We start from the raw sequence: 72089 nt of genomic DNA on the forward strand, positions 1-72089 counted from the left end.
TTTAACAAATTGTCTTAGTCAAAGCTAGTTTGCTCTTTCAAAGACTCCGCCTTGTTTACAAACCCCAGGGAGTCATGACACAAAGAAAGAAACTAAGAAGGAGAAAAAAAAAGTGAACTCAGGATTTTTCTCAAGAACTTTGACCTTTTCTGTTGACCAATTATGAAACTATTTAAAAACTGCTATGCATGTTTTTGGAAACATTTTTCAAGATAAGAAAAAAGTACAAAACCTCTGCAATGTGAAATACTTTGAATGAATGAATGAAGTGGGTTTCCAGCACACAGTAACTGAAGTACTTGACCTAGCTGTCATTCCCTTTCCTTATCCATGTCAGTTAAATCAGTTATCCTGCTGTTCCCAGATCTGGCTTCAGAATCTTAGCACAACTGCTTGGGATACCACTACCAAAATAGAGAAATTGCTGTAGTTGCTGGAAGTGAAATGGGAGGGATGGTAGAGAGGGTGATGAAAAAGGATGAGGTTGTCCTTAACGGCACAGTGAAAAACAGGCCTTAATAAGGGGGAAGTGGACATGCATGCCTGGCAGTGAGGTCCATCTTACCTTCTGGGGCATAGCTGGGCCTCTCTGAACTTACAGTCTCAGCTAGGCCTGAGGAAAGGCAGTGGATTGGTTTTAATGAACATATAAACTGCAGGAAATGTGAGAAAAAGTTGGGAAAAGCTGAGGAAAGGAAGAATCATGTCAAATTACTGTTTACCTCTTGCCCTCAGCCCACTTTAATACAGCAGATCATAAACTCTTCCTCACTTTCCCCCCTTTTTTTTGGTTGAGAAATAAACTGGCTGGGTTGTAGAAGGGCCTACTTCTCTTACTGTTTTGTTTTACAGTTATCTGTGAGTTTGTCTTACTTTAAGTTGTAAACTCCTTGCAGGCAAGTACATCTTACCATTTCTTGTGTCCTTTATAATAGTGAGTAACACAAATATTACTGCAAAGGGTGAGCAGTAAATATTTTTGCAGTTGAGCTAAGAATTGGTATTCATCTGCATACAGTGGTCTCTAATCCTACAAAACAGATCCTCATCCTTTCAGGGAGGGTCTTCCAAATAGCACTATGCCTAGGGAGTTCATCTCAGTGGCAGTGTCTCCTTTAGTCAGGCCAGGTCTACAAAAAGAGCAAGAGAGAGCTTTACAAGGAGGTGGGGGCTCCCCTCACTCACGCATTTCTCAATGCCTTAGAGAAATGAGCGTCTTCTGGGCCTTCTAATGGAACGCTGAAGGGGGCAGGTGGGTGTGCAGGTAACACATGATACAGGTTAACATTCCTATCTTCCTAGGCCCTTGGATTCCTTTATTTACATGATGTAGGTGGCTCTGGTATCTCAGCTGCATTAAATGTAGGTTGAGTTTGAGTCCAGGTTTCAGTCAACCAATCAGTAAATTGTGAGAGCTCCCTTCAGCTTCATGAACTAACACATTAAACCTGGAATCTCTACAAAGTGCACTTATATCCAAAATCTGGCTTAATCTAGTGTTATATTTCAACCTCTGAGGTCTAACACCCTTAGGATATACTTCCTGTTTCTGCTGATCTAGATTAGTTAAGTCTTGCAATTACTTTGGTGCGTAAGCTATTTCTTCCTGGGTCAATGTGTGTTCCTGTCCCCATGGAGCAGGCTGAGATCTAACCTGTTATAGGTCTAGGGGCAATAGGGGGTGGTTATGGTGTGTCTTGTGGAGAATGCTGCTGCTGCTGCTGCTGCTAAGTCGCTTCAGTCGTGTCCGACTCTGTGCGACCCCATAGATGGCAGCCCACCAGGCTCCGCCATCCCTGGGATTCTCCAGGCAAGAACACTGGAGTGGGGTGCCATTGCCTTCTCCGCTTGTGGAGAATAAGAGGCCCTATGAAGACCTCTTCCCCAGGTAAAGTTATCACAGGGTTTTTAAGCAAAGGAAGGCTAGTCTCCAGAGGGCAAATGTCTTTCTTGAATACAGGGAGCTTAGAGTGACTTGTAGTTTCAAGATGTCAGCAAAGCGCACTGCTCTATCTGTGTGCTTTAAGGCACAGCAAAGCTTTATCTCTAATAAAGCAGCTGCCCCATGCCAATTTTCAGAATCCTGTTGTTTCCCATTGAATGCTTTAACTTTTATGTAAACATTTAAAAATTAGCCACTTTATTTTAGTAATAAGAATAATGATGATAATAATAACATTAAAAAAATGCAGGTTGTATCCACTTTGGTTTTTCTCTTTCTTGGTACCCTTTTTCTTTTTGGCCAGTATATTTTGTTTTGCTCTGTATTCCTGGTCTTTCTTCTTTGTTCATTTTTTTCTGTTTTTACCTTTTTAAATTTTTTATACAATTTTTAAAGTTTACACTCCATTTACAGTTATTACAAAATATTGGCTATATTCCCCATACTGTACTACACATCCCTGTAGCTGATCTTACAGCCAAGTTTGTACCTCCCACTCCCCCATCCCCCACTGGTAACCACTGATTTGTCATGTGAAAAATTTGATGGGACCACGAGTACAAATATCACTACAATTCAGCAATCCTTAAAATAAAATTTTGTGCTTGATTTTTTACAATATCACCCCATGTCTGAAAGAACCAAATGATTCTTTTATAGTTATCATAGAGGCTTTCTGGTCTTAGACTGTGACTTGCCCTGAGAGTTGAAAGACATGAGCTTGTCATTTTCTTTCTGTAAGTGCTAAAGGACACTCAGAAGACTATCCCATATCATTGTCCTTACAGACATATTAACTGCCATTAACAGTCAAGTGTAGCAACTATTTGGGCAATCATTTGCTTCAAGATTAACCACAATTGAAAGTCTGATTATTTGTAATGCCCTCATCTTACTTCTCAACAGGGAGGAGCCCAGCCAAAGGATCTGACCAAAGCAACCCTCAAATTCTTTGTGTGTTTATCTCCTGGGATCACTACTGATATCAATTCTGTATCAGTTAGGGTCCATTCAAGGGACAGAAATCAAACAATATTTTGAACACAGAAGGTTAAATATAAAGAATCACCACTTATAACAGGGAATTGAACTGATAAGGAGATGGCCAGTAAGGAATTAAGAGAATTCTAAAGATTACAGGAAAATCAGTTATAGTGATCATCTACTGCCCTTAGGGCTGAGATAGACTCTCCTGAAGAAGAGCAGTAACTGTGGCTCATTTCACAGAGAAGTCTGCTGAGGATGCAAAGCTGTCTAAGGGGTCTGACAGGAAGCTGTTCAAGGACAGCTTTGTACTGGTGGTGCTCCATGTGAAGCCATTTGATGGGGTTCCAGGGATAGCTGCTCATGGCTGTTGCCTGAAAAGGCTCCTGGAGAAGCTATTCACGGGATATGCTACACACTGCTGGCCACAGGACATTGCTGGGATTGAGGGCTGCAGAAGCCACACACGCTGTAAGAGCCTGTCTAAAGGAGCATACTACACTACACAGGTAGAGAAATCTCTTCTTCCTCCAGTGTCCCTCCAGTGCGCTTTGCTGACAAAGCTTAATATGATGAGAGCTGGAAAAGGAAAAACAAGGCGTGCGGAGCATGCACACTTCTATTATCTTAAAACAGTCAATGAAGAGTGTTTGGGGCCCTTGAGGCAATAACTGTGTAATTGGTTCAATAAGCCATTTCCTTTAATTGAAAAAACCTTACAATGAAGACTAAATTTTGTGGTGTTTCTGAAAGACGTTACAAAGGGCCCCTTCAAGAAGCTAATAAAAACTGTGGACTCTCCCTCTGAATAAATGCACGTGTACACAGTACTACAGATAATTCAGGGTACATCTCTAGACTCAGATTAAGAACCCCCAAGTTAGGCCAATGACTACTCTCCATGTTCACTTTAGTAATTATTCTTAAAGTTATTTGAATGTAGTATAGCAAAGTTAATAATCCCAAACTCAGTTAAACTATATTTGTGTTTAGCAAAAAACATTTATAAACATTTGATAAATAAGCCAACACAGTTGTGTGTATGTGTGTGTGCTCAGTCATGTCTGACTCTTTGTGACCCCAAGGACTGTAGCCCGCCAAGCTCCTCGGTCCATGGAATTTCCCAGGCGAGAATACTGGAGTGGGTTGCCACGTCCTCCAGGGGATTTTCCCGACCCAGGGATTGAGCGCACATGTCTTACTTCTCCTGTATTGGCAGAGAGATTCTTTACCACTAGTGTGACCTGGGAAGCCTGGCCAATAGAATTAGATAGTTGTGATTTTGAGGAGAGGAAATTGGTGAAAGAGCTCTGAGAAGTGAGAGCCTAAATGCCAGAGGTAAGGTACGCAGTTGTGAAACAACTGCCAGGTTATTGGGACTTGGACTTGGATGGCTGCATATAGGGAGAAGGCAATGGCAGCCCACTCCAGTATTCTTGCCTGGAAAATCCCATGGACGGAGGAGCCTGGTGGGCTGCAGTCCATGGGGTCGCTAGGAGTCGGACACGACTGAGCGACTTCACTTTCACTTTTCACTTTCATGCACTGGAGAAGGAAATGGCAACCCACTCCAGTGTTCTTGCCTGGAGAATCCCAGGGACAGGGGAGCCTGGTGGGCTGCCATCTCTGGGGTTGCAGAGTCGGACACGACTGAAGCAACTTAGCAGCAGCAGCAGCAGCAGCTGTGTGACTTTGGGCAAGACACTTAGGCTTTCTGAGCTCTACTGCCCTCCCTACCTCTCAGGGCTGTTCTGAAAATTCATTAAATCACCCATCACTCAAATCACCCATTTGGCATTTAATGCATGTATGGTTTTCTTCCTTCCTTTGTCTACAATATGGCTTATAATCAAACATCTGGAACCAATTAAGATTTTGAAAGTGCAATGTTGAAATGAGCTAATTTTCCTAGGCTTCAAGTGTAGGATTTCACTTGTTTTTAAACAATAAATTTGATTGAGATTTGATTAGATGCTTTATGGCATAGCATCTTGAGGAAAAAGACAAGTCTGGTATAAGTAGAAATAGAAGGAATCAGAAGCCAGATGGCCAATACTATTTTTGAAATCTGTAACTGCAAGATCATCACTTAACTTTCCCCCCAAGAGGGTTATCAAAAATAAAAAACCAAAACACTGAAAACTACATTATTCAACATCATAAAGTATTTTAACTTCCAGAAAGGTATTCCAAGTAAGAAAAACTTGGTTAATAAGCACTTTTCTTTAAAATTTTAAAAGAAAGTAGAATCTCACAGGAGTCCATATAAGCTTCTCAAGCTGACCTCCTTCTCAATGAAAAGAATTGGAAGTAAATATCTCACAAATACTGGAAATTAATTTTATTACTTGCAAATAATTTTAAGTGTTTTGCTTGTCAACAAAGAAAATTACTCCATGGGCAGAAATCACCCTGAATTACTGAACTAATTACTAAGGTTATGTCTGTTGAACAAACAGTTAATACTGTTAAGGTGGATTTGGTTTTAACAAATCACAAATCCAGTATTACCTATTAGTATCCCACCCTTAAGCACCTGAAAGTGGAAAAACTGACTGGCTCAAATTTGGGAAAGAAGTATGACAAGGCTGTATACTGTCACCTGGCTTATTTAACTTCTATGCAGAGTACATCATTCAAAATGCCAGGCAGGATGAATCACACGCTGGAATCAAGACTGCCAGGAGAAATATCAACAACCTCAGATATGCAGATGATATCACTCTAAAGTCTCAGCAGGTAAAGAATCCGAGTGCAAAGCAGGAGACCTGGGTTCAGAAGATCCCCTGGAGGAGGGCATGGCAACCCACTGCAGTATTCTTGCCTGGAGAATCCACAGGGACAGAGGAGACTGGCGGGCTACAGCCCAGGGGTTGCAAAGAGTTGGAAACGACTGAGCAACTAAGCACAAGAACCACTCTAATGGCAGAAAGCAAAGAGGAACTGAAGAGCCTCTTGATGAGGGTCAATGAGAGTGAAAAAGCTGGCTTAAAACTCAACACGGAAAAAAAATTAAGATGATGGAATCCAGTCCCATCACTTCATGGCAAATAGAAGGGGAAAAAGTGGAAACAATGACAGGTTTTACTTTCTTGGGCTCCAAAAATCACTGAAGACAGTGACTGCAGTCCTGAAATTAGAAGACACTTGTTCCTTGGAAGAAAAGCTATGACAAACCTAGACAGACTATTAAAAAGCAGGCACATCACTTTGCTGACAAAGGCCTGTCCAGTCAAAGTTATGGTTTTTCCAGTAGTCATGTATGGATGTGACAGTTGGACCATAAAGAAGGTGGCGTGCTGAAAAACTGATGCTTTTGAATGTGCTAGAGAAGACTCTTGAGAGTCCCCTGGATTGCAAGGAGATCAAATCAGTTAATCCTAAAGGAAATAAACCCTGACCATTCATTGCAAAGACTGTTGCTGAAACTGAAGCTCTAATACTTGGGCCACTTGATTTGAAGAGCTGACACACTGGGAAAGACAGTGACACTGGGAAAGATCAAAGAAGGCAAAAGGAGAAGGGGGCAGCAGAGGATGGGACGGTTAGATGGGATCACTGACTCAATAGACGTGAATTTGAGCAAACTCTGGGAGATAGTGGAGGACAGAGGAGCCTGGTGTACTGCAGTCCATGGCGTTGCAAAGAGGCTGACATGACCTAGCAACTGAACAACAAGTAGTACATAAACACTCTCACTGCACACTGTCTTTAGCAAATGGTAACTGAAATGTGTAGTTCTTTCACATTTTCCTTTCATATCTGCAACATGGACAAGGAACAAACAGCTCATAGCGGCCTCTAAGTAACTGCTGATTTGTATACATTCCATGCTAACTATTTTTCCTATTCCAAATACCAAGTTAAACACCACCAACCAATATTCTGGGGACTAAACTTTACTGATCAATGAAAAGAAATAAAGGAAAACAATAGAATGGGAAGGACTAGATATCTCTTCAAGAAAATTAGAGACACCAAGGGAATATTTCATGCAAAGATGGGCACAATAAAGGAAGAAACAGTATGGACCTAACAGAAGCAGAAGATTTTAAGAAGAGATGGCAAGAATACACAGAACAACTGTACAAAAGAGATCTTAATGACCCAGATAACCACGACGGTGATCACTCACTTAGAGCCAGGCATCCTGGAGTCTGAAGTCAAGTGGGCCTTAGAAAGCATCACTACAAACAAAGCTAGTGGAGGTGATGAAATTCCAGCTGAGCTATTTCAAGACCTAAAAGATGATGCTGTGAAAGTGCTGTACTTAATATGACAGCAAATTTGGAAACCTCAGCAGTGGCCAAAGGACTGCAAGAGGTCAGTTTTCATTCCAATCCCAAAGAAAGGCAATGCCAAGGAATGTTCAAACTACTGCACAATTTCACTTATCTCACATGCTAGCAAAGTAATGCTCAAAATTCTCCAAGTGAGGCTTCAACAGTATGTGAACCAAGAACTTCCAGATGTTCAAGCTGGATTTAAAAAAAAGGCAGAGGAAGCAGAGATCAAATTGCCAACATCCATTTGATCATCGAAAAAGCAAGAACCTTCCAGAAAAACATCTACTTCTGCTTTAATGACTATGCCAAAGCCTTTGACTATGTTGATCACAATGATCTGTGGAAAATTCTTAAAGAGATGGGAATGCCAGACTACCTTAACTGCCTCCTGAGAAATCTGTATGCAGGTCAAGAAGCAACAGTTAGAACCGGACATGGAACAACAGACATTCCAAACTGGGAAAGGAGTACAACAAGGCTATATAATGTCACCCTGCTTATTTAACTTATATGCAGAGTACATCATGCAAAATGCCGGGCTGGATGAAGCACAAGGTGGAATCAAGATTGCCAGGAGAAATATCAATAACCTCAGATATACAGATGACACCACCCTTACAGCAGAAAGTGAAGAGGAAATGAAGAGCCTCTGGATGAAAGTGAAAGAGGAGAGGGAAAAAGCTGTCTTGATACTCAACATTCAGAAAACTAAGATCATGGCATCTGGTCCCATCACTTCATGGCAAACATATGGGGGAAACAATGGAAACAGTGACAGACTTTATTTTCTTGGGCTCCAAAATCACTGCAGATGGTGACTGCAGCCATGAAACTAAAAGATGCTTGCTCCTTGGAAGAAAAGCTATGAGAAACATAGCATATTAAAAAGCAGAGGTATTACTTTGCCAGCAACAGTCCATATAGTCAAAGCTATGGTTTTTCCAGTAGTCATGTATGGATGTGAGAATTGGACCATAAAGACAGCTGAATGTCAAAGAATTGATGCTTTTGAACTGTGGTGTTGGAGAAGACTCTTGAGAGTCCCTTGGACTGCAAGGAGATCCAACCAGTCAATCCTAAGGGAAATCTGTCCTGAATATTCATTGGAAGGACTGATGCTGAAGCTGAAGCTCCAATACTTTGGCCACCTGATGTGAAGAACTAACTCATGGTAAAGACCCCGATGCTGGGCAAGACTGAAGGCAGGAGAAGGGGATGACAGAGGACGAGATGGTTGGATGGCATCACCAAAGCTGTGGACGTGAGTTTGAGCAAGCTCTGGGAGTTGGTGATGGACAGGGAAGCCTGGCGTGCTGCAGTCCAGTCCATGGGGTCGCAAAGAGCTGGACACGACTGAGTGACTGAACTGAACCTTTCATACATTGTTCTATACACATATACACATAATTAACAAAAATGGGATCATATTTACATACTGCTTTTATTGTGGCCAAGTTCAACAGCACCAAAAGCATTTTCAGGTATTTAATTTAGGTGGCTGTACATTTCATGCAAAGATGGGCTCGATAAAGGACAGAAATGGTATGGACCTAACAGAAGCAGAAGATATTAAGAAGAGATGGCAAGAATACACAGAACTGTACACAAAAGATCTTCACGACCCAGATAATCACGATGGTGTGATCACTCACCTAGAGCCAGACATCCTGGAATGTGAAGTCAAGTGGGCCTTAGAAAGCATCACTACAAACAAAGCTAGTGGAGGTGATGGAATTCCAGTTGAGCTATTCCAAATCCTGAAAGATGATGCTGTGAAAGTGCTGCACTCAATATGCCAGCAAATTTGGAAAACTCAGCAGTGGCCACAGGACTGGAAAAGGTCAGTTTTCATTCCAATCCCAAAGAAAGGCAGTGCCAAAGAATGCTCAAAATACCACACAATTGCACTCATCTCACACGCTAGTAAAGTAATGCTCAAAATTCTCCAAGCCAGGCTTCAGCAATACGTGAACCGTGAACTTCCTGATGTTCAAGCTGGTTTTAGAAAAGGCAGAGGAACCAGAGATCAAATTGCCAACATCCGCTGGATCATGGAAAAAGCAAGAGAGTTCCAGAAAAACATCTACTTCTGCTTTATTGACTATGCCAAAGCCTTTGACTGTGTGCATCACAATAAACTGTGGAAAATTCTGAAAGAGATGGGAATACCTGCCTCTTGAGAAATCTGTATGCAGGTCAGGAAGCAACAGTTAGAACTGGACATGGAACAACAGACTGGTTCCAAATAGGAAAAGGAGTTTGTCAAGGCTGTATATTGTCACCCTGCTTATTTAAGTTCTATGCAGAGTATGTCATGAGAAACGCTGGACTGGAAGAAACACAAGCTGGAATCAAGATTGCCAAGAGAAATATCAATAACCTCAGATATGCAGATGACACCACCCTTATGGCAGAAAGTGAAGAGGAACTAAAAAGCCTCCTGATGAAAGTGAAAGTGGAGAGTGAAAAAGTTGGCTTAAAGCTCAACATTCAGAAAACGAAGATCATGGCATCCGGTCCCATCACTTCATGGGAAATAGATGGGGAAACAGTGGAAACAGTGTCAGACTTTATTTTTCGGGGCTCCAAAATCACTGCAGATGGTGACTGCAGCCATGAAATTAAAAGACGCTTACTCCTTGGAAGGAAAGTTATGTCCAACCTAGATAGCATATTGAAAAGCAGAGACATCACTTTGCCAACAAAGGTTCGTCTAGTCAAGGCTATGGTTTTTCCAGTGGTCATGTATGGATGTGAGAGTTGGACTGTGAAGAAGGCTGAGCACCGAAGAATTGATGCTTTTGAACTGTGGTGTTGGAGAAGACTCTTGAGAGTCCCTTGGACTGCAAGGAGATCCAACCAGTCCATTCTGAAGGACTGAATGGGATTTCTTTGGAAGGAATGATACTAAAGGTGAAACTCCAGTACTTTGGCCACCTCATGCGAAGAGTTGACTCATTGGAAAAGACTCTGATGCTGGGAGGGATTGGGGGCAGGAGGAGAAGGGGTTGACAGAGGATGAGATGGCTGGATGGCAGCACTGACTCGATGGATGTGAGTCTGGGTGAACTCCGGGAGTTGGTGGTGGACAGGGAGGCCTGGCGTGCTGTGATTCATGGGGTCGCAAAGAGTTGGACACAACTGAGCTACTGAACTGAACTGAAAGCAAAATAATAAAAAAATCATTTCTGTCAGATACTGTTATCATCTTTACAGTCATATTTCAATCTCTTGAATGTTCATTACATTTTTAAATGGTTTTGTCCATGTTAGTGAATCTTTGATGAATCCTACTTTAGTGTCTATCACAGTAAAATGTACAATCTGTCTTAATAATTAAGGTATATTTCACTAATAATGTACACCTCAGTGTGCCAAGTGAGATGATCACATTACTTTAAAAGATTCCTGGAAGTCTGAGACATGAGCATTAGTGATATGAGCTGCAGGGTTGGATAGCAGTGTCGAAGCAGTTGCAGGTTGGGAAGACTTCCTGGCTTAAAAAGGAATTGGACATCAAAGAAGTCTTACAGCAGTCACTTGGGACTTAAATGGTGGCTAATTATGCCATAAAGGATCCAGTCTCTTTCAACTGTTCTGGTCCGCCATCTTTGTATTTATAGGCCTTTGTTCTATCTGTTGCTTCATGACTGAGCTGTGGCTGCCCCACCACTGGCATCATATTCCTCCAGGAAGAAAGACAGGGGTAGGGCAAGGATGAGCTCTAGTCTACAGAACACGTTCACCTAAACACTCTCCTAGAAGCCCCAGTAGCAACTTCACCTTTCTTCTTATGGGCTATAATTGTGTCAAAAGGCTGCTGCTAGATGAAAGGGAGTCTGAAAAAGTATTTGAAGCTAGAATTAAGTTAAGGTTCTATTAAAATGACTAGATACCAGGCAGAAAAAGCCCTGCTACAGAAAATACAAGTCCTAGCAAGTTGTTCTCATTCCACGACAAGAAATAAAAGAAACTTCACTCTTATTTCAGAAGCACATTGCAAGTTTATAGCTAAGATATGGCAGGTGTCCTGTCACAAAGAAGGAGGTGGAGGAGAGGATGTAAGGGATCCTGCTGCATCAGCCGTTGAGAGGAAGAATCTCCTCTTGGTCTAACTTTCCTGAAAGTCTTACGAAGCTGAGAGGATTAGAACCAGGTCTCCAAAGCTTCCTGCATTATCTGCTTGTATTCACCTCTAAGTGGACGCCTGGAGCTGAGCAAATAAGCATCTAACAAACTTAACTTACTGCACTGACTCCTAAACCTGTGCAGAGAATAGAGAGTAAGTCAGCTCGGGGCAGTAGCCTGAACCTTCGCGGTCCCAACGTCTCAGCCATAAAACAGAAAACTAACACTGCCATCTGTCTTCATCTCTCACTGAACACACAATACCTGCTCAGTAAACATATACTTGTCAACTTCTGAGAAGATGAAGAGGAAGGACATGGAAATTAATATTTAGTTGACAGACTGCCATACGCCAAAACTCTACCAAATGGTTTACATAGCTCATTTACTCAACAGCACGCAGTCAGGTAGGCATCATCCTCCCCATTTGGAGAAACAAACTGAGGCTCAGAAAAGTTAACCTGGATCACAAGGAAATTACAGGTAGCCTTCAGGTTTAACTGAAAGCCTTCCCCATAAGCAACGTACCCATAGTCTCTCCTCCACTAAAGATCCAGGTACCGTGCCTTGCACACAGTCGACACAAGAAATTTTGGGCAGAAGTTTGATTCAGCATTCGACAACTCTAAGGATGGAGCAACACTTCCCAAGTCTTCGGGGTGTGGTCAAAACAGAATGTGCTAGTGCTAAGGCCCAAGTGCTGCTGGGGAAGCGGGGCGGAGGGAATGGTCTGCCCTGGCGGGCTCACCGCACCCAAGCGGCCTCCGGGCTAGCCAAAATTTGGCCCAAGGTTTCGGGAGCCAGCCACGGTGGGCGGCGGGCTGCGCCGACAGGACCTGGAAGGCCGCGTGCTGGGGCGAGCCGCCCGTGACGCATTTCCGCCCTGCGTTTTCCGGCTTAAAGGGACCCGGACCCTCTTCACAACAACAACAAAACCAGCGCGCTCGCGGCCGGCGCCCCGACTCTAGTCCCCGCCCTCCTGCCACCTGCCGCCTCCTCGGCCGCACCCGGCAGTGAGCCGCGGCTCCCCTGCCCTAGGGGTCGGGCGGAGAGCCGACCGCGCCCTTCGGCCAACTTCTCCAGCTGCCACCGCGCCGCCTCGCGAGACCCGGGGCCGGACCCTGGGCGCCGCCGATCAGCAGGAAGGGTGCGGCCGCCGCGGAGGACGCCCGGCCAGACTGTGCGATCGGTGGCCGTGCTTGGGCGCGGAGGGCAGCGGTGGCGGGACCCGCGGCCATCTCTCAGGTAGCCTTGCCTGTCACGGCTGGCCGCCCTGAGCGGCCCGTCCCCTTCTCTAACCCGCGTGGAGGGACCATCGCGTAGGGGCCTTGTTGCGTTTCAGGCTGGGGGTCGCGGCGGGGGCGGGGCGGTGGCTCGGCTCTCTCGCCCTCACCCCTCCCTTCTCACCGCTTTCTCTCTCACCCGGGCCTCCTCCTGCAGTCCGGAGCCCGGCGGAGCCCGGCAGAGCCCGGACCTGGAGGGGAAAACTGCACCCACGGCCGGGCCCCCAGACCTCGCCGCCGCCGCTGCCCATCATCTTCGGTACCTGCAATGGCCTTTGTATCGCCCGATGACTGACTTGGACAAGGAATATTAAGAACACACTCGCTTCCGTCTCCATCCCAGCTGCGCCGGCAGTAACCATCTCGGCTCATTTGGGCTTAACTGCTGCTCCTCTTGACTCTGTAAGACTTTGGGGACACCATGGACCAAAATGGGATGGAGATTCCTGTGACCCTCATCATTAAAGCACCGAATCAGAAATACAGTGACCAGACTATTAGCTGCTTTTTGAACTGGACCGTGGGGAAACTAAAAACGCATCTGTCTAACGTGTACCCTAGCAAACCAGTAAGTGTCTAAAAGCTGGGCACAACTGCTCTGGCCAGCAGCTTTTCGTGTCCTGTACTCCCTTACTCCCTGCTTATCCCTTCCCCTTTTGAGTCAAATAGGTCTCTTTTTGACTGTGAGGTATTTTGCATCCCGAGGTTATGTCTCTCTTGAGTGTCTGAACCATCATTAATGTCTTCCTGATGAGGTTCAGTTAATTAGTAAAGAGTATACAGAAATATCAAGGGACGTGAGAATTGGCAGGCATACAATAGGACTGTTTTCCTTGTACTCAAAGTCATCAACCTAATGTGAGAAGGACAGATGCATCCTTTAAAAAAAAAAGAGAGATAAGCACTACAACCATATTAAAGCTTTTATTACTTATTAGAATAAAATTCCTTTTTACTTTAAACACCTGGCCCAGAAATTTGCTTTCTGCTGAAGAGCGAGTTTTTTCTTGGAAATAAGCATGTGATCTCTATAAAAGTTATAGTTTCCACACTAGTATATATGTTTTAAGATGCAAAGAGTTTTTAGTTTGACTTTCTCCTGCCCCTCCCTCTCTCATTTTTCTCTTGTAGAGGACACAGAAATTTTCTTAATTTAGAAGAGAACAGTCCTTCCACCCCCCGCCCCCCATTTGGTACATCATTTTATTCCATTCATATAGCCATTTGTAAATCAGTGTGGCAGTGTTTTCCATTCTGAATCATATCTGGATATTGCAAACATAATAAATAAAACAGTGCACCTCCATCTGTTCCCAAAGTTAGATTTGAAAGTTACCAACATAGTTGATAATTAAGTCTTGGAATAATTTAGAGAAGTATGTCATGTACAGTGTGTGAAAGTGAGGCTTTCTTGTTCTCCACTGTGTAAAAATTTCATTCCTGAATAAGTAGTTTTCAGCAATTACTAAACGTTTTTTTTTTTAATTAATGAAGAGGCTTGGATTTTTAGGGTGGCAAATATTTTTGGCATCTGGCAAATTTAAGTCAGCAGTAAGGATGTGTTGGAAGGCAACTGTGCTTTCCAGGTTTTACTTAACACTTGTTTTATGCACACAAGTAAGGAAGACACTTGATCTGTATTAAGATATTAATGAATTAGTACTGTTTCAGTGTTACAGTATTAAGTTTAGTTAGGCGTTTAGGTTTCTAGAACAACTATAGAAATAGGGCAGTTATTGCAAAAACAGGAGATGTAGAAAAACAACTGTTAGTTGGCATTAGCTATGTTTGTCAATATTTTCTCATACAAATATTCTTAGAAGGAAAAGTAAAAACCCTGATGTATTTAAGTACTTGAAACAAAATTGTTGGAACTCTAATTCATTCACATCTTGTCTTGAAAGCAAAGATTTACACAGGGGTAACAATTTCTTTTTAAAAATTTCTGTTTTGCGACAGATTTCCTATTGCATATGATGAAGTAGAAACTAGCTTTTTAGGGTAGTTGGAATTGAGTCACGGATGTCCATAGTACTGTTCATAAAAGAGCCATTATTGAGCATATATCTTAAGTACTTACCTAAGATATATGCTCAAATATATACTTATGTGAGGATCTTTATGTGAGTAAACCAAAAGGGACTTGGTTTGTACAGATAGAACAAGAGTTATCACTTTTCTGAAACTTTTTCTTTTTAAGGAAGTATATAAGAGAGGAGTGTAAAACACATTTGTCTTAACCTGCACCTGAGATAAGCCTGTTTTTGCCAGGAGTTCTGCCCTCTTAGCACTAATCTCCAGTGGAGGGCTGTCAGTGCCCATCTGGATCAGTCAGCTGCTAGAGGATAGATAAGCTGCAAATTTCTCTACACCCCTCCCTCCTAACCCGCTTGCTTCTAGGACATGCTGGAGGCAGTTTTGGAAGCTGTACCAAATAATATGCAGCCTATTAATTACCTAGCCTTGTGGCAAACCTTTTTTTTTCCTCCAGCAGGTTTTCTCCAAGTGAAAATATCTGAAGTTTATTTCTAGGTTAATGAGAGTGGGGATGGTATACATGTGTTTATTTTCATAGAACTTCACTGAAACCTTTGTAAGGTTATTAGATTTGACATACTTAACATTCTAACTTTTTTATCACCTAGAACTGATTTGAAGTATCACAGTTGTTGAACAGACCAACTGTTTAATGATACTCCAAAGCCATAGTTAGTCCTCAACATAGGAATTGGAGTTCTTAAAGTTTACTTGTAAAGTTGTTATTTAGAACAGAGAAATTTAACAATATAAACAATATTATATTAATGATATAATATAAAGGAAGGTTAGGTTCTTATGACCACCCACAATGACTACTTAACATTGATTCTGTTTTAAAGTGTCTCAGGTGCTAGTTGGTGTTTAACAGATCATTTCTCATGCCTGATTCTTTGCATCTCTGCCTGGTGGAGGTGGGTGGACTTTGAAGCAGAGAAGAGTTTAGTGCCTGGTAGAAGCAACTGTTTCATAGCAAGAAGTAGAAAAGTTTGTAGTTCTCGTCATTACTGCTCTTATTGGGTCTGGTGGGTCAGGTAAGGTAGAGAGCCTTGGTCCCTGTGAGCAGTGGCTTCTAGGAAAATAAATGAGAGCTGTTGGAAGAAGAATGGAGATTTGAAGTTGTTCTTTTAGGATCTCTACATGCTATTAATGGAATTCTGGCTAAACTTTGCAACAGTGTGTAAAATCTTAAGATTTTAGTTTTGTGGTCAGATACTGACTTCATTTAATTCAACCTCTCCTTCCCTCAATAAACCCAACCCACAACAAATATACTCCTCCTTCCAAAGCACATGTTCTTGGGCTTCATTTATTTATTTAATCAGGATTTATTGATCTGGCATATGAAGGTCTATGTATATACTAAGCAAAAAGGCGATACGAGTCCTTTGCTCTTAAGTAGCTCAGGTCTAGTGGGGGATACAGACATAGAATATCATGCGGCTAGTGTTGAAGGCACTGGCACCCCGCTCCAGTACTCTTGCCTGGAAAATCCCATGGACGGAGGAGCCTGGTAGGCTGCAGTCCATGGGGTCGCTAAGAGTCGGACACGACTGAGCGACTTCACTTTCCCTTTTCACTTTCATGCATTGGAGGAGGAAATGGCAACCCACTCCAGTCTTCTTGCCTGGAGAATCCCAGGGACGGCAGGGCCTGGTGGGCTGCCGTCTATGGGGTCGCACAGAGTCGGACACGAGTGAAGCGACTTAGCAGCAGCAGCAGCAGCAGTGTCATACAAGAGGGAGGTACTGAGTGCTGTAGGAACACAGGAAGGGAACGGTCCACTCGAGCTGAGATAAGGGAATGTGAAGCTGTTTTAGAAAAGATTCACAGAAACATTTTTCTTAAAGAATTGAGAACAGTTTTACGGAGGTAAGATGATCGTTTCTTTTTTTAACTGTTCTTTCAGAGCTGTTGTTGCCCTGATGATTTTGAATGCTTTATATCATCTAGTACCTGGTAGTATAGTACTGTGTTAAAAGATTATGCAGAAATTTAAACAGTCATTACAAAAAAACCTCAGATCTGAAATTGAGCTCTGGTGGAGATTTATCTAACTTTGGTATTGATACTTGGTTTAGAACATGGTTTAAGACCTGGTTAGTGCAGCAGTTCATGTTGATAGTGTGTATAATTGTGAATCATATTCTAATATGACATTTGTCATCACTTAATGATTTTAGGTTTTCAGTTCTTAAACTTGGCCTGTAGTGTGAGATAATTATTCTGAAATTTAGGTAATTGCTACTAGTGGGTGAAGATAACCTATCAAGAGGACTACTTTTACTTGAACAGTTTCAGACTTTGATCTAGTTTAGACCAGGTATGTAAATATCAAAATGGTTGAACTTAAAGTTATTCAGTAGAATGGACTGTCCTAGACAAAACTTTAAAAATGGGAAATAAAAAGTAAGAATCTCTAAATCCAGTTAGGCACCTTTTTCATTATCTTGTTTCTTACTGTTTGCTCTTATACACAAACTAAGATGAACATGACTTACCCTGAATCAATTTTGAAGGGACGTGTATCCTTTTGTTTCCCATTTTTCAGTCTTGAACTCAGAGTGCCTGTTGAACATGTCCCTCAGTTCTGGATAGATTTCCCCTCTCTTGCTGCCTTTTTAAATTGTGCCTTTGCTCTGATTCTTTTAGAATTAAAGAAATAGGAATAGAACTAGTTGTATAGATTCTATTCTGAGAATGTAACATTGCATAATTGCCTACAGTTCAGATAGAAGTCTTACTTTCATTGTCAGTGGAAGTAGCTTTTATAATGTAAATTTGAGGTTTATATCTCTCTTATTTTTGTAATTCCCTATTACCTTACTTAGGAAGGTCACTTTTTATTAAAAAAAAAAAAACTTGTAAAATATTGGCTATATTTCCTGTGTTGTACAATATATCCTTATAACTTAAATTTTATACATTATAGTTTGTATCTCTTAGTCCCCTACCCTTTTATTACCTTCCCCCTTCCCTCTCTTCACTAGTAACCACTAGTTTGTTCTGTGAATATGTTTCTTTTTTGTTATATTCACTAGTTTGCTATATTTTTTAGATTACACATATAAGTGATATCATATAGTATTTATCTTTCTCTTTCTGACTTATTTCACTTATCATAACTAGACAGGTCATTTTTAAAATCTGCTTGCTTAATCACCTCAAAACTATTGATTTAAAGGGGCTATAATCCACCATAATTTTTGTTTTATAAGATTTTTATCAAAGGTTGATGGAAAGTTAAAAGTTTTGAATGAATGGTGACTAAAGTTTGTTTTATTAAAGCCTTTTTCTAATGTCCTTCTTGGAAAATAACAGTACTGTGAAGGTGATGTTTTGTTTAATCATGCATCAGTGCTTTTAAAAATAGAATTTTTCTAGAACTTCATTCCTTTCCTTTACATAATAATTTTTTGGTGTGTGTGTGTTTGGAGGTGGGGTGGGTTGCAGTGGTGTGTTGGTTGTGGGATTTTAGGTCTTTGATCAGGAATTGAAACTGGCCCTCAGCAGTGACAGCATGGAGTCCTAACCACTGGACTGCCATGGAATTCCCATACATAATAAATACAGATTTGCAGGTCTTGAATGCTTTTACTTAACTGTCATATTTGGTGCTCTGATTTTAAATTGACATTTACTAAGTGGTTGTTGTGTATACCAGTCATTCTACTAAGCATTTTATATATTTATCACATTTATTCCTCATAGGTTATGCTGTAAGTTTTATTATCAGCTCTCTGTTATAGATGAGGAAGCTGAGACTTGGTTATTTTTTTTTGCCCAAGGTCATAGAACTTTAAGTAGAATCAGAATTTGTATTTAGGTTGGTCTGGTCTGACTTGCAAGCCTCAGATCTTAAACATATGTGGTTATATATAATAACATGAAGAAAGGCATTTAGGGCTTGGCTCTATCAGTTATATACTTGCAAATTAAAAAGAAGTAAGTAAACTGTAAAAAGACGTGTGTGTTCAGATGGTTTATCATCTAAAGACTACAGGTGAATGGGTAACATAGTTTTAATACTGTTCTAATGTATCAGTTTAGACTGGGGTTATTTTTGTTATTTTGATAAATTATAAAGAAGGCATGGGAACATAATATCTTAAGGCGTCACAGTACATGGCTTTGCCTGTCTTCACATTCCTGCATGTTTGTGTGAACCACGACAGTCGTACATTCTGGCATCTCTGTTGTATGTATACCTAATTTGGCCTGTGAGTAGAAACAGCTAAACACAGAATGTCCCTTTGGAGTTCTAGAGGAAATTATTGTTTAAGCTCTGTGAGCTTTTTTTGTTTACTGTTGTTGTAAGAGGATAAGAGGTAGAGGCAGTTTGGTTAAGCTGTGCTTCCATTTACAGTCTCTCTAAATTTCCTGAAGCGTTAGATTGGGTGGATCTAGTGGAAATAAGAGGGAGATACATTTCAGTACAAATTCACAGAATTCATTTCCCATAGAAAATGATATTTTGTGCACTTCCTGGGAACTAGCTCTTTAAGGCTGTTTGACATTTGCAGCTGAATTATATGTAAGTACGGAAATGTTAATAGTTAACTGTTTTCAAAGAAATTGGACTGTAGTTCTTTGAACCAACACATAAGTTGACTGTTGCATTTACTGAGCTGTTTGATTATGTTGAAGTTGGATATACTAAGGACATGATTTTTTTAAGCCATATATAATCATGAAAGACTCATTGAGTCCTTCACATAAAAAATCTAATCTTTTGATACCAACTACATGACTTTCTGGGCTTCCCAAGTGGCTCAGTGGTAAAGAATCTGCCTGCGAATGCAGGAGACACAGGTTTGATCCCTGGGTTGGGAAGATCCCCTGGAGAAGGAAATGGCAACGCACTCCATTATTCTTGTCTGGAAAATCTGATGGACAGAGAAGCCTGGCGGGCTACAGGCCATAGGGTTGCAAAGAGTCAGACATGACCTAATGGCCGATGAGCAAGCAAGCAACATGACTTGCCAGAAATAAAAAAGTGTTGTTCTCTTAGTAAACGCATGTTAGACTCTTATGAATATTTTAAATGCATTAGGGATACGTAGAATTTCATTTTGCTATCTAGTTAAACTCTAAAAAGTCAGACACTTCAGATAAAATATATGTAAACCTTTTAGAAAGAAAACATCTTTTCCCAGTTTAGGATTTATTTTTGTATATTATACTAGCAGATGAACTTTCCTCACCTTGGTTTTTAGCAATCTCTGTTAAGTAGGTAGCTAAGTTTTGGGGCCAGCTGATTAAGCAGCTGTTTATTTGGAGTGGTATAGTTCTGTCTCTGGGCTACTCAGAGTGCCAACAGGATGTTTCCAGCTTGGTAATTTAGCTGCCTCTGCTCTGCCATATATCACCAGGCTTCATCTAGGGTGGAGCAGTGGAGATGGTGAGAGTATTAATAGTATGTTGTACTAAGTCACTTCAGTCGTGTCCAACTCTGTGTAGACCCTAAGGACTTCAGCCTGCCAGGCTCCTCTCTCCATGGAATTCTCCAGGCAAGAATACTGGAGTGGGTTGCTGTGCCCTCCTCCAGGGGATCTACCCGACCCAAGGATAGAACCTGTGTCTCTTATGTCTAACCTGCATTGGCAGGTGGGTTCTTTAGCACTAGAGCCGCCTGGGAAGCACTATTAATACTATACCTGATAGGATTTGCTGACTATTGGATGTAGGGTGTGAACAGAAGGAAGAATGGTGGTGCTGTTAACAGAAATAGTCAAGTGTATTTATATGTTACTCTGTGTAGACAATATCTTAACAGAAGAAATTTTTAATTGACAATTTCATTAGTACTTTGTTTTAAATTTACCAATCCTGAGTCTTCTGAATTCTTATATTTAAAGGACACCATGTAATGTTGTTTTAATTGAGAGAAAAATGAAACTTCTATTGTGCTAAACTACTGAGATCTTGAGGTTTGTTACAGCAGTTAGTGTTACTTACCCTAACTAATACAGAAATGAATTTTTAATCAAAGTAAAAAATACTGTTATTAGTAGGTCTGGATAAATAAAATTGTGTCACTTTTACAAGTTAAACTGAGTTTGAATTGAGATCTCAAAATCCATTCTTTTCCTAATACTGTAGCTTATAATCCAAACCAATTGAAAATTCACTTGATGGTTGTGTGGTTTGTTACCGTGTCTAAGCATTGATTTTCCAGATATTTAAATTAAATTACTGATATTTAAACTGAATTTTTTCAGTATTTTTTTTAGTGGAGAAAATGTCAAGTCTTATTTAATTTATGCATCTGAAAACTTTTAATCTATTTTCAACCACAGTAAAATTAAAGAATTCTTTTTCCTTTTCCTTCTGATTATCTGAAGGCATTTGAATATTCCATTTAAACCAACAGTTTTAAAAATTGAGATATAATTCATATACTATAAAATTTACCCTTTAACACGTACAAGTCAGTGGTTTTAATACTTCTCAAAGTTGTACAGTCATCACCACTGTCTGATGTTCTGATGTCCAGAACATTTTCATCACCCCATACTCCTAGCCATCACTCCTTGTTGTCTGCTTCCTCAGTCCTCGGTAACCACTAATCTACTTTTTGTCTCTATGTATTCACCTATTCTGAAAATTTCACATAAATGGAACTGTAATACATATGATCTTTTATGTCTTAGTCTTACATTTAGCATGTTTACATGATTCATTCATGTTATAACATGTATGAGCTCTTCCTTACTTTTTATGACCAAATAATATTTCATTGTATGTATTAATCAGAGAAGGCAATGGCACCCTACTCCAGTACTCTTGCCTGGAAAATCCCATGGATGGAGAAGTCTGGTGGGCTGCAGTCCATGGGGTCGCTAAGAGTCGGACACGACTGAGTGACTTCCCTTTCACTTTTCACTTTCATGCATTGGAGAAGGAAATGGCAACCCACTCCAGTATTCTTGCCTGGAGAATCCCAGGGACGGCGGAGCCTGGTGGGCTGCCGTCTCTGGGGCCGCACAGAGTTGGACATGACTGAGCGACTTAGCAGCAGCAGCAGCAGCAGCAGTGTGTATTAATAGATGTCACATTTTGTTTGTCCATTCATCAGTTGGTAGGCATTTGAGTTGTTTCTGCTTTTTTCTGCTGTGCATATTCTCTTACAGGCTTTTGTGTGGATATGTGTTTTCTCTTCTCTTTGGTATATACCTAGGGATGGATTGGATGTGTATTGAGTCATATGGTAGCTTTCTGAGGAACTGCCAAGCTTTTTAAGAGGCTATGCCATTTTATATTCCCACTAGTAATGTAAAAGGGTTCTACTTTCTTCACATTTTCATCCATACTTGTTTTTGCTTCATGTATTTTTTGGGCGGGGTACAATGTAATTTTGTTATGTTCTGCTTTTTTGAAAATTGATGGTCCCTTGCTGTGGAAAGATAAAAGTTTATTTGAAATAGACTATTTATTTAGAGAAAAGTTAATACTAAGATACCAACACACGATTGTTCCTTGATAATAATATACTAATATCAGTACCATTTGCAGAAATGAACCAGATGAATTTAGCACCAGCAAGTATTTTAAGCTAGTATTGTGATTCATAGACTGAATACTAACTAAACACTTCATTTTCATTCTTAATGATTTCATGTAAAATAACTGATACAATGAATTTCAAATAAGTTATGTCTTCCAAATCTATGTAAACGCTTTTGGACTCATAACACTTCATTTAATAGAGTGGCATTTAGCATCTCCTCTGCTGGACACATGGCTAGGCTATGGGAGCAGAAGGATGAGCTAGACAGACATGGACCCTCTTTTGTTCTTGACAGTCATATCCCACTTAGGGAAATAAACTCGTGCACATAATTACAGATTATGGTTTGTGTTATGAAGAAAACAAACTGGGTGTGTAAAAGACAACACTCTTCTTTAAGTTTGTAAATCAGGTAAGGCCTCTCTGAGAAGGTCATTTTAAAGCTAAGACCCAAAAGATGATTAATAAAGAGTTAGGTCTGCAAGAGCTGGGAGAGAATACTACAGGTATGGTGTCTGAGTTGGTGACGAGCTTAGCATATTTGGAGATCTAAGTGATTGCCCATTTGGCTAATGAGAGAGGAGGAAAGAATAAAATCAGAGGATGTGGGAAAGAGACGGAAAGCAGATCTGCTGGGACTATCTGGTTATGGTAAGGAATTAGAATTAAATCCAGACTGGCAGGGATCTACTAGAGAGAGACAGGAGTGATTCACATTTTTAAAAGATCACTCTGTTTACTGACTGTAGACCAGAGTGTGTGAAGACCAATTAAAGATGCTATTTATTAATATTACAGAAGTTCAGGCAAGAGGTAACGGTTTAGATTAGAATAATAACAATGGAAATGGAAAGAAATGGACTGAGAGGAGCTTCTGGAGATAGAGTCCGTGAGATTTGCTGATGGTTAGATATGTTAGACAAGGTGAGAGAAAAATTGAGGATAATGCCCAGAGTTTTGGCTTAAACAGCTGGTGGCAAGTTGTTTAAGAAATAGGGAACAAGTAAGGGGAAAGATCTGGAGATTTGGGAACTGAGAACTGTTGTAGATGTTTTGACTTTGGGTTGCTTACTAAGATACCTGAAGGTGGGGACTTCACTTGTGGTCCAGTGGTTAAGATTCTGCATATCTACTGCAGGGGGCATGAGTTTGATCCCTGGTCCTAGAACTAAGATCCCATGTGCTGCCTGGTGTGGCCAAAGGCAAAAAAACAAACAACAACAACAACAAACTAAAAAAGATATCTGAAGGTGTTAGATATCTAATAAATGGTTGGGTATACGGATCTGGGTCTGAGAGGGAGAGAGGCCTTTGATAGAGAAGCAAATTTGCATCTCAGCTGAAGAAGCTTTCTTAACTTTTAGAATTGGATGGGAAATTTAGCAAAGGACTCTGGAGGGACAGTGACCAGTGATATGAATGAAAGGTACAAATGCCTCTTAATGGATTTTGTAAACTTTGATTGCTCTTCCAGAGGTGCAAATGGTTAAAGCCATGGCCTTTTCTCCTTGCAAATGTCAGAACCTTTTGCTAGGCACTTTTGGCCATGCTGTTCCTCATCCTGCTGAGGGACTTGCTTGGCCATTACCCAGCTTTTCTGTTCAGTGGGTATGAAAGAAAGAAAGTGAAGTTGCTCAGTTGTATCGGACTCTGTGGCCCCATGGACTGTAGCCTGCCAGGCTCCTCCATCCATGGAATTTTCCAGGCAAGAGTACTGGAGTGGGTTGCCATTTCCTTCTCCAGGGAATCTTCCCGACCCAGGGATCAAACCTGGGTCTCCAGCATTGCAGGCAGATGTTTTTACCGTCTGAGACACCAGGGAAGCCCGTGGGTATAGGCTTTAAAAAAACAGGACTTGGCAATAAGGGATTATCAGTCTCTGGGCTTTTAGTAGTGCTATTTCAGTCAGCTGTGTTTTGGGTTAAATAGATTGTGTGCTGTTAGGTTTGAAAGTTTGATGAGTATTTGTACGTATTTCTGAAACTAGGACTGTTAGTTTTAGGACTAGGAGTTCTCAAAATCTTTAATTCGGAGTTTTAAATTTTCACATAAGAATTATCATTATAGATAACTGAATGATTGCTTTATAGCTGACTCTCATGAGATTTTAGTCTTTAATGATTAAAGACTACATTAAAGATTAAATGTCTTTAATTTATATGGCTAAGTTTTTCAAGCATGGGCTTCTGGAGTCTGTGAGGTTGCTGACTGATAGTGGTCTGTATTGTTTCTGTGAAAAAATTGTTTTTAAACCTATCTACTAAATAGTTACGAGAGTAAACTAAGTTGGATTGCCACTGTATTTAATTTATATATATACATGTCAGTAGTCCAAATATTCTAGCATACTTTTATGTCCCATCTTGTTTAAAAATGATACTTGTGAAAAAGTACATGATTAATTCCATTACTGCTACAGTTTAATAGTAAAATGGAGATTACCTATGTAGAAAGCAGCTAATACATAGTTTTCTTACATTTTGAAGTAGTTGATAAATACTTCTTTCATCCCATCCACTCAGTACATCCTTTCACTAAAAATCTGAAGGTAATTTATGCTTTGCACATGGACTTCTTGACTTTTTTTTTAAAACTAATTTCAAATATTTTTCTATGTAGAGAAGGTAAAATGAATTAAAAGTTTTCTTTTTGTTATTTATAAATGACATTTTAAACTGATTCTTGAAAGCTCTTCAAACATGGAATAGGGCTTGCTTTTTTATTCATTAAATTGATAGTTATTGCAACTTTAACCAAACCTATTTAGCAGTATCCTAATCCTGTTCTTACACATAATGAACAAAAGTAGCCTGCTACTGGTCATACAGCTTATCAATACGGTCACAGAATCTCATTAATCCTCATGAAACTGCATGATGTCAGAGAAGCAGTTGTTAGAGGTTAGTATCAAATGCTCATTGAACGTTTTCTGAGTGTTCTGCTCTGTTGTTAGAGGTTTGTGTGCATTTTTATTGTTGTGAAAATTCAACCTTGTGAAATAGGTACTATTATTGCCCTCATTTTTTAAATAAGAAAACTGAGGCAAAGAGTGGTGGTAGTGGGATTGTGTACAAGTTTCTAAACACTTCTTCGCCTATCTCTGCCATATTCTTCTCTAAGTTCAACTCCTTCACACAAGATTTTACCCCTTATGAGTTACTCAAGAACATTGTTCTGGAAATTTTCTGTTTTTCTCTCCTGCATCATCACTTTCCTGAGGATGGATTATTTCTATTGGCATACAAACATGTTATTTCTCTTTCTTTAAAAAAACAAAAACACAAAACAGTAAAACAAACAAGATCCTCTTTTGATTCCACTTCCTTTCCAGCTATTACTTTATTCCCTTTCTGTCTTTAGTGCACAACTCCTTATAAATTGTGGATATTCACTATTTGTAACTGTACTCCTCTCCTTTTCTCTTAAATACATCCCAGTTTTTACCCTACTGTTCCACCAAGATTGCTTTTATCAAGGTCACCAGGGAGCTCTATGTTGCAGGATATGGTGGGGGAATATAGAGAAATGAATAGTATGAAAGAAGGACGCTGTAAGTATATAACAAAAACCTAGAAACATTCAAATATCCATGTTGTAAACCTTAGTATTTCTGTGTAATGGAGCATTCAAAAAGAGTGGGGAAGACATCTTTATACTGCTAAGAAGTAATGGCCAGGGTAAAATAAGTGAGAAAACAAAGTACTAAAGAGTGAGTATCGTGTTCTTCCTTTTAGTGAAAAAAGAAGGGAAACACAAGTGTCCTTATATCCACATTTGTTATGTTGTTGAAAAACCATGGAAGGATAATTCAAAATTACAGAGGAAGAGGGTAGGGGACAGAAGCTAAACCTCTTTGTACCTTATTCTATAATTTTTCCTTTGTTTCTGTGTATGTTATACATAATTTTAAAAATTAAATAGAAAAAAAATTCCTAAACAGTTTAACAATGTCAGGATGTTAACAAAATTACAAGTAATTTTGAAACACTATTTTGACTACATATCTCTAGTAGGATAGATCTAAGGACTAAAAAAGTGACAAGAAATCTTAAACCTCATCCAGAATTATTGTGATTATACATAGTAGGATAAAGCACATAAGTACTTTTGCTAATGGCACAATTTTGTTAATATCATTAGTAAAAAAGATTTTCAGGATGACAGATGTATAAATAAAATAAAAAACCATATACCATTCAATTAAAATCAGAAAAATGAATATTCACTCTGGGTTTAAGTTTCTCCTTTGCAAAAATACATATTTTGTATCTCTCTTGAAGAATCTTAGAAATAATAGCAAGTGATCATAAGTAGCCTTAGGCCCCAGATTTTGTCTTTAGATGCCATTTCCTATTAAAAGGAATAAAGCCCCTGGAACTGTGGCTCTCTCCAGGCCTGGCAAAAGAAATGTGGAAGGTGAACCTTATGTGCCTGAAAGCAAAGCTCTTACAGACTACAGAGGTCAACATTATTTTCTAGCCCTAATGAAATAATGGATCTAGGCAGTTTGATCTAAGTTATTAAAAAGGTGAATGTTTGATGGCAGACTTCATAGGGGATGAATCAGGCTGACAATATTTAAACACACTGATCGATCTTAACATGACTAAAAGTAGGTCACCCAGTCTACATGTGCTAATAATGATGTGATACAACAGGAAGTTCTCTTGTCAAACAAAAAAGAACCTGAAGTTAATCAACCCTCCAGATCGAACTGCATTTACAGAAGACTACAGGACAAACTCTACGATACCAGGACACAGTCACTTACATCCAGACTGCAACATGTAGCCAGGGAAAATTTTGAAAGAAGTAGAAGCTGTTAAAGGATTAAAAGAGACATAACAACCCAATTCCATGTGTGAACCTTGTTTGATTCTGATTTAGACAAACCATCAGATGGTAAAGAATCTGCCTGCAATGTGGAAGACCTGGGTTCAATCCCTGGGTTGGGGTGACCCCCTGGAGAAGGGCATGGCAACCCACTCCAGTATTCGTGCCTGGAGAATCCCCATGGAGAGAGGAGCCTGACAGGGGCTGCAGTCCATGGGGTCACAGAGTCGGGCACGACTGAGTGACTCAGCACAGCATAGCACACATCCCTAAAAAGACATTTTTGAGCAAGTGGGGAAAATTGAGCTGTACTGGCTATTACTTAATAAGAAATTAATGTTAATTTTATTGAAGGTGGTAATATTGTGGCTAGCTACAAAAACAATTGCTACAGATACATGCTATTTTTTAAAATGTGAAAAGAAATGATATGGGGTGTTTGCTTTAAAACTCTTTTCCTTGCCAAAAATGAAATGGGGGTGGGTAAATGAAACAAGAATAGCAAAATGTTGATAATTGTTGGCGCTAGATATTTGGGAATTCTAAAGATGGTAAGGGGCTTCATTTTATTCTCTCCACTTTGTGTGTGTTTGAGAATTTTAATAGTAAAGTAAAATCATAAGAAAAGACTGATATTTTTTGTATCAAATGATATGACATAGTATCTATGACATGTTTGAACTGATAGTTTATTATGGCTGTAGTATTTATCAAAGGAACTTCTTTAGGTTGCAGCTGAAGTAATAAGTATATTGTAGAAACTTAAAAAGCATCATCTAATTCATTTCTCCAGGGCTTAAATCAGTCTTTATCGCTTAACGTTTAACTTACATAATTTACTATTGTGCCCCACTCACTATTCATATGTATTGATTTAAGTTTCAAGACTTGTGATATGTAGTTTCTCAAAAAAATCCTGTGTTGTATTTGGTTGTTTATATATAAGAATTTGTATATGTGCATTTTCGGAATGGTGCACTCAAAAATACTTCTGGGGAAATTAAATTATGCCTAAAAGCTAAGTATCTTGGAAGGACAACTATACCTTCTCTTGATCTCTGATACCTAAGGACCCCTGAACCACAGATCTTAACTACAAAATGGCTCTTTTTACTGTGGTTAATTTTAATGTAAGACTCTTTTTTATTAGCCATGTTGCATATATAGACTGTTTGAAAATTGTTACAGTTATTGCTTGGATTTGACATGTTTAGTAATTGTCAATATAGCCAATATTTGTTTTAATAGAATTCAAGGAACGCTTGCCTGTTTCTCCATTATGAAATAGGAGGTCTTATGGGGACTGTACATAAATGTTTTTATTTTAAATACCTAATGCTTGTAGTGTGAGCACTTAGCAGATTTATTAGAAGTACAAAATAAGGCAGAGATAACCAGAATTTATTTTATATTTTGGGTTGTATATGGAGATGGCACTTGGATCTCCATGCACTTGAGCTTGTTTTTCTTGAGCCTTGTGTTTTTGAAAAATGTACAAATGTATTCATGAGAATGGCAAGAATAATAAAAACTAGAATAGTTATCTAAAACTGTAAACTATATCCAAATGGCTTTGAATTTAAAACTGATAAATTACCCTGCATGATGTTACTAAAGAAGAAAATAAATTTTATGTATACTTTTGATTAAAAATACTGACAAAATAATGCAGAATAACACTGGTGACCTTGGAATTTTATCCCATTGTTGACTGTTAATAGAAAGCCATCCACCTTCTCATTAATAGTCTTGAAGGTTTTTAATGACAGTCACACATGCATTGCATTATGGCTGAAAGACCAACTTCCAATTTACCTATTTTTCCCCTGTTTTAAAGATAATTTGGTAATTATCTGTATTTTATTATATCTACAGTAGATATGTTACCATTTGCTGAACTTTTAATGTCTTAAATGGAATTTGGAAAAACCAAATTCTTAAATTATGTCAGTTTTCTGCGTATTTGTGCCTAAAGGGAATTTTACTTTACCCGTAGTAAGGCGTCTTATTCCCAACTTTCAATTTGTATAATTAGAAAAAGTTGAATTTTTTTCTTTGAATTTTTTTCTTTATCCCATTTCTTAGTTGACGAAGGATCAGAGATTGGTGTATTCGGGCAGACTGCTTCCCGATCATCTGCAGCTGAAAGACATTCTCAGAAAAGTAAGCTTTTCCTCCACTATTCAATACCAGTTACTCAGAGTGCCGAGGAAATATGTTCTGAACTTTCTTTTGATATCCAACCAATTTAGTTCTTAGACACTTAAAATCAACCCTTTTGGGTAGCATAATAGGTGATTCTGATTAGTCAACAGTTTTATATATCCATCTGATAGCTAAATCTGAAATAGCATTACATATTTGTGTTCAGGGATTTGTTATCTTGTGGAAGAAAGCCATATTGACTTATCATTAATGCAGGAGTAGAGTGCTCAAGTAGACTGGTAACAGTCCCCTCTCTTAAATCTGTTTTTGATGAAACTACATGACATTTTAATACAAGTTAACTTGCGTTAGGAGTTTAATTTTGGGACATCAAATATTACAGAAGGAAGCCCACTTGGTCCATTAGCAAACTTTGAATCCTGGTACTCAGAGTTAAATATATTTTAATATAATTTTTTGATAGAATACTAGTTACTTTAATGGCAGCTTTTAGCTCATGTTTATTTATGGAATTTATACTTTTAGAATTTTTCTGCATTTGAGATTCTTTTTGCTTGTGAATGTAGCAGAATTGAATATGTAGCTGTTAGGTTTCACTTTAGATTTTTTATGTAACTCAGTGTTTTCTGGATATCCCTAATCTCTTTATGCTCTTGTGTATGTTTATGATCACCTGTGGGAAATTTTAAAAAACCTTACACTGGTGTATTCCTTCTGTTTAGATAGTTGACATTGTAGCTTTGCTAGTGTGACTTCCTGCTGTCATTTTCATTTTAATCATGTAGTTTCAGGTTGCCAAAGTGGTTTAATAACATCTCTCCCTGTCTCTCTCTCCCTACTTCTCCCTCTATCTCAAAAATACTGGCTTTTGTAGCATATATCCTCCCCTCTTTCTTTTCTTAATAGACTTTATTTTTTAGAGTGGTTTTAGGTTCATAACAAAATTGGGAAGAAGGTATAAATATTACCTATATAACTCCTAGCTCCACACATACACAGCTACTCCCACTAACAGCATTCCCCATCAGTCTACATTACAGTGCTACAGTAGCTAGAGTTGAAGCCTGTATTGACATCATCACCCCAAACCCTAGTTTACATTAGGGTTCACTCTTGGTGTTGTACTTTCTGTAGGCTTTAATAAATGTATAATGACAAGTATCCACCTTATAATATTGTACAGAATATTTACTACCCCCCAAATCCGCTATGTTCCACTTCTTCATTTTCTTTCCTGGCTTTATCCTTAAAAACTTTTTTCACTATATGCTCTTTGAAATATAGATTTATTATTTTAACCCAAGGATAGCTAGAGTCTGAACATGCATACTTCTAAAAAGGATTTTGCTGCCAGAAATCATTCCCAACCAGAATACTTAAAATGCTTTGGGATTTCCATGGTGGTCCAATGGTTAAGACCCTGTGCTATCCCTAATCAATTGACCCTAACCCTAACCCTAACCCTAATCCTTGATCAGGGAACTGAGATCCCACATGTGCCTCTCTATGGCCAACACCCCGCCCCCCCCCCCCCCCCCCCCCCGGCCCCACGAAAACAACAACAACAACAAACAAAAACCACCCAGCTTCAGTCAAAGGACTGTTGTGTCCCTTATCATAGAACATTTTGAACAGTATGTTTACAGTTTGAACAGATCATTGGACTGTATAACACTTTACTTCTTTCAGTTAAATGCTGTCATTAACTTTATCTGTTTAGTTATAAAATGTCTTATAGAAACATTTCCCAAAGGTGAATAAATACTATGAGGTAATTGTGGTTAATATGACCTTTGAAACTAGGTTTGTAAGGATGAACATCTTACACTTGGATGCTTGTTTTACTGTTCTGTATTCCCAAGCTAAGGGGACATTGTAAATCAGGCATCCTTTCTACCTGCTTTGCTTGGTGTACCTTATGTAATGCTATTTCTGGGAATGCTGTTAGTATTCTAACTCCTAGTAACTTCTTCCTCTAAACCCATAAACAGTTATAGTTCATGCATCTCAGTTTTGTGCAAAAGACTGATTTATGTATTTCTCTAATTGCTCTCTAATGTGCTAGTCTGTTCTTTTAAAAAATTTTTTATTTATTTATTTGTTTTTCGCTGCTGGGTCTTCGTTGCTGTGCCAACTTTTCTCCAGTTGTGGAGAGTGGGAGCTACTCTCTAGTTGCAGTGTGCGGGCTTCTCACTGCGGTGACTTGTCTTGTTGCCAAGCACAGGCTCTAGGGCGCGCGGGCTTCAGTCAGTGCAGCTCTTGGGTTCTAGAGCACAGGCGCAATAGTTGCCGTGCATGGGCTTAGTTGCTGTTTGTGGGATCTTCCCAGATCAGGGATCAAACCCCTGTCTTCTGCATTGGTAGGCAGATTGTTTACCACTGGGCCACCAGGGAAGCCCTAGTCTGTTCTTTTTTTTTTTTTTTTTTTTATTTTATTTTTAAACTTTACATAACTGTATTAGTTTTGCCAAATATCAAAATGAATCCGCCACAGGTATACATGTGTTCCCCATCCTGAACCTAGTCTGTTCTTTTAACAACATCATGAGTCTCCTTAGGGGAGGGACTGACTCCTGCCCTTTCTTGGATTCACCTCAGAATTAAGCACAGTTCTTGTTTATGGAAGATGATGAATTCCCAGAGCTTTGTTTCTCTTTCTCACAGCTGGGCATCTTTTTTTATTATTTCCTGTTGCACGGCCCCTGCCCCCCCCCCCCCTTTTTGAAAATCATTTTCTGATTTTTTCTTTTTTAAAATTGCTGCACCATCCTTTGTTCTTCTCTGCCTCTCCTTACTCTACCTTATTTACTTGCTTTATGCCTATGATAGATATACTCATGAAATCATTAAGCTAAAATGCCAATTATTTTTAGAGTATTTTCCTTCCTCATAGTTGTAGATTTATGGAGACACATTTGGAATATTTACAGAATATAGCTCAAATACATGCTGTATGTCTGTGTATAAGTGTTAGAGATAAAACCAGTTTTTGACTTAAAAAATAAAATACTATAGCTAAAATTCAGACAGATGAGACTATAGTGAGGCTATTTGAGTTTCCTTATCACTGTAAGTTTTCAAATAATGCAAACATTTACTATTCGAAGTTTGTAGGCCTAAGCTTCAGTGTGACTGTCACAGTGCTGATACTATTGTGTGTAGTATTTTTATACTGAAATACTAGGTTGCGTTGACACAACTCAACAGCAGTGTTTGCTTCAGAACTCCTTGGTATACAAAATAATAATTTTTTCATATAGTAGTTCCTGAGTATTGAGACCATTTTCTAAGCATGGAGGAAGTACTGAATTCAGAAGGGTCCAAATTTATTACTAATAAAAGGGCTGTGGTAGGAAGAAACTTAAGTTTTGAGTTAAGTATTTCTGCTTAGCTACTGACATTTTTGATCTGTGTACTTTCCAGTACTACCCTTTAAATGTAATTTTCTTTAATTTTAGCAAGATGAGTATCATATGGTTCATCTAGTATGTACTTCTCGGACTCCTCCCAGTTCTCCAAAATCCAGCACCAATAGAGAAAGTCATGAAGCACTGGCATCCAACAGCAATTCTGTGAGTTGTTTTGGGCAGAGTAAATGCTGAAGTTTTCTGATTATCCCTTCTGGCCTCTAAAAACTAAGTGGAAAACAGAACAACTGGATCTTGTGGGTGGTGAGACTAGGTTGTGAACAGCTTAAGTTAATCATTTAAACTTCATTTTTAGAGATCCAATACACAGTGTAATCCCTTGAAGCCTGTTCCCCATGAGTTATAATTTGCTATATGGCAGGTCAGTAATAGAGCCAATTTTCAGGGGTTTAATTACTGAAATACTGAAAAGACAGAATTATGATATGGTTATATAATATAAACTCTACAGCCAATATTTCAGAAATGTTTAAGGTATTTTATATATTATATTTAATCAAGGTAGATTAAATTATTTAAACTTTAAATTTGCTAAATCTTCCTGAAGAAGATTGCTTGTTCAATAATTGTTTTTTAAAATGACTGGATTTGAGTGTATATTCCGACTATGGGAGGAATAAGTACTTGATGTACCCAGTTCTTTCAGACTTGAGTATTCATTTTTCCCTCCTTAGTTTTCCATCTGCCTAAAATTGTTTTGGAAATTTAAAAAACTAGTTGAACTTTTCAACTTAGACATTTTTTACACTGTCCAAATTCTTCTTAGGTTAAATTATTTTTGGTTTCCTGTAGAAGCTTTATGTGACACTTTTGGAGGTGAAGGAAAAGGACTGGTTGAGCGGGAAGCTGTTTAAAGCTCCCTGGGTCGGGAACTTTTGTGCTGCTAAGTGTACTTTCCTTCTTGTCAGGAATCGAGCCAAAATTTTGAGGAGGGGATGAATGGCAGGGGTGATAACGAGAGACTGATTGTTAACTGCTTCTTTAAGAAACTAGATCTTGTAGTTGCTCTCTTTAATGAGCATAGCCTCAATGGTAAGTATTTTCTAGTACTAGCTGTGGGAATTCAGCTTTCACTAAACTGAAATTTGTTTTGTCGATAAACCTAAGGGTCTTTATATGTTTCCTACCTTGCATAAGAAGGGACAAAACCCTGGTACTGGCATAGAATTCTGTTTATAGTCTTTGAACAGTTGTGTTGCTCCAGTTTCTGTTGACAGAGAACTTTCTTTTCCCTTTTCTAGTAGTTCCTCAGCCATGATTTCATTTCTTTATAATATATATTCAGTTTTTCAGAGGTGTGTTATAAAAAAATCTAAGAAGTATCAAAGGAGAATGAAATTGAATTCCTCTTAATTTTTTTATGGCTGATAAATTTCAGTGGGACTTGACAATGTCTTAAAAATCTGTTCATGAAAGTTGTCTAATAAGGTCAGAAATAATTAGTTCTAGAGAAATTAGGGTGTGCTGCCAAATACCTAGGCCTTTCTTCTATTAATTTTTTTTTAGTGAATACCATATTTTGATGATCCATTTAATATGAAATCTTGCCAAAAAAGAAGCCTTTCCAGGTTGTGTGCCTAATAATCAGCCTCCCTAGTAAGATATTTGGTGTCTGTTTGGTATGGAATAACATTTTAAAGCTTTTGTTAATTTTTCAAAGGTCTCACATGGCAGGACTAAGGAAGGTAGACATGTAAAAAGACATGCTGTAAATAGGAAGGCAGTACCAGTAATGTGATTTTAACAAACTTGGAAGGATGTTGAAATTATCTTGTGTCCGGTTTTTTAAAGTAGGTAATTTATATAAACTGTAATTGTGTTTTAAATTTACATAAAACACTTGACAAACTATTTTCAAACAGCAACAAATTGAGGTGGTCTTCAAGGGGTTATATTGATTGAAGTTGTTGAATCTGTAAGTTACTGACACCATTAATGCATTAGAATTTTAAAATTCTGTTTGGTATCTTGTTTATTTTGTTAAAAAAAAACAACAACAGTATTTGTTGGTAGTATCTTTAATAGGATTTTAGGACTGAAAGGAATCTTGAAAATCTAGTTCAATCTCATTTTTTATAGGAAAGCTGTGACTTAGGGGTTAAGTAAATTGTAAGGTTATGTTCCTTGTTAATGTCAGAGATAACACCAAATTCTAGCACGCTCTTCAGTGTTTTAAACCAGTATATGACTAATGGCATGTTATACAGTAGCTGGTACATAGTAAATGTTTAAGTGATACAGTTATTAGTACCATTAATGAATACTTCCTATGTGTTAAACATCATGAAAAGAGCTTTGCATGCATTAATTTTCACAAATTTTGTATGCTATTTTTGGTATATAATTACTACTCAGCCTTTTATAGTTGAGAAATGAACTATTACTGTATGATTAATGGATTTTGATTTTCTAAACTCTTTAGTCTCATGAGAATTAAATTATTTATACCTATATATATAAATAAATAAATATACCTATTATGCTGGGCATGCAAGTCAAATCAGTAAATTTCTAGAATTCGCTGTTTGCGGAGGGATTTCACAGATGCATTTTTAGTAATGTGTCTATAATTGTGATTATAATGAGTTAAATCTCCTTGAAAAAAATAATTACATTTTTGTTTGTAGAGTTCAGATCAGTCAGGATCATCAACTCCATCATCCAGTCAAGAAACCTTGACTTTAGCTACCAGTTCTTCCTCAGAAGGATTGAGGCAACGTACCCTTCCACAAGCACAAACTGACCCAGCACAGAGTCATCAGGTCCCATATGTAATGCAAGGGTGAGTGAAACTGTGGTAGCTTTGGTCCTCTTAAAAATCTATGACTCCAGACTTTCATGGTAGCCCCCTTCACTAATCAAAGTACATTTGAAATTTATTCTTATACCTGATTATATGTTTTGTGAATTAGAGGGTTAGGTGTAGCAGTTTTGGGGGGGCTGTTCTGTGTGGTTAGTGGGATTTTAGTTCCCTGACCAGGGACTGAACCTGTGCCTTCTGCAGTGAGAGCACTGGACTGCGACTGAATTCCCTAGAGCAGTGCTTTTGAAAGCTGGTTGTACATTAAAATTGTCTGGGGCAGTACCTTTCAGTCTTTAATGTTTGTGCTAATCACCGGGAGATGTTGTTAAGATGCAGGTTCTGATTCAGTTGGTCTAACAGGGCCTGAGATTATGTATTTCCAGTGAGCTCTTCTGCGATGCTGATGCTTCTGATGCTTTGACCATAGTTTGAATAGCAAGGATCTAGGTAACTAAAATTTTTGTTTTTACTCGATCTTACTATGTCATGCTCAAGTGCTCAGTCGTGTCCAACTTTGTGACCCTAAGGACTATACCCTGCCAGGCTCTTCTGTCCATGGGATTTTACAGGCAAGAATACTGAAGTAGGCTGCCGTTTCCTCCTCCAGGGTATCTTCCTTACTCAGGGATTGAACTCGCGTCTCCTACATCTTGGGCATTGGCAGGCAGATTCTTTACCACTAAGCCATCAGGGAAGCCCCAGTCTCACTATAGATCTACTCAAATTAGTCTTCTAGAGAACAAATGGGTGAATAAGGGTGTTCTTGGAAGAGTATAGAGCCCAGTAATCTGTTTTTTAAAAGTTCTACTGGTGTTTATGATCAGCCAGGCTTGGTAACTACTAAGACAGAGTATTGTGATAAGTATTATGGTGATGTATTATTATGAAGATATGCTAACCATTGCATGTTATCCAGAGACTTTCTTAAGAGGAGTTTACTCAAGAAGCTTGCTATGGCTGCCTTATATTTAGCAATTACAATAGGCCTCTTGGGTTAGGCAGTTCCAGGGGGAATGCAGCCAGCAGCCACAGCAGCTGTGGACAGCTCAGAGAGGAGGATCTTGGGGAATACAGTTTAGATCTGGGTCATGTCTGAAACTGGAGTGCTTTTGAAGTAAAGGAAACAGGAATAATAGTTACTGATAGTTGTTTTGCGTTGCATATTGTGCTGTGGTGTGTGTGACGGTGCTCCAGATCTATGATGGTGAGGCTGGAAATAAGCAAATGGCTAGGACGCCCCCAAAATGGTAGTAAGCGATGTAACCAAGGAGTAGCCACTAACTGTTCTGCCAAAGAGGATGTAATAGCATATGGCTACTTTTTACTTAGAACTTTATAAACTTAATTCAATTCTTAATGTAGAAAAACAAAGCTGAGTATATAGAAAAATATTAAAAAGACTCATTTGTCTCATATTCTTGAGTTTTTCTTCTAAAATTAAGTGTTTAGTGAGGCTGATTGTAGACTTTTATAAAGCATCTCATGAAACTATTTTTGTTTTCAGAAAATGATTATTAAAAACTGGAACTTTGTTATTTGTAAAAAAGTATTGTCACGATTTACATGGTAGAATACTGGCTTAAAATAGTTTGTCTTATGACAGTGATTCCTTTTCTGTCTTTTTTGCAGAATAAAACAGTTCAGTTCCTCTCAGTTTATACAGAGTGCTTTTACTAATATTTTACCAAATATGTTGGTAGTGATGGAAGGTGAGAATAGATATAATAAACCTTGAAGAATATATAATGATATGTTGAAAATAGTTATGTCTGCACAATAATATTTTTAACTCTTTCTCATACTTACAGTGAATATATTAATATATATATATTTTAACTCTTGATTTATTAAATTAAGGTAAAATATGCATAAAATAAACCTTTTAAAGCATTTTTAAAGTGCGCAGTTCACTAGCATTAAGTACCTACACAGTGAATATATACTCTGTAATAAAGTATATGAAGTTGCATGTTTTCAGAATAAGACCATGGATATCTTGGAAACAGATTAATAATTTCTTTAAACTAGTCTGTTGAGAAAATCAACAGACTTTGGAGCAAAGGCATTTAGCTCTTAGAAGTATATAAAACAGAATAGAAAAATTTGAAATAGTGTTTATTTTGCTAAAAATGAGTATTAAGATGAAGAAAGGTAAAATCCGTAAATAATGTTTAGTTTTAAATCAGGAGGACAGTACGGCTTAGTGGATGTACAGATTCAGGAGTCAGCCTGCCTTGCTTTGAATCCTAGCCCTGTCCACTGACTAGCTTGGGCAAGTCTCTTCTCTTCTTTGCTTCAGTTTGCTCATGATCTGCAGATAATAGTACTTATTGTGTAGGATTTCTGTGTGGATTAAGAGTTCATGTATGTAAAGAGTTAAGTGATATGTTAGCAATTGTTTATAAATTCATGCATACATATAAATGCATGCTGTATGTTCATTCAGCAAATCCATTTATAGGCATTTGCGAGTCTGACACACTGAAACATCTGAATGAGGCAGCACCAGGTGCTGGAAAATAAATCTGTATTTGGAAAGAGCACTTTGTGATTTACAAAGCAGTTTAAGTCAAAGTTCAATAAGTAGGTTATTTGGCTTAACAATGGATGTGATTTAACCTAATCTTATAGTTGTAATCTTTTACTAATGAAGACTTTACATCTGTCTTTAAGTAAAGTTTTATTTAATACAGCCTTGCCTTACATGTGCAAGAGCAGTAATTTAGTGATCTCGAAGAATTCACCAACAAAATATAATCTCTCCACATCATTTTTAGACTCCAGCACAGCTTATATTTAGCTAGTCACATGTGTTTCCCACCATGTAGGTTAGTACTCTGTCTTTAAAAAATGGCTAAATTCTGATCACTGTTCCCTGAGTTTTTGAATCACTAGGTTTGGGGTAGTGTTTAGGACTCTGCCAACTTAACAGCATTCTGGGAACCTAGCTTTTCAAGAAATCCTAATGCAGGTGATTATTTGCCCATTAAGCTCTTGAGGACACAAGGAGAAGACCAAACAGTACGTGTGCATCAGCACATTGGCTGTCCATTTATAATGTCACATTTATGAATCTTGACTGACTGTTTTGGACTCAGTGTGTTACGCTGTCATGTTTATTTAACTCTTAAAACTGCTCACTGGTTCATAAAAAATTCCCCACTGTTTTGTACACTTAATTTCCCTGCCTGAAATAGTAGCAGCCTTATTTTATAATTAATAAAACTGAAAACCTATTCATTGTACTCTTCTATTATCTGATTTTTTAATAGCAAAACTGCTTATAACCCACCACCTAGAGATAACTATTACTAACATTTTTGTAGTTTCCTTCTAAATACTTTTCTAAGTATACTTTTTAAATAGAAACATCATACTATTTTATTTTATAAACCTTTTTAAAAAGCAGAATGTAGTCTGGACATATTTCCAGATCAAATATAGATCTACAACATTTAAGGTTTGTATTAGCAATCAGTTTAGCTAAGGACCTGAAAGGCCTATGCACTGAGAACTAGAAGATAATGATGAAAGAAATTGAAGACACAAATAAATGAAAAGGTATTCCATCTCATGAGTTAGAATTAATGCTGTTAAAATGTCCATACTACTCAAAGCAATCTTCAGTCAGTCTCTATCAAAATTCCAAATATTTTTCACAAAAGTGAACAATCCTAAAATTTGTACAGAACCACAAGATCCTAAATAGCTATAGCAATCTTGAGAAAGAAGAACAACGCTAAAGGCATCACACTCCCTGATTTCAAACTGTACTATGGAGTGATAGTAATTAAAACAATATGGTATTGGCATAAAAACAGACTAGTGGAACAGAATAGAGAACCCAGAAATAAACCCATACATACATAATCAATTAATTTATGACAAGAAGCAAGACTACAGTGAGGAAAGGACAGTCTCTTCAATATATGGTGTTGGAAAAACTGCAACAAAATTAAGCTAGACTACTATTTTATATCCTACATAAAATTAACTCAAAATAGGAATTCCCTGGCAGTCCAGTGGTTAGGACTAGGTACTTTCACTGCCGAGGGTGCAGGTTCAATCCCTGATTAGGAAACTAAGATCCTGCAAGCCACACAGCATGGCCAAAATAGAAAAAGTTAACTCAAAATGAATTTGATTTGAATGTAAGGCTTGAAACCATTAAAATCCTAGAATAAAATAAAGCTCCTTGACACTGGACTTGGTGATGATTTTTTAGATTTGACAACGAAAGCAAAACTAAATAAATGGAATTACATTAGACTAAAAAGCTTTTGTACAGTAAAGGAAATCATCAACAAAATGAAAAGGCAACCCACTAAATAGGATAAAGTATTTTCAAATCATATGCCTGATAAGGGGTTATATACACAATATACAAAGGACGCACACAATAGCAGAAAACCAAATAATCCAGTTTAAAAGTGGGCAGAGGACCTGAATAGACTTTCTTTCAAGAAGGCATACAGATGGCCAGCAGTTATATGAAAAGATGCCCAACATCACTAATCATCAGACCAATGCAGGTCAAAAGCACGGTGAGACATTCCCTCACACCTGTCAGAATGGCTGTTATTAAAAAGACAACAAATAATAAGCGTTGGTCAGGATCGTGGAGAAAAGGGAGCCCTTGTGTACTGTTGTTGGCAATGTAAACTGGTACATCCATATGGAAAACATTATGGCGTTTCCTAAAAAAATTAATAACAGAACTACCATGTGATCCATCAGGTCCAGTTCTAAGTATCTGAAGAAAATGAAAATACTTAATTTGAAGAGACAAATGTACCCACATGTTCACTGCAGCATTATTTATAATAACCACAATAAGGAAACAACCCAAGTGTCCCTAGGTAGAAAATGGATAAAGAACTTGGGGTGCATTTATACACAGTGAAACACTATTCAGCCATAAAAAGAAAAGCTATAGTTTATCTATCAGTAACTGTTGTTAAGAGCCTGATTCACCATACCATTACAAATTCATACTTCCCAGTGCAATAAGTTGGAATGTCCTTGTTTTAATTTAGACATGATAAAGAGACATTCTTTTTATTCTGTTTTGTGAAGTGCTTATTTGTTGGCATGTTGGTATTTTAAAAAGTTCATTTGTGACAGTTCTTTATGTAAAAGAATATTACTAATTGATACTATTGAGTATTAATTATTATTTAGTATTCGTTATTACTTAGCATAAACTTGGGCTTCCCTGGTGGCTCAGATGGTTGATTTCATTGAACTTTATACCAACTCTGTGGCCTAGGTACTGTTCTCTCCCAATTTATGAAGGAGGAGGAGGAGGCTAAAAGGTACATAGCCTGCCTTACTTCAGTAGTCAGTATCAGGACTAGAATTCAAATCTACATCTGACTGGAAAGTCTGTGTTAACTGTCTTGTTGAAGTGAATATTTTATCATTTGTTTCAGTATATTTTTCTGTGTTACCACTTGTATTTTGATTTCATTTATAATGGTGGTTCTCTCCCCTCTACTTTCCCATTTAAAACTTTTCTCTAGTCAGATCTATTGGTCAGATTTGAAGCAATCTGACTGAATAAGCCAATTTGTCATATAAGGATCATGTGGAAAGTTTACTTAGAATTTGCGGTAGCTGGGCACTGAAGACAGGAAAATGAATTATGTAGTTGCCCTCAATGGAAGCAGGCAGATCGGCTAATAAATTGCCATTCACTGATGTGCTTCTATGGTTTTGACAAAATTCTGCAGGAGTCTGTGCTTGCAGGAGGTGGGAGAGCGTCATAGCTGGTAACATTGGGGCTGATTTTAAGGGAAGTTCAGCAAGGGAGAACAAAGTAGTGTGGAGAGTCTTGAAAAAGCATATTCTGGAAATAAAGTGGGAATTCCATGAAGGTTTTCTTTGAAAGAATTTGTTTCTGATTGTTGAAGTTTCCAGTTCATCTCCTCTCCTTTATCATTCTTAACTTTAAAAGCATGCTAATGAATCTCTATTATAAGGATCTTACCTAACATCCAGCTTCAGCAACAGTTAATAGACAACAGCTCTTCAACCTTTCCCTTGTTCCTCTTTTTTTTTCTCTTGGGCTGGAGTATTTTTAAAGTAATCCTAGACATCATACCCCTTCATCTGTAAATACTGTGTATCTGTAACAGATATGGACTATAAGAATCACAATACCATTAGAACACGCAACAGAATTAAAAATTCTTTAATATCATTTATTACTCAATTCGTGTTCCATTTTCCCTGATTGTCCCAAATGTCTTTTTATGGTGGTTTTGATCGGATCAGTTTCAGAGATTGACTTACTGCATTTGGTTGAGTAATTTTGTTTCTTAAGGCTCTTTTAATCTAATCCCTATCCCTGTCTTTTTTTACTTTATGCTTTTTCTGTTGTTCTATGTTCTAATTTCCCATAGTAGTCTAGATTCAGCTCACTGCATCCATGTGGTATCATTAATATTTTCCTCTGTTTTCATAGATTGTCTGTAAACTGGTAGTTAGATCTAGGGCCTGATTAAATATTAAAAAGTTCAGCTTAAAAAAAATAATTTTATTTATTTTTGGCTGTGCTGGGTCTTTGTTGCTGTGTGGGCTTTTCTTTAGTTGCAGCAAGTGGGAGCTACTCTAGTTATCATGTGCTGGCTTCTTGTTGCGGTGGCTTCTCTTGTTGCAGAGCACAGGCTCTAGGGTAAGTGGGTTTCAGTATTTGCAGCTCCCGGGCTCTGGAGCACAGGCTCAGTAGTTGTGGCATACTGGCTTCGCTGCTCCGTGGCATGTGGGATTCTCCTGGATCAGGGGTAGAACCCATGTCTCCTGCATTGGCAGGCAGTTTCTTTACTGCTATGTCATCGTGGAAGCCCAAACTTCAACTTTTAAATTTTATTTATTTTTACTTAAGCTTATATGGAAAATGTGATATTTATTAAATCACTTTTATAAAACATTTTGACAATTGACTAACAATTAACAACATAACTAAAAATTTTAGAATCTTAACATCATAGAAGTTTGTTTCTTACTCATGTAGTAGTCTGATTCTAGGCTGTGATGTTAGTTATTCTGTATATGTGGGATCAGGATCATCTTAGATAAGCCATAATGTCTTACTTGGGGCTTTCCTTGTGGCTTGGATGATAAAGAGTCTACCTGCAATGCAGGAGACCTCGGTTTGATTCCTGGGTCAGGAAGATCTGGATAAGGGAATGGCAACCCACTCCAGTGTTCTTGCCTGGAGAATTCCATGGACAGAGGAGCCTAGAGAGCTACAGTCCATGGGGTTGCGAAGAGTGGGACACGACTGAGTGACTAACACCCATACACAGTGTCTTACTTGAGGTATGTTGAACATAAGTATATTTTTTCAGTGAGTTTTAGTATGTTTTGTCAACGGATAACATAGTTCAGAAATAAAAATGTAGAGAAATGCTTTCAACTTCTTCTGGAGCATTAAAAGACATTTTCTAATTACTCTGTTGCAGAAATGTAGACAACCAGCTTCCCGGGCAGGCTGTCCCGGCTGGATTCCCGGTGTACCCCGCCTTCAACCCGCTGCAGGTGCTGTGGTGGCGACAGATGTACGCTCACCACTATTACATGCAGTAGTAAGTCAGTTTGAGTTGATTTTTTTACACATGGTGTTATTTGCTTTCTTTTCTTTTTCATCCTAAGTCAGTTGATTTGGGATTTCATTTACTGATGTATATCGTTTGTTTTTAAAAATTATTTTAAATTATTTGGTTAAAGGAAAAAGGGTACGCATCCTGTTCACATCAACTAAACCTATTCTCTGCTTCTTCCTCTCTCCCTTAATTATATTTGGCAGTATTCAGGTGCTTTCTTTAAGAGAACATTTTATCTATTTAAGAGGAGAAAATGTAGGAAAGTTTCACTGGAAGGCAACAAATCTATATGAAGATAGGATGTCAACTAAAAAAGGGAATAGAAAGAATCATATGTCAGGGAGGCTCATATTGATGTCGGGTTCACTTGTGGCTTATATGCCTTCTGGACTTTTCTGTATTTTAGTAAGTTTTGCTTCTGATCAGCGTGAAACATCCTTAGCATGGAATAGTTTCTTGGTGTTCTTTGCACTGGGCTTCCTATGTATTCATTTAACATTTCTAGCTTCTCTTTAGTGTTCTCCTGTCCTTGTTTCTGTGATTCTGTTATCCTCTTCATTCTTTTTCTCTTTCTGATTACTCATTTTGTATTCTTTGATAGCCTGTTTTTTCCCCTTTTTCTGAATGGTAACATTCCTTGTTCAGTTAAGTATTTGTATACTTACCATGTGCCTTGAGATACACAGTCTGGTAGGGAAGATAGGATTTAGCCCCAGGCTAGTCCTCTTGGTTTTCCTTTTTCTGTGGCCTTAGTTGTTAGCTCTGTGTGATGGCTCCCAGTTCTTCATCTCCTGTGCCTCATCTTGTGTCTCCACTTAATTGTTGGAGAATTCCATGGAGAAATTTGCCTTTCCTTTAAATTCAGTTGGGTCTGAACTTTGACTACATCATCTTGTTATGTGCATTCTCCTTCTTGACTTCCTTGTCAGTGATACTGTCTCTTCTTAATCATCCTCCAAGCCCTTAACATTAATCAGCTTACAACTTACCAAGATGAATCAGTATGTTGTTTCTAGCTTCTGTCCTTCCCTATATTTTACTTCTGATGTTTTGCCTAGATATTTCTAATATTAGACCCACTTTAATGCAATCACTTTTCCTCCTTTTAGGCTCTTGACTGTATTTCATTGTACTACTTGCCAGGTTAACTTAACACATAATTGAGTCCATCATTCTCCATTCCCTAAAATACAAATGGCCCTCTTGCCTACAGTGTGAAGTCTGGATCCTTATTCTTCCTCTATGCTGCTGCTGCTGCTGAGTCGCTTCAGTTGTGTCTGACTGTGCAACCCCATAGACGGCAGCCCACCAGGCTCCCCCGTCCCTGGGATTCTCCAGGCAAGAACACTGGAGTGGGTTGCCATTTCCTTCTCCAATGCATGAAAGGGAAAAGTGAAAGTGAAGTTGCTCAGTTGTGTCCAACTCTTAGCGACCCTTTGGACTGCAGCCTACCAGGCTCCTCCATCCATGGGATTTTCCAGGCAAGAGTACTGGAGTGGGGTGCCATTGCCTTCTCTGATTCTTCCTCTATACCTTACCCCATAAAGCTAACCTGCTTTATTAACTTCATATCCTAATGTTCTCCTGAGTAATATCTTGGCTCCAGGCAGGCTCTATATACCTTACCTGTTGTCACGGTAATCGTTATCATAATTAGTCCCTTTGGTCATGTCCGATTCTTTATGACCCTATGTGCTGTAGCCCGCCAGGTTCCTCTGTCCATGGGAGTCTACAGGCAAGAATACTGGAGTGGGTTGCCATGCCCTTCTCCAGAGGATCTTCCTGACTCAGGGATTGAACCCGTCTCTTACTGGGCTGTAAGACCAGCGCCACCTGAGGAAGCCTTAGTGTTACACTATATCTTTACACCTCTTGTCTTGTTTACAGCATCACTGGAACTGTGTAAGATAAGTGGGACTTATTGTAGTTAGGTACTGAATCATATAATCTTATGTACATCATTTAACTTCAGAGACTCAAGTTTTCACCTTTAATGAAATAACTCACTTATGAATCAGAATGTCCATGAGGTAGGAAGTATTCTGGAAATGAATATGGGGCTTCCCTTGTGTCTCAGCTGGTAAAGAATCTGCCTGCAATGAGGGAGACCTGGGTTCGATCCCTGAGTTGGGAATATCCCCTGGAGATGGGAACAGCTACCCACTCCAGTATTCTGACTTGGAGAATTCCATGGATTGTATTGTCCATGGGACATGACTGAGCGACTTTCACTATAGATGCAGTGTTCAGCATACTGGCTTAAATAAGCTTTTGTACCATGGAAAACTTCTATTTCATTTTGCTATCTTGATTTTAAAACTTTCTTGTAGAGAAAATTCAACATATATAAGACAGAATAAATAAAATGAACCCCTCTGTTCTCACCCCCCAGCTTTTAAACATTTATCAATTCATGACTGTCTGATTCTACAGCTTTCTCCTCTTTGCTGAATAATTTAAAGCAAATTTCAGATACATTATCACTTTACTGGTAGTCTTTTACAGGAAAATTTATTCTGACTCTTAAGCAGTCAAATTATAAGCAAACTTCAGGACCACACATCTTCGTAACTTGACAAGGATCTACACCAGTGTTCTCCAGGTGGAGTTCTCAAAAGTCAGGATGGGGATTGAGGGATTGTTATCTGGGACCTAGTTAATATTTGAAAATACCAATACAAATCATTTATTACTGAGAGTGTACACACAGGGTAATGATTAATGTACTTATTTAGATAAATCTTTTCAAACATGGGTCTGAAGGGAGAGGTGGTGTGTGTGTTGGGGGTGGGCAAGCAGTATTTATCCTATGTAGAAGAACAAAAGAGGCAATTAGGGAAAAGTTTTGTAGAAAGATTTGGTCACAGCCTTATAATTTAGTGAAAGAAAGAAAGAGTGATAACATGGCCGTTTTTAATCTCTTCCATGTCTCCCCCTGCTGTCCTAGACTACCAGGCTGGGAGAACATCCTTTCCTGAGCTACTCCTACCATCCATGTTGGCTCTACTTTTGCACTGGGAATTATACTTACCTAGGAAATGTGGTATAGGAGTTGTGATATTCCACGTAAGGTTTATGAAAAATACATATGGCTTCCCAGGAAGTTCTGAAAAATATAATGTAGTATGATAAATGTTTTTCTTTTTCTTTTTAATATTTATTTTGGTGACTATTTCAGTCAAGCTGCAGTTTCAGCTCAGGCCACATCAAATGCTAACCCAGGCCAGCCTGCTACACAGCCTCTAAATTTGGCACACGTGCCTGGAGAAGAACCCCCACCAGCTCCAAACCTAGTGGCCCAAGAAAATCGACCCATGAATGAAAATGTTCAAATGAATGCACAGGGAGGTCCAGTGCTGAACGAAGAAGACTTCAATCGAGACTGGCTAGACTGGATGTACACGTTCTCACGAGCTGCAATTCTCCTTAGCATTGTATACTTCTATTCTTCTTTTAGTCGGTTTATCATGGTAATGGGAGCCATGCTACTGGTTTATTTGTGAGTGATATTCATTCATTATAATTACTTTCTAAAACTGTTAAGCATGGAATCTGGCATGTGGTAGTCTGTTGTGAATGTTGAGTGAAGGAATATGAATGTTGGGCTTCAGATACCTAGCATCAAGAGCAAAGCAAGTTATGTTTTGTAAGAACGTTTATGAGAATTGTCTAGAAGCAGATTTTTCCCCTTTACTACTTTTTATAAAAATTGTTAGTTCAGTTAGGTATGCTCTAGTAATCATTTGGAACTTGAGTATATGATGCAGTCTTGGAGAGGAGTTTCTTTTTAATTAATTATAGTTATCAATAGTAAGTCTGTTGGATATAGGTCAGATTTTTTTTTCATAAGTAGACTCACTGTCCCTTGCTCCCCTTTTTTCTTAAGAAGCAAACAAATACCTAGTTGAGTTTCATTTTGAAAAATATCAAAAAATGCTTTTATGACTCCTGATATGTCTTACTAGCTCAGGATAGACTTTAAATTGATTCCTGTTTTCCTGTCATTGCTTTGAGAGGGGTAGTTCTTGACCTGAAGAAGGAAATTTGGTTTTTTGGTTTATCGTAGTTCAACCCATGAATGAAAATGTTCTAATCATTTTGCTCTTATAGGACATTAATATTTCCTTGTGTTATGAGTAAAAACAGTTGTGACTTATTTTCTTTTCTCTTTATTTTACTGAGCAGACACCAAGCTGGATGGTTTCCTTTTAGGCAAGAAGGAGTTCAGCACCAGGCTCCCAACAATAATGCTGAAGTTAACAATGATGTACAGAATGCAAACAATCTAGAACTTGAAGAAATGGTATGCTTATGAGGTTTTCATATACTTAAATATAGGTGTTTCTTCAGCACTGTATGAGACCAATATAATAAAAGAATCCCGGGTACTTCATAGCATTGAAGAAAAGCTAACATGTTAATGTGTGGTTTAATCCCAGAGAACCTATAATACTGAGTCAGTCATATATTAGAATTAAGTGGAAAGAACTAACATCGTTCTTCCTAAAAATAGCCTAGAAAGAAAGTTATGCTCACAGTGAGAAATTATTGCATTAAACTGGCAGTTATTCCTTTGAACTTGAACAAGGAGGAGTTTATCAGTTTTGGACTTAAGGAAGATCTCTAATGACCAGATAGTTCTACTTCCTTATTATATACTCATATTCCTTCTTTGGGAAGAATTTAACTCTCTCCTTTTCTGTAATGAGTTCATGGTAGCTGTTAAGATCACTTAGGAATATGTTTCTTGTTTTGTTTGAAAGGAGCGTCTTATGGATGATGGGCTTGAAGATGAGAGTGGAGAAGATGCAGGTGAAGATGCCAGTGCGATTCAAAGGCCTGGATTAATGGCGTCAGCCTGGTCTTTTATCACCACATTCTTTACTTCACTAATACCAGAGGGGCCTCCCCAGGTTGCCAATTAGACTTGAAAAACTGTGCCAGCTGCAAAGGAGGGTCTGAATTTAGGAAAGTGTTTTAAATAACAGTGCAATTTCAAAAAATTTATTACTTTCTTTTCATCATCATGTACAGAGGTGTTTTTTCTTTAAACTTCTCATGCATATGAATATTTTAAGCACAAATAGACTACTAAATATGTGATTTTTTTTTTTTTTAAGATTCTAACAGAACATAGCATAACAATATTGGTCTTCCAGGTTTTATTAATTTCAATTATGTATATTATATCAAGACAGACTTGTGTGTCTTATTTCTTTAAAGAGCTGCTTCACATATAAATGTCTATAGCTTATAGCCCAGCCCTTCAATGTATAATTTGAATAAATATATCTATTTTCTGTGACTTGTCCTAAAAGTTTTAAACAGAATGACCTCATAGTTTTTAATGAAGAATATTAATTACCTAAAATGTGCTAGTAGCATCTTACCCAGCCATAAAGCAATAAACTTCTCAATAATCTTCATTTTGACATTTGAATAAATGGAAACTTTCTATTTTAAGGGCATGTATCCCATCAATTGGAAATAGTACCTTTAAAAAAAAGGCAGCTCTTCAATGGAATTAATAGTGATATAAAATGTTTGATATAGGCAGTACTTTTATAAAATAAGATTCTGGAAATCACTCCCTGTAATTTTTTTAAAATAAAAGGTCAATTATGGTAAAACTGTCTTGTGGTATATTTATTTAAACTCTTTTATATTATACTGTCTCCATACAAAAATCTATGTAAATTTCAGTAGTTCTGGGGTTGCTGAAGTCTTCAAGGTCATTTTCACCTCTGTTTATTCCAGATGGATATCTTCTAGTTCTCAGGGAGTCTAAAACCTCTTTCAGTTCAGTCAGTTCAGTCACTCAGTCGTGTCCGACTCTTCGTGACCCCATGACTCGCAGCACGCCAGGCCTCCCTGTCCATCACCAACTCCCGGAGTTCACCCAGACTCACATCCATCGAGTCAGTGATGCCATCCAGCCATCTCATCCTCTGTCGTCCCCTTCTCCTCCTGCCCCCAATCCCTCCCAGCATCAGAGTCTTTTCCAATGAGTCAACTCTTCATATGAGGTGGCCAAAGTACTGGAGTTTCAGCTTTAGTATCATTCCCTCCAAAGAAATCCCAGGGCTGATCTCCTGCAGAATGGACTGGTTGGATCTCCTTGCAGTCCAAGGGACTCTCAAGAGTCTTCTCCAACACCACAGTTCAAAAGCATCAATTCTTCGGTGCTCAGCCTTCTTCACAGTCCAACTCTCACATCCATACATGACCACAGGAAAAACCATAGCCTTGACTAGACGGACCTTTGTTGGCAAAGTAATGTCTCTGCTTTTGAATATGCTGTCTAGGTTGGTCATAACTTTCCTTCCAAGGAGTAAGCGTCTTTTAATTTCATGGCTGCAGTCACCACCTCTTTAGTTTATTTAAAAATCCCTGTGAAAGTCAATTTGATTTTTCTTAAGAAAGGAGTAAGTCTCTTATAGGGTAGCTAACTAAAATGGGATAAATGCAGATAGTAGAACTTACTGTGGAAGAACTTGATCTCGTGTGAAATGTATTATAAACGTATATATAGTACTGTTACAGCAGTATATGGTGGCTGTTCACCAGGGTGAGCTATGGTACATTTGGACACCGTTTGGGTTCATGATTAGGGATGGCTTGTTTCAAGGCTGATACAGTCATTGCATCCAGAGGGAGCATGTGGATTTTAACCTGGGAACTAAATAAATAAATTGTCAGAGCCAAAAGAAATGTTCCATAGGTCAGATCCTAAAAATAGAGTCGATGGGTAGGGTAAGAAAGCAGATGTAATTATGAGATTGAGCAGTCTCAGTCTCGTCTCTTCAGTTAGGAGTTGGACAGGGGAGAACTGGAGCCACAGAATTCATAGAGGGGAGCGTTATTGTGGGGGACACCTCTCTGAAGGAAATGAGCAGGTCTCTGCATCCTAACTGCAGGTTGGGCCCTAAGGAGAAGGATTCTGTTTGTTGACCCCCTGTGAAAGGCTGTAGCTAAGCATTCTAATAAAAGTGAAATGTATTATACTACTCTATGTTAATTATTTTCCCTACATTGTTAATTCCCTCATATTAGTCTTACTTCCAGTAAGTCTTTGTCAGAAACTACAGCCCAGTGTCAGCTATGTTTTGGATGATTAAGGGAGGAGCTGTGTCCATGCTGGGGCCAGATGGTGCTTAGAAGGCAGTTGTAGCACGGAGACGGTTTCCAGATGGAAAAAGAGCCACACACAAGCCCAGATACTGGTCTCTAGGCTAAATGGTGACTAGCAACAGTCAGGATGGGATTGAAATACTTCCCAGGGCTAGACTTTCTACGTCTAGTCTAGTGTTAGTCGCTCAGTTGTGTCTGACTCTTCGCGACCCCATGGACTCTAGCCCGCCAGGCTCCTCTGTCCATAGGGTTTCCCAGGTAAGAATACTGGAGTGGGTAGCCATTCCCTTTTCCAGGGTATCTTCCTGACCCAGGGATCAAAACTGGGTCTCCCTCATTCTTTACCATCTAAGGAGATTCTGGGTCTCCTCAGATTCTTTTTCCATTTGAGGCATCAGGTCAAGCAGTATGGGTGAAAGCGTTGGTTTTTAATAGCTTGGTAAAAAGAAAGAGTGATCCTGAGGACTGAAGAATTGGAAATATTTTCACCATAGTTTGATGTTACCATCTATCATCATTCTAACTAGTTCCTCTGGCTGCATCATCCCTATTGAAATTTGGCTTTTCAAAGTAGGGGAGGCAAGGCCAGATTTGGAGCCTCATTAGTATGGGTCGCACAGAGTCGGAAACGACAGAAGTGACTTAGCATAGTATAGACCCCGTGGCGTTTTTTGCTTCACTGAGGAGACTAAGGTGTGCTGCTCTGTATGTCAGCTCTCTGTACGTCTGGTGTATATCAGACCCTGAGGTCTGTTGTATCTGGAATTATGTTGATGGATGGAATGTGGTATTCCCAACTACTGATCTTTCCTGAGAGTGCTGATGTGGCTAGCTGACTCACCCCTCAACATGGCATCACACACTCTCACTACAACCTGGGAAACTGGCTGCATGGTGGGTATAAAGCATATATATTGTATTTATATCTTACAAGGGCTTCCCTGGTAACTCAGCTGATAAAGAATCTGCCTGCAATTCAATTCCTGGGTCAGGAAGATCCCCTGTGTAAGGGATAGGCTACCCACTCCAGTATTCTTGGGCTTCCCTGGTGACTCAGATGATAAAGAGTCCCCTGCAATACAAAAGACCTGGGTTCGATTCCTGGGTTGGGAAGATCTCCTGGAAAAGGGAATGGCTACCTATTCCAGTATTCTTGCCTAGAGAATTCCATGGACAGAGGAACCTGGTGGGCTACAGTCCATGGGGTCGCAGAGTCGGACATGACTGAGTGACTTTCACTTCACTTATATCTTACATATAAATGATATTTTGGTTGTTTTAATATTTAAACATTAAAAAAAATTTTTTTTGAATTTGAAAAATTATGATAAGAATGTTTACCATGAAGTCTACTGTCAACAGATGTTTAAGTGTATAATACAGAGTAGCATTTAAGAACATTTAAATAAGACATGTAAAAACAAAGAAGAATAATGATACCTCATGAATAAAAGTGTTGGGGAACAATGTGAGCCTTTTTAAATTAAAATACCATGGCATCTTTGAAATAAAAGTTTTTCTTATAAAAAGAGCCAAGAATAATTAGGGTTCCTATTCCAAAGCACCTGGAGCTTCTCGACTGTCCAAGAGTCTTAGTAAGTGGAAGGCTTTTCCCAGCGTCATGGGGCCTCAGCCCAAATAGGGAGGACAGTAGGAGATCTGACTCCTTCCAGAGCACATCTCAGTGGTTACGGTCTCACATCACACTTGGGGGATAAGCCCTGGAGGCCCCAGTATAGGGTGCTAGTTTCAAGAGCCTTCTTGCCAAAGCTAACTTTGATCCTGCTGCTACATTCTAGCTCTTTTACTCCAATTGCTCTCTTTTCCAAAGTGAAAATATTGATGGCTACATAAACTATTTCATGTGGTGCAGTGAAATGGTGTGGTCCATTTTGCCCAGCTATTCCCAAGCCATAGGAAAGTTGGAAAAATTAAGATCTATATAACATCTTTACCATTTACCATTCCTCACAGAGGGTGCATGGAGAAAGGCTGTCATTATGTGTTAATTTATATAATTAATAAAAACCATTATAACGTTTTAAAAATTGCTATTACTAACATCTGAACATTTGTTATATTTCTGGCTTTGTGCTAAATACTATACCTGCATTGAAAAAATAAAGCAACGCAAGGTGAGTGCTGTTGTTCGTTCCATTTTTCAGATAAGGGAACGAAGACTCATTAAATAGCTCACTTCAAGTCATATAGCTAGTAAGTGACAGAATCAAGTCTATTTTATTCAGAACTTGAATTTTCTAAAAGTAATTTTTCAAATAAAGCACGTAGAGACTTCAGCTTCCAGTAATGGGTGATTAGCTTGTTTTACCCCAACCCCTCTGCTGAGAAAACTAACTAGAAAAGTTAGGATATATTAAAGCATCAGAGAGCTATCAAGAAAGCAGGGGCCAGTACTCCACACAGATGAGACCTATGTTTGCTGCCACGTTTTACTCTTAGAAGCACCTTGTAATTCAAGAACAAGTGAGAGAAACAGCAAACTTTTTGGTAGACTCATAGGAAACAAAAATTAGAGTTCTGACTGCACCAAGAAGAAGTATCCTTTAAACGTCCTGGGCTTTCTCTTATTGGATCCCCAAAGGCCTACCCCTTGAGTGAAGGAGAACTGGAAATTGATTCTATACTCACAAGGATTGAAGCCCAGCCTCAAGTGGTCTCAGTCCCTAACTGAATGAGGCAACTGGGCCCAACCCTAGTGGACAGTCAGAGGCAAAAATAAACCCCTCTGAAGAAAGGTAACATCATGCAGTTTCTCAAATTGTCTCTGTAATTGTTCAAAGTCTGTTAATCCCAATAAAACAATAACTAGCAATACAAACACATTAAGATTTGACCAAAAAGGAGAAAATGAAACAGATAAACCTCAGAAAATTAATACATTTAGCATTATCTGATAGAGACCTTATAATAAATGTGATCAAAACGTTAAAGGATTTACATGACAAGATGGAGAAACTTCAGAAGACAACTGGAAATTATATAAAAATAAAATTTCTAGAACTTAAAAATAATATGACTGAAGTTAAGAAATCAGTAGATGGCTTTGATAGTCACAGTTTAAGAGGGAATTAGTGAACCGAAAGATAAAAAATTTATTCAGAATGATGCTGTAGGAGAATAGGGCAGACAACACTTGAAGAGATAATGGCTAAGAATTTTTCAAAATTGATGAAAGACACTGAGCCACAGATAGTAGAAATATCATTGGCTTCCAAGCAGAATAAATACAAAGAAAATCATGACAAATTACTACAGAGTAAAACTGCTGAAAAACAAACTTTAAAAGTAGCCAGAGGAAAATGTAGCTCATTTTCAAAGGAGCAACAGTAAGTATGCCTAGTAAGTGATATTTCCAAAGAGCTTATAGAAAATAACGGCCAATATGGAAGATAACGTGCAGCAAAAATATCCTTTGAAAGACATTTTCAGGCAAATGAAAACAGAATTTGGCACCATTGGAAAGTACTAAAGGAAAATACTAATGGGTTTTTGGGCAGAAGGGAAATTATCACATATCACAGTTTGGAGGTGCAGAAAAAAACAGAAAAGCATTGGAAAGGTAAATCCATGCATAAATCTAAAAGGATATTGCCATAAAATAATCCATTTATGCTTTATGGGGTCTTACATGTATAAAGAATTAAAATACATGACAAAAATAGCATATAACTCTGATGGGAGGTAAATAGGATTGAGTATCCTGAGGTCCTTGAATTGTCTTGGAAATGATCAAGACACTATATGAGAAATGAATAAATCAGAGTGTGTGCTTTAATTTCTATGATATTTTTAAAAACCAATAAAAGAATGTAAAACTAACAGGACAGTAGAAAAGGAATATGAAATTTAAATTCAAATGAAGGCAAGAATGGAGGAAAAAAAGTAGATGGGAGCAAACAGAAAACAAAAAACCAGGAAGGTAGATTTAAATCCAAATGTAGCAATACATCAAGCATAAATGGACTAAATATTACAACTTAAAGACAAAACCTGGGGATTCCTTTGTATGTTATTTGTCACTTCTCTCTTGTTGATTTTAATATTTCTTGTCTTTGTGGTAGTTTAGTCGCTAAGTTGTGTCTGACTCGGTCCCTGGACTGTGGCCGGGTGGGCCCCTCTGTCCATGGAATTCTCCAGGAAAGAATAATGGAGTGGGTTGCCATTTTCTTCTCCAGGGGATCTTCCTGACCCAGGAATCGAGCCCGGGTCTCCTGCACTGCAGTCGGATTCTTTACTGAGCAATGAGAGAAGCCGGCGAGCACCATGCCTATCAGCGTGTTCCTCCTTGGGTTTGTCTTGCCTGCGATTCTGCACTTTCTGGACTAGGGTGACCGTTCCACGTCCCACCTTAGCGAGATTTTCAGCCATTGTATCTTTAAATATTTTCTCAGGTCCTTTTCCTCTCTATTCTCCTTTTTGGACCCCTATAATGCAAATATTGGTGTGTTTAGTGTTTCTTGTATCTTCTTGATCTGTGCTTCCATTCTTTTTCTAAAGTATTGGATCATCTTTACTATCATTACTCTGAATTTTTTTTATGATGAGATTAGAAATCAACTACAAGAAGAACCCAATTCTACAAGACTTGAAAACAACATGCTTTAAGTACAATGTAAGGATAGCTGAAAGTAAGGTTGAAAGTAAAAAGATGGAAAAAGACTTCTTATGCAAGTATTAACCAACAAAATGGGTGTGCTTGGTATCCAAAGCAGACTCAAGGGTAAGAAGCATTGATAGAGTAAGAGGGTATGCAGTCGCTCGGGCATTTTGCCACTCAGAAAGGCTTTGCACTTGCTTAGTGAAGGCGATGGCACCCCACCCCAGTACTCTTGCCTGGAAAATCCCATGGGCGGAGGAGCCTGGTGGGCTGCAGTCCATGGGGTCGTGAAGAGTCGGACACGACTGAAGTGACTTAGCAGCAGCAGCAGCAGCAGTGATGGACCAGGAAGCTAGCTTAGTCAAGAGGCATCAAATTATAAGTATCTGAAGATAGAATATGTGTGTCCGTGTGTTTTGAGGAAAACACAAGAGATAGAGTAGTAACATTCAAAAGGATGAGAAATATGGAACGTGTAACATTTTCTTTTTTTTATCAGCAATATTTATTTAATATCTCATTATATACCAAGTATTAGAGTGTTCAAGCTGTGAAAGTAAACCAGTAAGACAAAATGGTGTTTTAGAAGGATGGTTTTACCACAAATTAATAATTTTCTCCATAGATAGATATTTTTCAGTTGTGGTGCATTTTGGTGCATTTTTTTTTTCAGGTTGAGCAGTTTATTTTATTTTTAATTAATTAATTAATTAATTGTACTTTATAATATTGTATTGGTTTTGCCATACATTGACTTGAATCCACCACGGGTGTACACATGTTCCCCATCCTGAATCCCCCTCCCCCCTCCCTCCCCATCCCATCCCTCTGGGTCATCCCAGTGCACCAGCCCTGAGCACCCTGTATCCTGCATCAAACCTGGACTGGCGATTCGTTTCACATATGATATTGTACATGTTTCAATGCCATTCTCCCATACCATTCCACCCTCGCCCTCTCCCACAGAGTCCAAAAGACTGTTAAATACATCTGTGTCTCTTTTGCTGTCTTGCATATAGGGTCATCGTTACCTTCTTTCTAAATTCCATATATATGTGTTAGTATACTGTATTGTGTTTTTCTTTCTGGCTTACTTCACTCTGTATAATAGGATCACCTTATCTTTGACAAAGGAGGCAAGAATATACAATGGAGATAAGACAATCTTTTTAACAAGTGGTGCCGGAAAAACTGGTTAACCACTTGTGAAAGAATGAAACTAGAACACTTTCTAACACCATACACAAAAATAAACTCAAAATGGATTAAAGATCTAAACATAAGACCAGAAACTATTAAACTCCTAGAGGAGAACATAGGCAAAACTCTCTCTGACATAAACCACAGCAGGATCCTCTATGACCCACTTCCCGGAATATTGGAAATAAAAGCAAAAATAAACAAATGGGACCTAATTAAAATTAAAAGCTTCTGCACAACAAAGGAAACTATAAGCAAGGTGAAAAGACAGCCTTCAGAATGGGAGAAAATAATAGCAAGTGAAGCAACGGACAAAGAATCTCAAAAATATATAAGCAACTCCTGCAGCTCAATCCCAGAAAAATAAAAGACCCAATCAAAAAGTGGGCCAAAGAACTAAACAGACATTTCTCCAAAGAAGACATACAGATGGCTAACAAACACATGAAAAGATGCTCAACATCACTCATTATCAGAGAAATGCAAATCAAAACCACAATGAGGTACCATTTCATGCCAGCCAGAATGGCTGCTATCCAAAAGTCTACAAGCAATAAATGCTGGAGAGGGTGTGGAGAAAAGGGAACCCTCTTACACTGTTGGTGGGAATGCAAACTAGTTCAGCCACTATGGAGAACAGTGTGGAGATTCCTTAAAAAACTGGAAATAGAACTGCCATATGACCCAGAAATCCCACTGCTGGGCATACACACTGAGGAAACCAGAATTGAAAGAGACACGTGTACTCCAATGTTCATCACAGCACTGTTTATAATAGGCAGGACATGGAAGTAACCTAGATGTCCATCAGCAGGTGAATGGATAAGAAAGCTGTGGTATGTATACATGATGGAATATTACTCAGCCATTAAAAAGAATACATTTGAATCAGTTCTAATGAGGTGGATGAAACTGGAGCCCATTATACAGAGTGAAGTAAGCCAGAAAGGAAAACATTTTCTTTTACAAATCAAATAAACTGGCTTGGAGCCTATCCAGCCTCAGCCCTGCTTTTTGGGATTAGCAGGTGGTGCTAGTGGTAAAGAACACACCTGCCAAGGCAGGAGGTATCAGAGACGCTGGTTTGATTCCTGGGTTGGGAAGATCTCCTGGAGGAGGGCACGGGCAACACACTCCAGTATCTTTGCCTGGAGAATCCCATGCACAGAGGAGCCTGGTGGGCTACAGTCCATAGGGTCGCAAAGAGTCGGTCTCAATTGAAGAGACTACCCACGCACATGTACAAATCATTATGAAATGTTACTGATAATAGATCCACACATCAAATGTGTATTGTTCCAAGTGCTTTGCAGATGTTAACTTATTTAATCCTCACAACAATCCTAGGGAGTGGGTATCTTTATTAATATTTCTATTTTACAGATGGAAAACCAAGCAACTGGCAGAGTTGGTATTCAAAACAAGGCAGCCCCGGTGCCAGAGTCCCTGGCCTAAATTCTATGCAATATGGACTCTGAAATTTACAGTCTGTCCAACGTTTTGGAAAAACATTGAACTTCTCATGAGTTATCCCTTTCATTTTGATGATTCCAGGTTGTCATGGAAATTGTGCACAAGGAGGTAGAGAGGAGTGTGAGAAGGAACACATGTTTATCCGGGATTTACTGTGAACCCAGGACTCATCAAGGTATAACTACCTTACATGTAGATATTATGAGCCCCCATTTTAATATGAGAAAGCTAATGTTCAGAGACTTAACAAAGTCACTTTAAGTAAGAGCAGGGAAGGGATTCTATCTTGGTCCATTTGTCTCCATCGCCTCTTTCAAAGAAACCACTTTCGCTTGTTTATGTGGCTTCTAACACTATGAAGTTAGAGCACGTGTATGCTTGTTAAGTTGCTTCAGTCGTGTCTGACTGCTTGCAACCGTATGTACTGTAGCTCGCCAGGCTTCCCTGTTCACGGTATTCTCTAGGCAAGAAGTCGCAGTTCAGTTCAGTTCAGTTCAGTACAGTCGCTCAGTACAGTCCGACTCTTTGCGACCCCATGAATCGCAGCACGCCAGGCCTCCCTGTCCATCACCAACTCCAGGAGTTCACTCAGACTCACGTCCATCGAGTCAGTGATGCCATCCAGCCATCTCATCCTCTGTCGTCCCCTTCTCCTCCTGCCCCCAACCCCTCCCAGCATCAGAGTCTTTTCCAATGAGTCAACTCTTCTCATGAGGTGGCCAAAGTACTGGAGTTTCAGCTTTAGCATCAGTCCTTTCAAAGAACACCCAGGACTGATCTCCTTTAGAAAGGATTGGTGGATCTCCTTGCAGTCCAAGGGACTCTCAAGAGTCTTCTCCAACACCACAGCTCAAAAGCATCAATTCTTCGGTGCTATTGATTGAATCTTGGCGAGTTGCTTCTTCAAGGTTGTCAACCTCTGCTAAACGACTTGTTAAACCGTCGGGAAGTGTAACTGGCGCGGCAGGGACGGTGGTGTTGCATTTTACTGCTTTGACCACTAGATGGCGGTGTAACACCACATAGCTCTTCGGCTGTGGGCCTGGAGGAAGGTGATTTCAGAGTCTGGGAGCGTGGGAGGGCACGAGGCTACTTCAAAGTAGCAAGAAAAAGAATAGAAAAAAGGAACCTCTCTCTTGGCCTTCACATTCTGATCCTTGATGTTAAGCTCTGAGAAGGCTGGACAGTGTGACCGTCAGTCAGTTTCAGGATATGTAGTACTGACAGCCTGGGCTTTTTTTCAGACAGTCTTGAGTTGAACTCTTCGCTTGGCCAAGCCCTGGTGAGTGGACTTGGGCACGTACTCTCATTGACAATGGGCTCCCCTATCTCAGAAATTCCTGCCAGTGAGGAAAGGTCTCTGGGCATCTAAGAACTTTGGCACTGCAATAGATATTTATAAAACTGTAGGTCCAAAAACTCAGTAATCCTACTGGGGTATGGTCTGCCCCTGCTCAACCACTCTCCTATCCTCCTCCTGTGCCTTCTGTGGACTTGCTTGAGGGTACAGAGTCATCTGGGATTAGAGCCTATTTCAAGGCTCTTCCCTGATGTGCTGGCAACTATCTGGAGAGCTTCCTTGGATAAAATTCTTTTGGGGAGATAGTCATAAATTTCATGGGTTTAACTGTTTTCCTTTGACCCTGCAAAAGTGTTAAGAGCATGAAAAGCAGAGAAAGACTAAGGAACTGCCTCACATCAGAGACATGGCAACTAAATGCAATGTAGGATCTTGGACTGTGATTCTGGAACAGAAAAAGGATATCAGTGGGACAACTTGTGACATTTGAATATAGTCTGTAGATTAGTTAATAATGGTGGCTCAGACAGCAAAGAATCTGACTGTAATACGGAAGACCTGGGTTTGGTCCCTGGATTGGGAAGATCCTCTGGAGAAAGAAACAGCAACCCACTCCAGTATTCTTGCCTGGAGAATTCCATGGAGGGAGAAGCCTGGCTGGCTACAGTCCATGGGGTCACAAAGAGTCAGACATGATTAAGTGACTAACACTTTCACTTTTGCTTCAAGTTAGTTTCTTGGTTTTGATTACTGTACTGTGGCTATGTAAAATGTCAACATTTGGGGAAGTGGGGTGAATGGTGTACAGGAATTCTTGTATTAGTTTGTAACTGTCAAGTCTGAAATTATTAAGTCTGAAAGCTCACTAGGAAAAAATTATTAATATGAAAACATTACCTTAACACTATTATAGAATATTTCAAACATACAGAACAATATAGAGGATAAAAATAACCACTTATATAGGTGATTCAAGGGTGTGCTATGTGTGTGTGGGGCAACACACAAATGAGTGGTTCCTGAAGGAGTTAAGCTTTGTGGTCATACTGTCTTTCTATATGCACAGTTGGCTCCTGATGATTTGAATCAGATCACTATTTTTCAGGCAGTGAAAGTGTTAGTCTCTCAGTCATGTTTGACTCTTTGCGACCCCATGGACCACAGCCTGCCAGGCTCCTCTGTGCATGGAGTTCTCCAGGCAAGAATACTGGAATGTGTAGCCATTCCCTTCTCCAGGAAATCTTCCTGACCCAGGAATCAAACCCAGGTCTCCTGCATTCCCTGAGCCACCAGGGAAACTTTTTGACAGTCTCTACTTTAGGATACGTTAGCAGAAAATTCAGTGATGAGATGACAGTATTTGATAATGAGGTGGCACCTTATGCCGTAAGTCTTATTTAGTAATTCTCTTGGGAAATATTTTTCTTCCATCCTCATCTTTTATTGTGCCTGTGTGCTCAGCTGCTCAGTAGTATCTGACTCTTAGCAACCCTGTGGACTGTAGCCCCGTGACTGTAGCCCTGCTCCTCTGTCCATGGGATTCTCCAGGGATATAATCATTAGTGGCTAAAACTAAAACGTATAGATGAAAATGGCCTCAGTTACTTAATGCTTCATTGACTTTTAACTTAAAAATTTATTTATTTCTGGCTGTGCTGGGTCATTGTTTCTGGGTGGGATCTCTCTAGTTGGCTGCAAGGAGGGGCTGCTCTGTAGTTGTGGTGCGTGGGCTTCTCATTGCTGTGGCTTCTCTCGTTGGGAAGCATGGGCTCTATGGCACTTGGGCTTCGGTAGTGTGGCTCCTGGACTCCAGGGCACAGGCTCAAGAGTTGTGGTGCACAGGCTTAGTTGCTCTGTGGCATATGGGCTCCTCCTGGATCAGGGATCGAATCTGTCTCTCCTATTGGCAGGTGGATTCTTTGCCAGTGAGCTACCAGGGAAGCTCTGACCTTTAACTTAAAAAAATAAACTTTTAGAAGTTTTAGATTTACAGAAAAAAATCGCAAAGAAAGTGCAAAGAGTTCCCACATATCTTGCAGCCAATTTCCCTTATTATTAACCCTTTACATTGGTATGGTAAATTTGTTGCAAGAAATGAATCAGTATCAATATATTGTTATTAACGGAAGCCCATATTTTATCTCCTTAATTTACCTCATGTCCCTTTTTTATTTCAGAATCCTTTCTAGGCTATCACAGTAAATTTAGTCTTCATGTCTACCTAAACTACTCTGGGCTGTGACTATTTCTTAGATGACTTTTGTAACTTTTTGATGACCTTGACAGTTCTGAGGAGTACTGGTCAGGTATTTTGTAGGGTGTTCCTCCTCTGGGAGTCATCTGATATTTTTCTCATAATTATATTGGAGTCACGTATTTTTTTGGGGGAACAGGCACAGAGGTGAAATGACATTTTCGTCACATCATATCAGAAGCACACGCGACCAACACGGCCTGTCAGTCTTGCTGTTGATCTTGATCACCTGGCTGGCGTAGCGTTTGTCATATTTCCCCACTGTGGATTCACTCTTATCTCCTCCCTTTGTATTCTGTGCTCTTTGAAGGGAAGTCACTGTGTGAAGTCCACATTTAAGGAGTTGGGAGTTTGGCTCCACCACTGTGAGAGCGGAGTACCTACATATACTATTTAGAATTTTTCTGCATGGGAGATTTGTCTCTTCTCGCCTACTTATTTTTTTCAATAATTTATATGTCAGTATGAATTCATGAATACTTATGTATTTTATACTTTGGGTTTTTTTTTAAGCCTTTTTATTTTGTTTTGGAGTGTAGATGATTAATGATGTGACGGTTTCAGGTGAACAGCAAAGGGACTCGCCCTTCATATATGTGTATCCATTCTCCCCCAAACTCCCCTCCCATCCAGATTGCCATGAAACATTGAGCGGAGTTCCATGTGCTATACAGTACCTCCTTGATGGTTATCCATTTTAGGTATAGCAGTGTGTGCACGTCCATTCTAAACTCCCTAACTAGCCCTTCTCCCCATCATTCCTCTGGCAACTGTAAGTTCGTTCTAAGTCTGTTTCTGATTTGTAAGTAAGTTCATTTTGGATCATTTCTTTTTTAGATTCCATATATAATAGATATCGTATGATATTTCTCTTTCTCTGTTTGATTTATTTCACTCAGTATGACAATTTCTAGGTCCATCTATGTTGCTAAAAGTGTTAGTATTTCATTCTTTTTAATGGCTGAGTAATATTTCATTATATATATACATATATGTATACATACATATACATATATACATATACATATATATATATACACACACACACACAAACAGCACAACTTCTTTGGGTTTTAATCCAAAACTTTTTTATTTTGTTGCTAAGACTGTCCCAGCCTTGGCCATTGGGAGCACTTTCAGTTGGCAAGACTGAAATTTGAGAGATGGGTTGGGCAGGTTGTGGATGTGGGGATATACACAGAGATATGTTAACTGAAATGGGTGCCACAGAAAGATGGCTGGTAAGTAATTTAAAAGCAGTCCAGGTTCGATGCAGGATACTGGATGCTTGGGGCTGGTGCACTGGGATGACCCACGGGGATGGTACGGGGAGGGAAAAGGGAAGGGGGTTTAGGATGGGGAACACATGTACACCCGTGGTGGATTCATGTTGATGTATGGCAAAACCAATACAATATTGTAAAGTAATTAACCTCCACTTAAAATAAATAAGTTTATATTAAAAAAATAAAAATAAAAAAATGCTTAAAAAAAAAGGTTACCACCTTAATGTCAAAACCAAAGATTAATATGTATTAAAATTGCGGGGTAAAGCCTGCCGAGTAAGTTATATATTGCAGTAGGCTGTTTTGTTCCTCAGATTCTTAGGGAAACAATGGCCGGTTTCTCAACTAAGCACCTGTATACCCCTTGCTTCCCCTTGCTGCGCCTCTTGTTTTGTGTGCACTAGACTGTGCCTGACTCTCTACTGTGCCCGTGAGGTCCCTGGCCCTCAGTAGGCATCCAGGTGCGGAAAAGATACTTACTGCAGCACTGCTAATAGTAGTGAAAATGGGAAACAATATGAATGGCTAAAAAGGGCATGGTTAACAAACCTTGTTTTAATAAAACAAGGGCGTATTTACTTGATGGAATGTCAGACAGCATTTCTAAATGATGGTTGTAAAGACTATGTTGTTACCTCAAAAAAGCATTTGGATTTTCTAGAAAATTGACCTCTCCCACATCCTTTATTAAGAAGCTGCTGGAGGATGTGTTTCTTCAGAAAAAGAAAAAAAAAAAAAAAACCACAGAATTGGAAAGACCCTCAGGATTCCAGATACTGGAGTTAAGAGTTACAGGCTTTAATGAACTATATTTACTAAGTTTGATGGAGAAGGCAATGGCACCCCACTCCAGTACTCTCACCTGGAAAATCCCATGGACGGAGGAGCCTGGTAGGCTGCAGTCCATGGGGTCCCTAAGAGTCGGACACAACTGAGCGACTTCACTTTGACTTTTCACTTTCATGCATTGGAGAAGGAAATGGCAACCCACTCCAGTGTTCTTGCCTGGAGAATCCCAGGGACGGTGGAGCCTGGTGGGCTGCCGTCTATGGGGTCGCACAGAGTCGGACACGACTGAAGCGACTTAGCAGCAGCACTAAGTTTGAAGAATTAAAAAAAAAATAAACAAAAGGAAGCCATGGGATACTGGAATCAATAGCAGAGAGAGGATAGTCAATATCAGAGAGAGGTGAAGGGAATCCACAGGGAAGTTCCTGTGGATGGTAGGAGGAAGGAAGTTCCCAGGATGGTAGGCATTTTGCAGATAGAGGAGGCAGCCACAATATGCTGATAACAAAATTTCAAGATCCCTGCTGTCTTAGGACCATCCCTGTGACCTCTGAGATGGTAGAATTACAAGATGGAAACAATGTAAAGTCTAAAGTTATTCCTGGAGGTGTCAAGGAGAGTTCCTTGGAGTGCATGGACTATAATGTGAACAAAGTACAAATGTGCATATGATGTGTATGCATGTGTTTTAAGCTAATGAAATTATGAGATCTGTCTGTAGCTGCTACAATATATTAATACTATAGCGGCTTCTAAAATATTCATAACATTCTATTTCTTAAACAGGGAATGGGTACATAGGTGTTAATTTATGGTTATTCTTTAACTGCATATATTTTATATACTTTTGTGTACATATATTCCACAACAGTCACCTTCTTCTATACATTATGACCACCTTCAATTGAAAGTTAATTAATCCTATTAATGGAATAAGATATGTAGGATTAGAAATTGGAACAGTGTTTTGGGAAAGTTTTCACAATATATCTCAACAATCTAAATATTATGCTTTGATTTAGTACTCCCACTTCTAAGAGTTGAGCCTATGGAAATAATCCTAGATATTAAAAAAGCATGCAGAAAGATGCTCATTGCAGTATTATTAATCGTGGTTTGTTAAAGTAGCATATGTCCACCAATGGACTCCCAGGTAGCTTTTCCAAATGATGGTTGTAAGGACTATGTTTAATCTCAAAAACTCGTATGGTAGGCTAGATAAAAAAAGGGAATACAAAATTTTGTCTCCTGGATGAATATAGCTATGCGAAAAGAAATGTGAAACAAAAACCTTTGTCCAGCATTTGCCAGGTTCATCCTATCCCTAAGTGTTCTTTAGACCATTACTTTGAAAAAGAACAATAATTTATAAATAATGTATAATCAGATCAGATCAGATCAGTTGCTCAGTCATGTCCGACTCTTTGCGACCCCATGAATCGCAGCACGCCAGGCCTCCCTGTCCATCACCAACTCCCGGAGTTCACTCAGACTCACGTCCATCGAGTCAGTGATGCCATCCAGCCATCTCATCCTCTGTCGTCCCCTTCTCCTCCTGCCTCCAATCCCTCCCAGCATCAGAGTCTTTTCCAAATGAGACAACTCTTCACATGAGGTGGCCAAAGTACTGGAGTTTTAGCTTCAGCATCATTCCCTCCAAAGAAATCCCAGGGCTGATCTCCTTTAGAATGGACTGGTTGTATAATAGAAATGTATAAATACATAAACAGAAAACATGTTTGAATTATGGATGATATACTTTTCTTTATTTAGATTAGTTTTAAACATTGAAACACACTTGTAATAAATATGACCATTCAGAAATACAGTTGGAAGAATTGTACACATTTATGGGTGAAGAAGGAAGATTGAAAAGGCAGGGCTATGAATGGGATGGGGACAAGACTCCTTTTGGCTCAGTGGCTGGAACTGTGACAGATAGCAGAATTCAGTTAGTTGTCAAATGAACACGAGATGACCCCTAAAATGTCTCCCATTGTGTCTATGACCTTGCATTTCATCATTTAAAAAGAAATTACAAGATGTTCTACTGTTACAATGTTAATTTCTTCTCAAGGCTTTCCAGTCATCAAAGCTTTGTCAGAAAGACAGAAGACTCAGGGATAAAATGTCAGTTCCTAAGAAGGTGGACAAACATACCTCCCCTGCTCTCCTTTTCTCTTCCCGCTGAAGAGAACAAACTGCCCTTACCTCCAGAGTAAGTTCAGTCCTTCTCTGCTGTTACTGTCTCAATTGAGCCACCATGTTTTAAAGTAGGAAGAGATTCTACTACTTCTCAAAGGTCCTTAATTGCCCTACAACTATTTCTCTTTGGAGGCTTGCCAGGGTGATGGAATCTCAGATCACAGACACAGATAAGATGGACAAAGAAAGAAAGATACAAGGAGCAGGTAAAAATGCCCATAATGAACTCACGTATCTTGAGGAAACCTCTAATCTAATGAGGATGGATTTTGTTGAGAAGATTGTACATGAACAATTAATTATTCATGGCAGAGACATCATTAGGATTTCATTTTGTTTAAAGGCCTCTAAGTGACTTAGGCAATTGGTTTAAGCTGGAGAAGAATTTCAAGAAAGAGACAAGGGAAAGCTTATCATTATATTGACCTTTTGAAATATTTTCACGATAGTTATTATGACTTGGCACATTAATTACACTCCAACTAAAAACCTCCAATGCTTTGCCTGGGCAAGAGTTTCCACAGGAGTGCATCACGGACCAGTATGGTCAGATGGAAGCAGGTTGACAGAAATTTCTGAAAGGATTAAGAGATTTATTTCAGAATTCTATAATAATTCAATTTGGCATTTTGGTTACTCCAGGAGTGTAAAAGGAGTCTATTGAAATGACAAGGGAATTTGTAGAACCTGTGACATTTGCACTCAGTGATCCTTTTCTCAGGGACCTAGGGGAGGGGAGCACCTGCATTTATAGTAAATGTAAAGTAAGATATTAATATAAACCCTACAGAGCTGGAGTATTACAGGCTCTATTGCCTGCGTATCTTAAAAGGCAACCATCAAAAATTGGTGTCAGGTTGACATTTCAATGTGGGATTTATTCCAAATGTAGCTAAATGGTAAATTTATAGAGCGGCATTGGATACAGGATCAATTTCAATGGACACTGAAGAAATGTAAGCTGAATTAATTCAGAAGTTTTTGTCTATCTTTGTATCCCAAGTACCCAGGACAGTGGCTGGCACATAGTAAGTGCCCAGGAAGTATTAGCTGTTGAGGAATTTTAAGGTTGAAAGAGTAAATCAGGGCATGTCTATGTGGGCACCAAGTAGGAGCTGAAGTTATGGAGTGAAGTTGGTAAAAGGTAGAACTTTTTCCCTCTTTGGGAACCAAATAGCCCTGAAACACCGTTAGGGTACCAAGTGTTAGAGTTAGCACACTAGGCCTGAGCGTGGCGTGGTAGAGAGGAGAGAGCTGCAGATACGGAGTAGGAAACCTCGGGGTTGAAGTTTCAGCTGCCTTCTGGGCCAGTGGCGGTAGCAGTGGCAGCAGCCACCATATGCAAAGATCTCCATGTTGCAGTGAGATGGAGCATCGATAAACAAATAAGTAAATTAGAGATCATGGTAGAAGGTGACGAGTGCTACAAAAGCTTTTTAAATGGGAGTATGCCTAATACGACTTCATTTACAAACATCTACTTCTGAAGCCTGTCTCATGGAAAAACAAGATATTCCTTTAACTTGATAATTCCCAGGAACATATTTTTATAACCACTGCTCAACAGATGATGATATCAAGCCAACATTTACATAGTTTTTATACAATGGCAGCTTTAATTCTTCAGCAGCAAAGTTTCCCCAGCAGCCCCCATATTTTAATATCATAACTAACTATGTGTGTATGTGTTTATCTCTCTCAGCCTCTCCGTTCTTCCGTGTGATGTAGAGTGGTGAGATGGCATGTTGTTTTCTTAGCTTGACACATACCACAGCCAGAATTCCACAACACAGTTTACACATTTTACAGCTGAATGTTTAGGCCTCGAGAACAGGCCTTCCTTTCTTAAAATCAAATACTTTGCTTTCAACACTGCTTCCTTGACATGGTACAAGAAGAAGTCTTGGCCTTGAGTTTGGCTTTGAGTGAGAAATGCAAGCCCTGGGAAGAGGCAGAGGGCTGAGGCCAAAAGAAATGTTTCTTCTGTTAGCTTAGCTTGTGGCCAGACTAAGAGAATTTATTTTTTCATACCAGCCAAGCACACGTTCGCAGGTAGGGGAAAGGAGACTAATGTCTGAGATTGAGTCTTGAGATGGTTCCACCATGCCCTCCCTGCTTTCTTTTAGCTTATTAGCAACTTGTGGTTCTTGCTGCTTAAGTCCTGAGAATTTTAGGAGTCAGGTACCAAGTTATTGTTTGCAATAAAAATGTGGGCTTTGTTTGCTTGATCCTTTTTTGGGAAAAACAGAATTTGCCAAGGTGCTTTTCTTCCTTTAGTCTATACAGTCCTTCCCACCTTCCACATTTTAGCCTAAAGATAGCTGTAGTTCTTTGTGTTCTTCACTCATTCGAATCTAGGAAGCATACTGGTCAGAAGGCTGAACACTAATGCTCTTTTCTCTGAGCTACAGTGAAATAAACTAGAGATTTCATACATCACTCTGATAGTACTCTGTTTCCTTCATCACTATAATTCCATTATTGCAGAAAAAAAAATATGATGCTACCTGGATGGAAGGGGGATCAGTGCAGTACACATTCTTGGAAATGTGTGAGTGGTGTGCATAATGATGCAGGTCTCCATCTCATTTACCTTTGTTTTGTACACACTACAAATAAGTAATCTGCAAAGAAGCTGGGGGTGAGGTGGGGGAGGCGACCCCAGCCATAGCTTTAAAAGCTGCCTCTACATTAGGATCACTATTACTATTTGGCAAGAGTCCAAAGTTTCATCTTCTAACCACTGAAACTCTTCAGTGTGTGAGAAAAAAATGAAAATAATTCAAAACAATGATGTAGCTTACATTTCTTCTCTGAGAAAAATGATGTCAACTAAATCTGTACCTTTAACCCAGTCTGACTTGCCTGTAAAGGCAGCTGGCAAATAGTCACTGTGGGTACTTTAGCTCAATGGGCTCACTTTTTGAATGCTAAATTCTAGTTCCATCCCTGTTATACTTGGCTTCTGCCATTGGTTGGTCTCACAGCATCAGCCCTACTTTTGCTGGACGAACTTTATGTTTGAATTTTGTTTCTCCAACTTTGACTCTCAGATGGCCTAGGAACTCGTCTGATTTGTTCCCCCTCCTGATTGCTTCAAGTATATCAACCTAGGGTCTGAGCATCAGATGTCTACCTGGGCTCAGGTCAGGCCACCATAACTGCCTGAATATTTGGATTTCAAACAGCAAGAGCAATGCTGATCCTATCCACCATGATTATGGTCATGATGAAGGTACTTTGGATGTGCTGCACAGTCTTGTTCCTTATCTGCAGTCTGAGACCACAGTCTTAAGCCTTCCTCTGAAGTTTGAGGGCTCAGCTATAGATTGGAAGGGTCGTGATTTGCTTAGGAAGGAGATCAAAAGTTTCATATTCCATGTGATAGACACAGTAATGGCAATACAAAAATGTTTACATTAGAATCCCTAGAACCTCTGCCTATGTTATGTTAGCTGGCAAGAGGTAATTAAGGTTATTGAAAGAATTAAGCTGCCAAATCAAATGATCTTAAAATCAGGGTATTATTTTGGATTATAGAGGTAGGCCTATGCAACTACACATGTCCTTTAAAGAGGAAGGGGCTTCCCAGGTGATGCTGGTGCCAAAGAATCCGCTTGCCAATGCAGGAGATGCAGGAGACCTGGATGTGATCTCTGGGTTGGGAAGACCCCCTGGAGAAGGAAATGGCAACCCACTCCAGTATCCTTGCCTGGAAAATTCCATGGGCAGAGGAGCCTGGCAGGTTACAGTCTATGGGATCACAAAAAGTCAGATACGACTGAGTGACTGGTGCGTGCGCACACACACACACACACACACACACACACACACACACAAAGTAGAAGAGGGAGGCAGATGAGCAGGTCAGAATTAGAGATTTGAAGATGATATGCTATTGGCTTTGAACACAGAGGGAAAAGCTGTGAGCCAAGAAACACAGAAGCTAGAAAAGGTAAGGAACTGGATTCTCTCCTAGAGTCTCCTGAAGGAACATAGTCCAGGTGACACCTTGATTTTAGCCCAGTAAAACCCATTTCTGAATTATGACCTCCAGAACTGTTAAGATAATAAATCTGTGTTGTTTGTGGCAAACTGTTACAGCAACAATAGGGAACAAATATAACCCTCAACAACAGAAAAGCCCTTTCTATTCTATGATGAACTTTTATAACCTAAAAAACATCCTTCTTGAACATGAAAGATTAAACTGCTACTTAAAATACCTGGACTACTGTAAACACAGCTTTTTGTGTACATCCTTAACTAAATCCTTAAATAAGAAACTTTAATATGAAAGTGTTTGCTCAAAAGATATGGACATTTCAGAGACAAATTTCCTGATAAAATGCATAATATCTCCAGAAGTATAGAGTGCCCTTTCTGGGAGCTCTTGCCAATAACTATAAATTTATTTTTAAATCTTTGCCAATTGTTAGATGAAAAACTGTGTTTCATGTATACAATAAATATTCCTTGAGTAATTACTTTGTGCCAAGTACTGCACTGTACAATGTGCTATTTTAACTTCAAAATGTTTAGTTGCTTGTTGAGAGTAAACATTTTTTCATAAATGCAATATCACACACACGTGTGTGTGTGTGTGTGTGTGTGCGTGTATTCTGCTTGTAAAACTCGCTCTGGCTGTGGTGAGACACATGGACAGTGGAGGGGACTCAGGGCCAGAACCGAGGTCCAGAGATCGCTCCACAGGCTATGGCAATAGTGCAAGTGGTGGCTGAGGATGGCTGGGCTGCGTGTGTGCAGTGCAGGGGATGAGAAGTGGTCAGATTTGAGGTGTTCTGTGAGGCAGAGCTCAGAGGGCCTGCTGATGGATTGCAACGGGGGCTGTGAGGGAATGAAGAAAATCAGAGTCACAGTATGAGATAGAGGCCACCATGTGTAAATGCCTTCCAGCACATGTCTGCTGCTGCTGCTGCTGCTGCTAAGTCACTTCAGTCGTGTCCGACTCTGCGACCCCATAGACGGCAGCCCACCAGGCTCCCCCGTCCCTGGGATTCTCCAGGCAAGAACACCGGAGTGGGTTGCCATTTCCTTCTCCAATGCATGAAAGTGAAAAGTGAAAGTGAAGTCGCTCAGTCGTGTCCGACTCCTATCGACCCCATGGACTGCAGCCCACCAGGCCCCTCCGTCTATGGGATTTTCCAGCACATGTCTAGTGAGCAGTAATTGTTATTTCCGCTCATAATTTCTTCTGTTTTCCCTGGACATTTGATCATTTTTGGATCAAAGGACTCAAGGTAGTTCTTGATATTAATTAATGTTGCCCATAGCTCCCAAAGAGCGCATCTGTAGTGGAGTGAATTTGCCCGTGTTACTTGCTACAACAAAGGAGCCCACACCAGGAAGTAACTCAGGATTTAAACTTGTGTCAGGTGATTTTGTGGAGTGTTTAAAGAAGCAGGGGACTTCTCTGGATTGAATACTGTCAGGAAGTAATATTAAATCTATGCTTAGATAGCAATAATTTTTACCTGGGAGATGAGAAAGAAATGGAGTGGAACTAAAGGTATAATTAGCAAAAAGGCACTGGTCATTCATGTTGGCTGAAAGAGGGAGACATTTGATTATTTGCATGTTTCAGTATCCTTGCTTTTGTACTCAGACATAATTTCAGAGGAGTCTCACTTTTGGCTTATTCTATCATGGTCCCTTGGACTGCAAGGAGATCTAATCAGTCCATTCTGAAGATCAGCCCTGGGTGTTCTTTGGAAGGAGTGATGCTGAAGCTGAAACTCCAGTACTCTGGCCACCTCATGTGAAGAGTTGACTCCTTGGAAAAGACTTTGATGCTGGGAGGGATTGGGGGCAGGAGGAAAAGGGGATGCCAGAGGATGAGATGGCTGGATGGCATCACTGACTCGATGCATGTGAGTTTGAGTGAACTCCGGGAGTTGGTGATGGACAGGGAGGCCTGGAGTGCTGCGATTCATGGGGTTGCAAAGAGTCGAACATGACTGAGTGACTGAACTGAACTGAACTGAACTGATCATGGTCCCAGAGTGACCGCATCTAACATTGATATTCTGTGAAGTTGTATCTTTAGTAGAACATCAGGGTTGTGCCATTAGTGCCAGCTGATGGCTTTCATATATTTTTTTTGTTCTCTAATTCTCAGTTTTGGTCAAGGGCAGATAAAGTTAGGTCACAGGACCTTAATCTGTGATGTTGAGATTCTCACCATTACTGAGATTCTGCTTGTCAGGAGGTTGTCCACAGAATATCATTTGCGCTTGGACAAGTTAGTACTTCTTGCTCCTTTGATTGTGGGGTGCATTGTTGAATGATCTGGCATGATAGTGATTGTGCATGACACAATGGTTGTCTCTGTATGGGCTGTCCCAGTCAAGTGGGATATAGGCAATTATGAAAGAAAAAATTAGGCTTTATAAGAAGCTGGCAGATAACTAAATGCAGGCCAGGAAAACATGTCCTGGAGTCCAGGTGGGTCTGCTCTAGGGATCCAGGTCATGCCCCATTGTTTTAGTCTAATCACAGACTCCTCCATTTCTCCAATTGTACTTATGTTGGAAAAGTAAGGAGTATTTACTGTAGTATTAATTCCCTCTTAGCTATGATCTTAATTAATTCCTTGGGGCCTTCAGAGTAAAGATAGTGTGTAGATAAAAGTAATACTGTAAGGAGCACAGATTCTATTGAATAATCAGTCATTTTTTTTTTACAAGAAAAACTTTTTCTAGTTTTACTCAATTTATATAGCAATTTTCAGTGAAAGATTTACTAATAACCCTTCATGACTGTGTTTGCATGTATACACATATATAAATATAAAATAATAAATATA

The 72089-nt window shown here is 39.2% G+C and overlaps 1 protein-coding gene across 4 annotated transcripts; it reads left to right on the forward strand.

Moving 5' to 3' along the window:
- Positions 1–12224: 12224 nt before the first annotated feature.
- On the forward strand, positions 12225–48637 carry HERPUD2 (HERPUD family member 2). Of its 4 annotated transcripts, none has more exons than XM_025291185.3 (8): positions 12225–12585; positions 29089–29166; positions 32628–32741; positions 35225–35379; positions 42867–42989; positions 46186–46506; positions 47193–47310; positions 47771–48637. In XM_025291185.3, exons 3-8 carry the CDS (start codon positions 32643–32645, stop codon positions 47930–47932), a joined length of 978 nt encoding a protein of 325 aa, XP_025146970.3. In that variant the 5' UTR covers positions 12225–12585; positions 29089–29166; positions 32628–32642; the 3' UTR covers positions 47933–48637. The 4 variants fall into 4 exon arrangements, with proteins under 4 accessions (XP_025146970.3, XP_006053770.4, XP_025146968.3 ...); XM_006053708.4 differs by lacking the exon at positions 12225–12585 and adding an exon at positions 13041–13191; XM_025291183.3 differs by lacking the exons at positions 12225–12585; positions 42867–42989 and adding an exon at positions 13041–13191.
- The last annotated feature ends 23452 nt before the right edge of the window (positions 48638–72089 follow it).

The sequence above is a fragment of the Bubalus bubalis genome, chromosome 8 (genome assembly GCF_019923935.1).
Source record: "Bubalus bubalis isolate 160015118507 breed Murrah chromosome 8, NDDB_SH_1, whole genome shotgun sequence".
Classification (NCBI taxonomy): domain Eukaryota; kingdom Metazoa; phylum Chordata; class Mammalia; order Artiodactyla; family Bovidae; genus Bubalus; species Bubalus bubalis.

What these genes read in the sequence shown, in the direction of transcription:
- HERPUD2 (XM_006053708.4), top strand. Translation starts at nt 13,045, where the DNA reads ATGGACCAAAATGGGATGGAGATTCCTGTGACCCTCATCATTAAAGCA. An exon ending in ACGTGTACCCTAGCAAACCA is followed by an intron (nt 13,192 to 29,088) that starts GTAAGTGTCTAA and finishes CCCATTTCTTAG; the next exon opens with TTGACGAAGGATCAGAGATT. An exon ending in ATCTAGAACTTGAAGAAATG is followed by an intron (nt 47,311 to 47,770) that starts GTATGCTTATGA and finishes TTTGTTTGAAAG; the next exon opens with GAGCGTCTTATGGATGATGG.